Raw genomic sequence first — 72,089 nt, 5'->3', positions numbered from 1 at the left:
AGGGGCTGGGGAAAATGAGATGTTGGTCAAGGTGTACAATGTTTGGTTATGCAAGATGAGCAAGTTCTAAAGATCTCATGTAAAATAATGTATACATATTTTACTATAGTTAACCATGTTGTATTGTGTACTTGGAATTTGTTAAGAAGGCAAATCTTCAGTGTTCTTACCATAGGGAAAAAAGTAACTATCTGAGGTGATGGATACGTTAATTACCTTGATTGTTCTCAATCTTTCATAATGTATATGTATAAAAACATCAAGTTGCATATCTTAAGTATATACAATTTTAAAAAATTTTTTATTGTTTATTTATTTTTGACAGAGAGAGAGACAGACAGAGTGTGAGCAGGGGAGGGGCAGAGAGAGACACACACAGAAACTGAAGCAGGCTCTAGACTCTGAGCTGTCAGCACAGAGCCTGATGCAGGGCTCGAACCCACAAACCCTGAGATCATGACCCGAGCTGAAGTTGGTCGCTTAACTGACTGAGCCACCCAGCATCCCAAATATATACAATTTTTAATCATCACCTATACCTCAGTACAACTGGGGAAAAAACAAACAAACCAAAGAGCAGAAACCATGAGGACACCCCCGAATCCCGCCATGAGCTGGAGCCTCCAGGATACCTCTTGAACCAAACGTGACATGTGACTATCTGACACTAGGACTGGGTGAGAGGTCAAGGTGAATCCATTTGTTGAATATCAATAAAGCTTTATTCGTAAAGCTTTATTCCTTCTTTTTTTAAAAATAAATAAAAAATCAAAATTCTCATGTTTTCCGCAGACACTTCAATGGATCATACTGTGTGCAAAGTTTTAGAGACGCTTCAATAAAGACTGGCTAGGAGGGGCCCAACAAAGATACACAGGAGGCCCCTGCAGCTTGGACCGGAGCGATGGTGGGGTGACAATAATGATGAGGGAGGGAAGCAGATGGATTCAGGATAGTCAGAAATGCATCATGGACTGTGCACTGCACTGGACACAGGGGTGGAGAAGAAGAAGGACACAAGACCACTCCTGGGTTTCTGCTTGTGCAGGGCTGTGCCTTATACAAAGGACATGTATTTATTCAAATTTTGAATAAAATTAGCACACTGACATAAAACTGAAACCTATGTGTGCTATTTAAGTGGATCGTTCATACTACCAGTGCTTATGGTGATCTGTTCCCTGCTTTGGTCTCCTAATAGCTCCACTGAGAGAAATTGTACCAGGTTTTCATTTAGCTAGTTTCACTGGGGGGAAACTTCCAGTTTTGAACCCTGAGCCCAGGCTATGCACAGACAGACTGGGGCAGAGGCCTAGGAGACAGGATATCTTGTAGTATCCAAGCTGCACATTCAACCCTCTGCACTGTAGCCCACATCCCAGGGGCTTTGTCTCGGGTGAGTGGTCAGTCCTTCCCCTCCCACCACCAAAAACCAGCTTCCCAGATGGAAAGTCCTCAATGTGGAGCCTATCTATCACATATCGGGAGGGTGGGGAGAGAGGAGTGAGATGAGCCCTGGATATGGACCAAGCAGATGACCACTCCTGTTGTTTGACTGTAGGGGCTCCAGGAAGACCAAGCCCCAGGGTCCAAATCCTTTTTCCCATCCACTGGGCACTGTCATCTGAGATTCTCCCCCTTGGAAATGAGTTACTTTGCATTAAATCGCCTTCCAGGCATTCTGAGAGGAGTAAAACATCACTGTCACCTTCATGCGAGTGGGTTTTTCTGAGTGACAGGAAATGCCCAGGGCTTCGCAAGAAATATACAATGTTTGTCTGGCAAAGCATGAAAACTGACATGCAGGAAAGGCCCAGATACAAACATCATTGATGTGCCCTTGCAGCACCCCCAAGCTGTAAGGATCAGGCAGATACAGATGTCCCTTCCTTCCCATAAGACCATTCTCTAGGGAAATTGTGCTGTTCTAAATTACAGAAGGATACTAATAATCTCCTTAGGAATTTTTTTTAATCTTGAATTTACTGATTAATAAATCTCATGTTATGTGTGCCAGGCACTTGGGAAAGTACTTTTCAGGCAAAGTCTCATTTATTCCTTACCACAACTCCATGAGGTAGGCAACTATGACTGCCTGTATTTTACAAATGAGCAAAGAAGAGAGGTTAAATACTTGTGTTAGATCGCAAAGCATGAACGATGGAGCCAAGCTTGTATTCGAGACAGCAGGATGTTGTCGATTAGAGAAAACTGCGCCAAAAATCAAGAGATTTGAGTCTGAAGTCCAGCTTCACCGGTCCATAACTATGTGAGCTTGTGTGACCTCAGAGCCTCAGGTTCCTCCTCTGTAAAATAAAGAACCAGATAGTCTCCTCCCAGCTCTGATGCCCTATGAATCTGCTGGGACATAACCTTCCATCCACCAGTCTTCCCATCCAACTAGACACTTTCCCTGAAATGCAGTTTAATCAGCCACTCTGTGCTCTAGACAACATTTTCAGAGGGCAACCATGTGCTACAATGGTTTTCTTTGATTCTTAAATTAATTTGAAAAAAGCTCAGGCTAACAAGACCAATGCCCGAGCATTCAGAGGGTTGAACGGAAGGAAAAATATCAACCTGCTGAGTGGACAGGGCATCGCACGCTGCAGTGTAATGGCTCTGTGCTGCTGTAACCAAGGCCTGGGCAGGCTTAGTGCCTCGGCTGTTCAATCAGCTGAGACCTAGTCATGTTTCTCAATTCTCAGACTTACTCTGCCTTTGGCAGGATTGTTTTCCACACAGAGACATGACAGGTGGCCCAGGGTCCCTCCTTAGCACCCACAACAGCCTTAATGAGCAGTCCTTGCTGCAGACAACTTTTCAGAAGAGGAAGTGCCTTCCTTTATAACTGGGAGGAATCTTCATCTGGGGCTGCGTCTTCTCGGTTCACCTCATGTGTACCTAATCACCAGAGGCCAGTGTCGTTAATGAGCTCTGCCTGGCTCCGGCCATGGGGTCATAAATCTTGGCTTTGCCACTTTAGAATACGACCTTAGCCAAGTTACCTAACACCTCCAAGCCTCAGCCTCCTCACCTGAAAAATGGAGATGATCATACTTTACAGGATCATTGAAAGTTTAAATAAGAGTTTCTTGGGGCGCCTGGGTGGCGCAGTCGGTTAAGCGTCCGACATCAGCCAGGTCACGATCTCGCGGTCCGTGAGTTCGAGCCCCGCGTCGGGCTCTGGGCTGATGGCTCGGAGCCTGGAGCCTGTTTCCGATTCTGTGTCTCCCTCTCTCTCTGCCCCTCCCCCGTTCATGCTCTGTCTCTCTCTGTCCCAAAAATAAATAAAAAACGTTGAAAAAAAAATAAATAAAAAATAAAAAGAGTTTCTTTATATGGGAACACGTGTGGGACAGGGTTCACATACATTCAGTACTCAACAAGCATAAATTAAAAACTTTTTTCATCTGAATAATAAGTTGTAAGTCAAAGCCCGGAAGGGCAAAAGTTAAAAATGTTTATGTCAAACAGAGGAAATCTTCAGCCCTCAAAAGTAATTGGAAATTTATTTTGCAAGTCTTTATTGAGTGCCTACTGTGTACCAGCCACTATTCTAGGCACTAAGGATACAGACATGAAGAAGACACACAAGAACTTGCTTCAATGGAACTTATTTAGTATAAGGTATTTGAGATTTTCAAAAGTTTAAATCCATCTGGGGACAACAGTGTCATATGAAGCTATTAGGCCATTAAGGAGAACCCAGTCTCTGGCCTCCAAGCTTGGGCTCAGCAGAGGGCAGCCACATGTTCTTGCAACACTTTCCTTGGTGGCCCTATCACAGAGTACATTCTTGGCCTCGAAGGACTATGGCTCTGACCCAGTGTGACATTGCTCATGTCCTCAGGTATCCTTTCTGGCCTAAGTGAACAGGCAGTATAGTGTACCACAGCCTCTCTCTCCCCAGGGATGTTCCTTAGGGTGTGACTAGCTCAGGAAACACTGAACTGAGCCAATTCCAATAGGTTTCTTTGCTGCAGGCCTTTTCAGAGCCTTAATGAAGCTAAGGTACTTGTGAACGTGAGTGGGTGACAGTGTCCAGCCTTTGACCAAAGTGCTGCTTTAAGCATGTAACATGTATTTATTCCAGAATATATGGTAAGTCTGGCCTTCCCCAGCATGCATTTGGGACATGTTGGTTGCTTAGAAGGAAGTCTGGAGCCTCAAGTTCTGATCCCAGTATATCAGTGACTTGTTCCATGACCTCAAAAATGTCAAGTTACCTCCCTAGGTCTTAGTTTCCTCAATTAGAAAATGTGTTTGTGCTGTCAAAGGGGGGCAGTGGGCAGGAGAGTGATGAAGACAAAGGAGGAGGCTGGACCACATCAACTCAAAGGTCTGTTTCAGGAGGACCAGTCTATCACCTGCAAGGTCCCCAAGTTCCCAGGTGTACAAGCAGGCTCATGGATCTGTGTGCTGGCCCTCAACACTCAAGACCCCTGGGTTTGACTGAGATGCATTCTCTATCCTGAGCATCACCCCCACTCCTCCCCTTCAATCCTATTAGTTTGAAAAAGGATCACTCAATAGCCTGTGTTAGTAGCAAGGTGGAGCCTTAATGATGCTCCAGGACAAGCCAGAGTCAGCCCAGTCCTATCTGAACCATTCTAGAAGACTGAGTGAAAATGATACAAATAGTATTAGCTAATATCTTAACATGATTGACCATGTACAAATATGTCATTCTTTCTCTCTCTCTCTCTCCTCCCTTCTCTCTCTCGATTACATATATATCATCCATCAAGAACCAGAGAGGACAGTCTGGAGAAAATATAAGAAAATATTAGCAGTGGTTTTCTTTAGGTCATGGACAATGGATGGTTACTATTTTGTTATTTAAACTTTTCTATATTTTCCAAATGTCCATCAATAAACATGTATTGATTTTATGACAACAACAAAACTAACTCCTCCCCCCCTTTTTAAAGAGTCATCTGGTGCAGGTCTGGGTGTGAAAGAAACCATCCAGTGGATTTTGTCAGACTGCCCCAGCAAGAGTCCTCTGCGTTCCTGTCTCCCATTACCTTGGCTTGTGTCCCTGATTCCTAATCTTCAACACTAACACCCAAGCACAGTTTTTTATAGCTCCCCAACTCAGTTGCTGGAGTTTCCATGTGACCTTCTGCTGTTGGCTTGTGTAAGCCCCAAGGCCTCAGAGTGGCCACAATGTAGGTTGTCCACTGCACAATTCCAGGGGTTACAGTTAACATCGATGACAATGTGAATGGCACCTCCTGAGTTGTGCAGTGCACAGTCCACACAACCATACAAGGCGACCCTACCTGGTTTCCTGAACCATTATCATGATCCTCTAAACATTTTGCTAAGTGCTACTCAGAAAACAAAAGTAGCTGGGCTTGGAAGGCAGTACACCTAATGTATCACAGCATGGGCTCCAAAATCAGACTGCCTGCGTTGAATGACCTCAGACAAATTATTTCACTTCTCTGTTAACACAACTTCAGTTTCTTTACATGTAAAGTGAGATAACACTAGTACCCTCCCCTAGGGTTGTTCTGAGGATTAAATGCAGTTAAAATATAAAGCACTTAATCAATTTTCTGTCTCATGGTAAGTGCTCAATAAATGTTAACTGGTATAACTGTAATCTCCTCTGAAGTCATACACAGAGACCTAGAGACAAGGTCTTCAATGCAAATTAAATCTTGCATTCTTAGGATGTTGGGGGGAGGGAGTCAGCCAGGGTAGGAGTGAGTTTCCTAGGGCCAGAACTGGGTCATAGATGCTCACCAAAACAGACTGGGGTTCGGAGAGCCAGAGGGTCAAGCTGAATCAGAATTGGTTAGGGTTGCTGCTGAAGAACAGACATCTACAGCAAAGGCAGGAGACAGGATGGATTTGGGGGCTGCAAAGCCAAGATGGCAGCACCTGATGGAAAGGGCCCTGGGGGGCACTGGGGAAAGAGTCAGCGATCAGGGAGGAGCCCCCGAATCATCACTGGAACACCCTTGGGATGCTCTCACCTTGTAGAGACTGGATCTGTTGGACTTCCTGAAAGGTCAGTGTTAATGTCCTTTTTTTCCCAAAATAATTAGGTTTGGCTCCAGCTGTGAGTTTTGAACACGCCCATAATAACAGTGACTTGAACAACATAAAAATTTATGTCTCATTCAAGTCAAAGTATAAAGGTAGACATTTCAAGGCTGCCCTGTGATTGCTGCTTCCAGCTCATACCTCCCCCCTTCTCTAGGGTATGGCCTCATCCTGGTGGCCCAGTTAGCAACCAGGTCTAAGGGAGCAGGATGGAAGAGATGAAGGAGGAAGAGAGAGGGCACTTTCTGCTGCCTGAGATTCCCAGGCACTGCCACACAGCCCCTCCCCCTGCACCCACGACTCAGTCCTAGCCACCCCGGGGTGCAAGAAGCTTAAGCAATGTCCTTTTAATTCTGGCCAGTGTGTTCATATCCTATGGCAACTGTAACAAATTACCACAAATGCAATGGTTTAAAACAACACGAATTCATTATCTTACAGTTCGAGAGGTCAGAAGTCTAAAACGGGTCTCACTGGACTAAAATCAAGGTATCGGCAGGACTGGGTTCCCTTCTGGAGACTCTAGGGGAGAATCCATGTCTAGTCTTTTCCAGCTTCAAAAGGTCACCCACATTCCTTAGGTCATGGTCCCTTCCACCTTCAAAGCCAGTGCTGGCCAGGAAAGTCTTTCTCCCAATGCCATCTCTCAGATTCTGACTTTTTTGTCACCTTCTCCCTGCCCCCAGCCCCATTTAAGGACTCCTAGGATTATATTAGTCCCACCTGCATCATCCAGAATAATCTCCTTATTTTAAGGTCATCTGACTAGAATCCTTAATCTGTAACCTGAATTCCCCCCGTTCCATGTAACATAACATATTCATAGTTTCTGGGAAGTAGGGTATAGATATCTCGGGGGGAGCATTATTCTGCTTACCACAGGTGAACAATTCTATCTCTATACAAGAAAGATGAGGCAATGATCTCAGAGAGCAGGTATCATGGACCTTCAGTTCTGCCATGCTGATGGCACAGAGGTACTCATTGTGAAGGAGCATTCTTGTCTTCCCAGGATCTCTGAGGGATTCCCCTCCCCCCTGCACAGTTCAGGTGGGGCAGCCCTATCCTCTCAAGCTTCTGATGGTGTCAGTCAGAATTCTCCCAGGTAGAGTAATTGCTTCAGGAGATGTGCATGTGAGCCAAGCCAGGTCAATCATGCCATTCCTGGCATGTGGGCTGGAATTTTGGAAATGATGTTCTCCCTTATTTCTAGGATCACCAGCTCTAGGGATAACTAAAGCTGAGAGGTGCCACTGACTACCTTTGTCACCATGGAGAAAAGCCTGCCTGAGGTTGGAGCCAGCACAGAGGTGAGCAAGGATGTGAGATGGAGAGATAGACAGAGGCACAGAGGATCTGTAGCCATGCCCATAGTCCAAGAGCTACCCCTGGGCTTTTCATGGACATGGGCCAATAAATTCCCTCTGCTTTTTTATTATCTGTTAAATAATTTCAAGTTTCTTTCACTTGCAGCCAAGTGCCTTGACTAATAAATTCAGGAGACACCTATCAGGTCAAGTCACAGCTTCCCAGAGCCCTGGAGTGTCTCCTGAATCCCAGCTCTCAAATGCTCTGACTCTAAGTCACTGGTTGGGACCCATGAGACCCTTCCAGATTTTATATGCCCTAGCAGGTACTCATACATGCTGGCCTCATTTGACCTAGCTCAGCCCAGAGGCATATACAATTTCCCCAAGTCACTTATTCTGCATCGGAAATGTCTGTGTAACCAGAGGCTATTTCTGGCAACCCTACTTCTTATGTATCTGTTGGAAACACTAACAAATACTCCAGGGTAACTAGAGACCTCCATGGCTCTTCTAAGGACATCCATATGGAGGGAGAGGAGGTAAGAGAGAAAGAACAGCTTTCCTTCTTTGAGTGACAGCTGCAAGAGCCTGTGGTTATTTCCTTTCTCCTGTAGTTCCATCCCTAGCACAGCTTTCCTGGCCTGAGTCCCTCTCTGCAGTCCAACTCATGGCTCTGTTTCAGGGGAAAGACATTCCCTAAAGTGTCACCTGAAGCAGGAATACTACCTTTAGGGAATCCAGCCAGTGAGAAAGAAATTTAGGAGAAATAACCATTCCCTAACCATCCCCTGCCTAGGATGACGTCAGAATCAGAGCCTTCTGACTTGTCATAAGGAGCGATGAAACTAAAGAATTTTACAAAGCACCTGGGAAGTTGGAATATAAATGTCCCATTTCAAAATCCCCCGCCGGTAGTATGCCTGGCTGGCTCATGGGAGCAGCTGTGCACATCTCTTCCCAGACCTAACATTCACCAGTTCCCTTTATGTTTTCCCAGCTGGGTGGAACCTTCTCTGCTATGCTGGAGAGCCTCTAAGACCCACCTGGATTCTGATGTCTGTAAAGAAAGCAATACCTCTTAGGTCATTCAACAAATGAGAAATCAGGGTCCATATAGTCTTGGAATTTTGACTAAAATCAACTATGAAATCATAGTAACAATTGCCATTTACAGAGTGTCTCCCACATACCATCACCTTACACTGTTTCCTACTCTAAACCTAACCGCAACATATGGAGGCCTTATCATTCCCATTTTACAAACACAGAGAGGGTAAGTTAGTTGCTGACAATAAGAATTCAAAGAATTCTTTTGATTCAAAGAATCAAAAATTCAATCCCACTGAATTAATTAATAAGTAAAAGTTACCTTGGAAGTGAACACAAAACAAAAGGCCGTCAGCATATGATGAGTGCCCATCCCTGTGCTCCATGGAACAGCACCACCTCCAGCCGTTTGTCTTCTGTATGATGTATTTTTTCTGAGAAAAGTCCTGTGGTACCACACAGTCCTGTGGTACCCCCTCTTAGAGAGGGGGAGGGTCTGGGATTAAATTCTGGCTCTGCTACCGACTAGTCGTGAAACTTTGGACAAGTCAAGCAACCAAGTAACCTTTAGTTTTCTCATATGAAAAATGGAGCTAGGAATACCCATCTCTATTTCAGATAATTATTTCAGATAATAATTTGCAAAGGACCTAACAATGAGCACACAGTAAGCGCACAATGTGTGGTATTGGTAGTAGTTAGGCACTAAAATTGATTGATCTGGGACAGAGCGATGGGCTCCATGAGTGGGAGGATGATGAGGGCAGAGAAAGCACAGAAGGAAGGCCTAGGGGAGGGTGCTCTTAGGAGACTGGATGGCCTGAGACTGAGGTGGGCAAGGAGGTTACAGAGTGGACCGTGGGCAATGGAAGGAGAACTGAGAGCCACAGAAGACAAATGCATCTATCACCAATGTGCCAAGGACTCCATGGCCTGGAACCCAAGAGCTACCTGGATCAGGACTCACTGTAAGACCTCTCTTCCAGAAGGAATGTTTGCCCAGATGCTGACCTAAGACCCTTGAGTTGAGTTTCCATGCAGAGCAGCTGGGACTCGAGCAAGGTCACTTGTTCACTTGCTTTCCCATCACCAGATAAACCACCTTTCTGCCTCCTCCCTGCTCTTTCCCCCCATCACCCTCCAGGAGGCAAAGGAGAAGATTTACCTAGAGCTGCCTCTTCTTGCAAAGCCATGGGAAGGAATCTCTCTAAAAGGCAAATGTTCCGCCTCAGAAACATGTCATAAATCCATAACCAGTTCTCCATGTTCTTTGTGTTTTTATGTGATGCATCTAATAATCATTCTACCCTTGACTTTGAACCCACATCTTCTGGGTCCAGGTTACCAAGAAGTGGCTGTTCACAGGAGATTTCAAAACTGTTTATAACTTTTGTATGGATGGCACAGTGGCTCCTTTTTTATTAATCTCCAAGAAAAATACATTCTCTGAAGCACTCAGACTAAATGTGATAGAAGATATATTTTTCTTTTTCTGAAGAAGTTGCTTCCACTTCTGGTAAGATATTATCCAACCTGAATCTCCCAGAGGCCGACTTGTCTTAATGATTTCAGAGCGATGGCCATTGTGTGGGAACCTACATCGATTTCCTTCCCTCAGAATGAATGTACTCAAGACAAGTGCCATCTGATGCCCAGCAGCCCCCTTGCAAATTCTATCCATAAATATGCACGGCCCGCAATAGCAGGAGAGGAGCCAACTCTTGATTAACCAGCCTTCAACGCACCAGAACCCCAGTTACTCAAAACTTTGTACTTGAGTTCAAAGGAAAAGACTAAGACCACAGAGGGGAGAAGGTAAGACCGGTTTAGCTTTAGAAACAAATACCTTCCAGTGGCTGTTATTATAGCTAATCCTTACTAGGAGCTCACGGGGCACCAGATGCCATGAAAAGTAGCATAAATGCACTATCTAACTTAATCATCACAACAACCCTTGAAAGAAGTACTGTTATAATCCCCATTTTACAGATCAGAAAACTGAGGCTTAGAGTCTCAGTTGCCCAGTCATGCAGAGTGCCCTTGCTCTCAAGACTCTGGCTTAAGGATCCATAAGCTTAACTCACATCATCCTGTTCCAGGAAATCAATAAAATCAGATGCAACGTCTATACCTTTGACAGAGACATCTAGAATTGAGAAGAGCTTATTCACCTCCTCTTGTTACAGTTGAGGAAATGGATGCCCAAAGAAAGGAAAGGGTCAGCCTATATGCACCTAGCTAGCAACTGAGAGAGCCAGGATTTGAAACAAGTTCACCACTCAGGACAGTACCCAGAGGTTGCATGATCAGAAAGACTGCACAGCCAAGTTCCTCAATTTCCATGTCAGCCCTTTCTACTGCTCCTGGCTCTCATTAAAATAGAACAGTGAGGGGCGCCTGAGTGGCTCAGTCGGTTAAGTGTCCGACTTCAGCGCGTCACGATCTCGGGGTCCGTGAGTTCGAGCCCTGCGTCGGGCTCTGGGCTGATGGCTCAGAGCCTGGAGCCTGCTTCCAATTCTGTGTCTCCCTCTCTCTCTGTCCCACCCCCGTTCATGCTCTGTCTCTCTCTGTCTCAAAAATAAATAAACGTTAAAAAAAAATTTTTAAATAGAACAGGGAGACCTTAGCCTTTGGATAGATCTCCACAAGAAAATTTGGAGGGGAGTAATTGGCCACTTAATTAACTTTTTAATTGACTAGTCAAGTAGCAGGACCTAACTGAAGGTTCCTTTGGGTGACAGATTCAATAAACCAACATAATAACTAGCATTCATTTAGCACACACAATGTGCCAAGTCATATCCTGAGCAACTTACACATTTGAACTTAGTTCGTCCTCACACAACTGGATGACACAGGAATGATAAGATTATTCCCATTGCACAGGTGATAAGATTGAGGCACAGATAGATTAAGCATTTGTTCTGAGTCTGCTAAATTTACCTAGTATTTGTATAACACTGCTTCCATATATATTTTCTTCTTTGTTGCTATAACAAGCTTGTGATTCACAAACGAGTATTTTATTATTTTTACACCTCAATTTTGGAGATGGAGAACCAAAGCTTTGCCTGGGCCCCGTCACTTTTGAGCTATGTAAGCTTGAGCATGTGCTTTACCTCTCCAGGCCCCAGTTTCTGTAAAATAGTCAAGGAGGAACTAGATTCTAAGATTCCCCAAGCTGGAATACCCAAGATAATAAAGAGAGACAGCCTTGTTTTCTGGAATGTCCTTCCCCTGTGTTCTGACAAACCTGAGGTCTCTTGGCTTAAACACAGGGAGGCTGGCATCTCCTCAGGGGTTGTGAATAATTAGGTGGCTTAATTATCCATGCACTCAGGGGCAAAGGAGAGTGGGTGCATTTTTACACAGATCTAATCAAAGACTGCTTGATTCAGAATGAGGGCTCTCAGAATGGGCAACAAATGTTTCCGTGGGCACCAGATGGATGGTCTGGGGCTGGCTTCCCTTGAAGTATTGTTGAGGAAATGGCACTGAAAAGTCCTGGGGATATTAACCAAAGAAAAAGCCATGTATTTCTCAATATAGTCCCCTTTGGTGCAGAGGGTGGCAGATAGGTACAGCCATCAGACTACTCCTCTCAAGGTCTAAGGCAACTGGGAAACTCCCCAATTATATGGGCATGGCCAGATCAGAGGCTGAGGTCCTCATGTTCTTCTAGGTATTTGGGGGTTTTCTTTCTTTCTTTCTTTCTTTCTTTCTTTCTTTCTTTCTTTCTTTCTTTCTTTCTTTCTTTCTTTTCCAGGCACTCAATTCTGTTTACATTTAAAAGGGCACTGTGCTCTGGCAGGATTTGCTTTTAAAATAAAACGTGGGGGAAAAGATAAGAAACTAATAGGCCTCCCTCAGTACATGACGACTTGTCATAGTTTTGACACCTGACATGTGGAGAGTGGGGAGTAGATGAAAAATAACACAGTAAGGCTTTCACTGACTCAAAAGGTTCAGTGAACTGAGAGTCTTGTCAGAAGCTATCAAACAACTATAATGTATTCAGTTTGGAGAGACTTGGCTTTCTACCTATTACCAGAATAAAGTTACTTTTTGCTACCCAATGCTAAATCTTCCTGTTCTAAAGAGTTCCCTACTAAGAGTAAGGGAGACCCCACCTCCACTATAAGAGCCTAAAAGACCATATATTTATTTTCCCAGCTTCCCTTGCAGCTAAACCACATTCAATCAGACAGACTTTCAATCAGATGCTGGTAATGCAAAGAAGTAGGGCCGATGGAAAAGGCCTTCTGGGGAGACCAGCAGCAATGTCTGCTATCCAGAGACAGTGATGCTAGCAGTGCTGTGCTGGCAATGTCCTCTGTTCAGGGGGAAGGTGGGGATGTCAGCCATGTCCTCACTAGGCTGCTTCTCAGGCACCATTTGGGCCTTGGTCCCTGCCGCCATCTTGCCTCCCTTGTTCCGGCTCATTTTTTTAAGCCTGGGTCTTCCTGGTGATTCTGTGAGCTCCCCAATAGGCTTCGAGTAAGTTCTTTTTCTTCTTAAATCAGCCAGAATTGGCTTCTGTTGTTTATAATTACGAGTTGTGATGGATACACTAGTCGTATGCCTTGGACAAGTTAATCTCTCTGACTAAGCTTCCCTGTCTATAAAATGGAGAGCATACTCCTATGTCTTCCATTTATTCACTCAGCAAATATATAATCATCTAACGATACTAGCTGTTAAGCATTGTGTAAGCTTTCCTGCACTCATAGATTCATAGTCTAATGGGAAAGGGAGACATTAACAAAGTATCATGGAAATAATTTATTACACTTACGTAAGATGCTATGAAAACTTCATAGCAGCATAATTCATAATAGCTCCAAACAAGCCAAACGTATACCAACTGGTGACTGCAGAAACAAAATGTGGTATGTGCACACAATGGAATATTACTCGGCTATAAAGAGAAATGAAGTACAGATACATGCTACAGTATGGATGGACCTTGAAAACATCATAGGAAATGAAAGAAGGCAGGCACGGGGCGCCTGGGTGGTGCAGTCGGTTAAGCGTCCGACTTCAGCCAGGTCACGATCTCGCGGTCCGTGAGTTCGAGCCCCGCGTCGGGCTCTGGGCTGATGGCTCAGAGCCTGGAGCCTGCTTCCGATTCTGTGTCTCCCTCTCTCTCTGCGCCTCCCCCGTTCATGCTCTGTCTCTCTCTGTCCCGAAAATAAATAAACGTTGAAAAAAAAAAATTAAAAAAAAAGAAAGAAGGCAGGCACAAAAGACCACATACTGTATGATTCTATGTGGATGAAATGTCCAGAAGAGGCAAATCTACAGAGACAGAAAGTAGATGAGTGGTGTTCAGGGGCTAAGAGGAGGGGGTATTTGGGAGTGACTGCCAATGATGACGGAGTTTCCTTCTGGGGTGATGGAGATGTTCTGGAATCAGAGAGCAGTGACGGCTGCACTAACCTGTGACCACACTAAGAACCACTGAACTGTACGCTTGGAAAGGGCCCATTTGTGGATATATGTGGAGTATGTCTCTAAAGAGGGCTCTCATTCTTATTCCACTCCTCACCACTGTTCCCTTTGTGCCCTATCTTCTTTCTCCCTTAATGCTGATCTTTTTCCCAATGCTGCTGAGAAAGAGAGCGTCTGGTATCCCTAGATGCACACACTTCTGCTTTAGCAGATGCATCACTGGACCCTCCCTCTCTCCAGAGCTCTCTCAATCAATTCCAGAGAAGACCTGACTGGCTCCACTTAGGTCACATGCCCACTGGACTAATAGCTGTGAGGGACAAGGGGTGAGGGCTAGGGACTACAACTGGCCCAGCTTGGTTACTTGGTAACCCCTGTAGGGAGGTAAATGGGCACAGAGATTAACAGCCCCACTGGAACCACGTAGAAAGGGGGGAGTTTTCCTCCAAAGGAAGGGAGGAGGAGTTACTAAAAGGGAGGAGGGTGAGATGGTGAGCTTGACAACCAATATCTATCCTGTTTCACCATGATCACTATGGAAACCAAGCTGTTCTATACGCATGCCAGTAAAATCTCCCTAAGAGCATTTAATAAAAGACCTAGAGAATAAGTGGAAATTAGCAAAACAAAAGCCAGTACCTGAAAAAGAATGCTAAAGATGGAGGGAATACATATGTTAACGTATGTTAAGATGTATCATCAACTCTAAACCAATAAGTAATGAAGTAATTACTCTAGGACCCAGGAATCCTGCCCCCCCCCCCCCCCCGCATAGGTCTCTGTGTGTCCTGAAGAGCTGTGGCTTAGAACGCACTCAGGTTGCCTGCCGAAGCCCCACCCTGAGACCCATCACTGTGGATGAGCCACATACCTGATCCATGAAGATTCTCCGGCTGTTTCCTATCACAAGCAAAATAAATACCATTTCATGCCTAGTGTTCCAGCCCTCTTCCCACATAAAAGTTGCAAGGAGATATTTTAATAGTCCTCACTTTCATCTAGGTAAAACTGTGCCAAGGGATGATAACATCAGCTCAAGCACATTGCTTGCATCTTGGAACACTCTGCACAGCGGGTTTGTTTTGTTGTGTTTTGATGTTAAGAGGTGGGGGAGGTAGGGTTGCAAGACTGGGCTGACACACATGCATAAACTTTATGGGGCTAGAAGAAAACATAAAAGTCATCCAGCCACTCATCTGAAAGATGGGGAAACCAAGGAGTACTGGAAGACTTTAGTGACTTGGTCAAAACCACACAGTTGCCCCTGGTCCCCTAAGCTGCCCATTTCTGGCTCAGTCAGGACCCACTTGGCTGCAAAAGACAGAAGGCAATGAAAGTTCACAGGCAGGGCTGGGACTTGGGGCTCAGGTGACATGATCAGGACATACTCCCATTCCGTCCCTGAGGTAGAGACTGTCCCAGTCTGCCCAGGACTGAGGGGGTTCCTAGGATGTGCGACTTTAAGTTTTAAAATCAGGACAGTCTGGGATCAGTTGATCACTCTAGTCTGTATCTTAGCCAGGCCACCCTCTGTGTTAACTCCATTCTCTCCAGCTTCTCTCACGTCCCTCCTTCTCCGCAACTCAGGCAGAAAAGAGACTTTTCAATACCACCAGCACAAGTCCTGCAGTTCACTCTATTTGGGTCACATGCCCTGAACACCTCACTGTATGCAAGAGATGATTGTGTTCAGCCCCTCCTGGACCTTCTAGAGAAATAGCTACAGAAGTCCACACACTGTTCATCATCTCACGGCTGTAATTTGATGCCCATGTGTGATGCCTGGAACCATATAACAAGTTATATTTATATAAGATGATTGAGAGATATATAACTGTATAACAAGATGGTGCTGGTGACCCATAAGAAATTGTTCACAGAACCTACATGTCAGATCTCCATGACATTTCTTGACAAAGGCACTCTTTGCAATCATATAAAATGACACTGCGGGAGTTTCAGATAAGACCTCGCCCTGGACAGGCAGAATCCCATCACCTCAAACCCAAATGTATCTCCTAAGAGGAAACGGGGTGCCTACAGACACAGTTCTCCCAGCACATCCTCCAGCCTGAAACCTCCTGGTTCCCTTTGCTGAGCATGAACCTTCTGGGCTCATCACAGAAAATTGTGACATTTTTAACATTCAGGGTCAGTTTCGCCGACTGCTTCACTTGGGCCACATGGCCACCCTGTCACCTGCACGTGCACATGGGTTAAGAATCAAGGAAGGGTGCCGTTACCAAAAGAAGGGAGACAAAGGATGTCAGAAACAACAGAAATCCATCCCACCTTTCTGTGCTGTTTACTCCTGCTGACAGTCATCCTCCAGGTAATTGTGAAGGTGGGCCATGTAAATGTGAGAGAGCTACTGCTTTAACATGGTGAGTAGAAGTCATGAAGTCAGAAAAAGCAGGGAGTTAAACCTCCTCTTACCAGTTGTGCTGGCTATCTCCCAACCGCCTTTCCAGACTCAACATTCTGCCCTTCTCTGCCTTCGCTGTGCCCCAGCAGGCTGCATCAGTGGGCATTTTTGCTCTCCAGCTTCCAGTTGGGTTTCTCAATGGCAGGGACAGGTAGGAGACTGAAGGAAAGGAAGAGAGTGCAGTCAGGGTATTTATTGCTCTTGGTACCTTTCTCCCAAGTCACTGGGACTTGGCTATATCCTTTACCAAAGGCCACAGCTCCTATCTGGTGGCCCTCTGCTACAACCATGGCTCCTTTCTCCAGGTTCCCATAACTGCTCCCTCCATTTGCCCCAGGGGCCTTGCAGTAGGAATATTCCTCTCCACTGCCATCCCCACAGTGTCCCACCATCCCTCGTTGGTTTTCCTTACCTGCTGATGCCATTGTAAGCTGTCCCTTTACTAGACTGTCCTCCCTTACCCCATCCGAGTGTGTCATCTGTTCCCTGCAGAGATATCTGAGTGATAACCCAGCTATGGGACCTCAGGCAAATAACTCAGCTTCCAGGAAATTTAGTTCTCACAACTGAGAATGAAGATAACTATACTTGCCTCTCATGGTCATCATGGGATAACATATGGAGCCTAACACCTTGCCTGATACACGGCAGGCACTCAGTCTAAAGACAACTATCTCCTTCACTAGTCTGTGAACTCCCAGGCCAGGGAAGTAATTTTACTCATCTTTGAGTCAACAGCAGCCAGTATGTGCTCAATAAATGTTATTTTATGGATTGTCAATCTATTGTTTGGCCCTTGTTCCTTCCCTTTGGTTCTGGAAGCTAGATAAGAAAAATATGGTAGCACTTGGCATTAAACTTCAACCAAACCCAGAAGCTTATAGTGCTGTTCTTTATGTTGTATCTTGTATTTTTTTATAGGTCACAAAAAGAAACTGATTTTATCATACATCATCTACGTGCTTTCTTTAGAAGAGTCCTGCTAAGGAGGAGTGCCATTTAAACATGTGATCCCAGGGGCGCCTGAGTGGCTCAGTGGGTTGAACGTCAGACTTCAGCTCAGGTCATGATCTCACGGTTTGTGAGTTCAAGGCCCACATGAGGCTAGCTGCTGTCAGTGCAGAGACCACTTTGGATCCTCTGTCCCCCTTTCTCTGCCTCTCCCCTCCTTGCACTCTCTCCAAACTAAATAAACATTTTAAAGAATAAATAAAAAACAAACATGTGATCCTGAATTCCTGGTTAGCTCAGCCAGTTGAGTGTCTGACTCTTGATTTCAGCTCAGGTCATGATCCCAGGGTCATGGGATCGAGCCCCACATCAGGCTCCACACTTAGTGGATTCCCTCTCTCTCCCTCTGCCCCTCTCCCCCCACTCCCTAACGTCAAAAAAATCAATCAATCAATCAATAAACAAAGAAACATGTGATCTTGCACCAATATTTGGACACTCAACTCTGTAACAGCACTCTGGACCCACTGGTCTCCCCAGGTTTAGGGGCTCCTAATGCTGCTTCAGCCTTTAAAACCTTTAAAACTCTTATGGTTTGGCTTCCTCCCTCTCTAACTTTTTTTTTCCTTCCCCTCCCCCATGGTCTTCTGTTAAGTTTCTCGGGACCCACACAATAGTGAAAACATAAGAGACTCTTAAAAACTGAGAACAATCTGAGGGTTGATGGGGGGTGGGAAGGAGGGGAGGGTTGGTGATGGGTACTGATGAGGGCACCTGCTGGGATGAGCACTGGGTGTTGTATGGAAACAAATGTGACAATAAATTTCATATTAAAAAAATAAATAAAATAAATAAAAATAAAAAATAAAAAATAAAAATAAATAAAACCTTTAAAACTGTTGAAAGCACAAGAACATGGAGAGCTCCACCCACCAGGACAGGCACGCTGGCTCAAACATGTCTCCAGTGCTATAGGATCAAACACCATGGAAGATGCTCACCTCACCTCCCAAAGGCTCTCTGCCCTCCATATGGCAGAGGAGGGTCTTCAAATTCAGGCTCTAACTTGCCTTCCAGATTCATTTCCTGTCTCCTTTCATGCAACCTCTGCTCCAGCAACACTGAGTCAGCACCGTTTCCCAAACACCCTGGGCTCTCTTATTCCCACATGGCTTTGCCCTCTGCCTGAATGTCTTCCTCCTTGTCCTTTCTCCAGTGAAGTGAGGCTTGTCCTTCAGCTGTACCTCTCCTGTGGAACCTTCCATGACCTCCCCATAACAGAATAAGTGCCTATCTCCCCTATGCACCAGATATACTACACGTTACATTTTAGTGCAATGAGTCTGTCTCCCCAGTAGATGCTCATAATCTCTAGCATTCATTAAGCATCTATTATGTGCCTGTGGCTCCATGAACATCTCATTTAATTCTCACACCAGCTCTTCATTAGGTCCTAAACTGTAAATGCCATGATTACAGAGACTACCTGAGTATGTGTTTTGGGTGCTGGTTTTGGGGAATGGTTTTGTTTGTTTGTTGGGTTTTTTCTTTTTTTTTTTTTTAGTTTATTTATTTATTTTTGGAGAGAGAGCAAGAGCAAAGGAAGTACAAAGGGGGGGGGAGAGAGAGAGAATCCCAAGTAGGCTCCACACTCTCAGCACAGAGCCTAACACAGGGCTCAAACCCATGAACTGTAAGATCATGACCTGAGCCGAAATCAAGAGTCAGATGCTTAACCGACTGAGCCACACAGGCACCCCTGTTGGTTTTTTTTCCCCTTTTTTGCTTTGTTTTTGTCCTTATTTTTCTTTTGCTTTGTGTATTTGGACAGTTTATTTTATGCATTTTTCCTTTCAGTCTTATACTTCTGATACATAGCACTGTCACATTTCAAGTGTTCAACAAATACTTACTGAATGAATGAAAGTTGGCTTTTTTTAAATTTTTTTAACTTATGGAGGCACTCAAAAGCAGAGACTGGAATGAGTTTACCCATGGCTCTCTCACTGTGCTCAGCCTGTGTCTGGTGGGCGAGGGCCACACCCCATTCATCTTTATTTTACCAATGGCAAGACTTTATGTGGCATCCAGTAAGTACAAAATAAAAGCTTAGAGAAGGAATAAATGAATGTTTGGGGAATGCATATCCCAAAGGATTATAACCTGATGACAGGCAACTGAAAAAAAGGTAGAGTCACAGCTAAATTCTACCACATGTCTGTAGAAATCAACTTTCTCATTTAAAGTATAAAAATGATGTTACTTGCCATAAGTAATGCTAGGAGGAAAGTCTATTTGCCCAACTTTCTAAGGTAAATGAAACTTTTAAAATAGCCCTGCTCTTATTTTGCATTACTTCTGGCATGCCTTCTTCCTGGAAGTCTCCATGTAAATCAAACATTTGTAGATCGAATTGATTTAAATATTGTAGGAACCCTTGATTTTTCAAGAAACACTACTGCATAGCCTTTGGGAAAATCAAGACTGCTCCAGTAAAATGATAATTTTATGCTTCAATAAAATGAAGTCATCTCCCAATTTGTATCACACAGGGGCCCAGCAGGTTATAAAACTCTGTTCAAATGGTTTAACTTAAGAGGTTTTAATAAAGGGATCTGTTACAGAGGTGTGGATAGAGTTAAGGGAGCCCTCAAGAGGTGAGGGCAGCAGGAAGCTGTTACTACCTCTGGGTCTTAGGGGCAAGAGGAAGAATGTGATTTTGCAGAGCCCAATGAGAGTTGAAATCAGGGCAGAGCAGCTGCCTGGCAGGAACTAAAATTGTGGAAGGGCTAAGCATATGATGCTAAAGCAAAAAGGGAGAGAGGAAGAAATCAATCTCTCTCTCTCTCTCTCTCTCTCTCTCTCTCTCTCTCTCTCATCCTTTGCCAGTAACTTTCATTGACCAAACCCAACCAGAAACCAGAGCACGAGGAAGCCCAGGTGAGATGGTCTGGATGGACTGGAGGGAAGAGAAGGGGAGGGATGCCGGGGAAAACCTGAATGGTTCCCCCCTTTTGCGTTTACTCAGCATCCATCTTGTACCTCATCCAGATGAAGAAACTCATCCCCAACATCCCAGAGGACCAAAGTCCCATAAGCTGCTGTCATGGTAAGGAGAGATCAATACAGTCACACTTTCACTTGGAACCTATATTGTAACATGCCCTTCACATGAGGCAGAAAGTCAAGCCCATAAAGAAGACCATAATCAATTAGAGAAGACATGCCTACCAACAACAATCCCAACGTCATCTTCTGGTCATGGGACAAAAATCAGCAATCCCTCCACCACCACTATTCTACGTTCTCCCTCAGCACTTCAGCTAGTTGAAGTTTGTTAGCCGATAGGATGAGCCAACTCTTCATTTCCTGAGGATCAGAGCCCTCAGTGGCCCTGTACTGACCATATTATCACGGTTTTTCATTAACCATTATTATTGTGGTGCTAAGAAGTGACCTGGTGAGCCTTCTGGGCTCTGGATATGGTCTCTCTTGCCTTCACTGGGTAGCAATAACCTATTTCCATTAATAATTAGGATCAGTCACTCCAATCAGTACAGTTACCTCCTGCCTACTTGTTGATTCAGTGGCAGGAGGAGCTTCAAAGGGCTAAGGACAGTTTTAGCTTCAACTTCAATGGAACCGTGTCTGTGCTTTCTGGTGGAAGCCAGAACATCTAAACCCATCAACCCAAGATTTCAGGGATGGGAAGCCAAAGCTCTCTAGGTGGCTTGTTAGGTATAATAGCCTAAAAATGAGATGGGGGCTACGTTCTCCTCCCCACTTCTGGACATGGTGGAAACACTGTATTTACTGCATTCTGTAAGACAGGAGCCCCAAGCTTTTAGAACATTATTCCCCAGCAGTCTTTAGAAGGTCATTCTACAGTTCTGTGAAGCTTCTGAGTGATGGGTCACATAGTCAAATCAGCTGACTTTGCCAGCAAGCACCCAGTGCTATACTTCTTTTATCATAAAATGAGTCCCTTGGTTATTGACAGGTAGAATACCAATCCAATCGCGGTCTTTCCAGACTACACACTGGCCGCTATGACACAAACCGTTAGCCATGTCTGTGGTCCTGAGTCTCACACGCATGAAAGAAGAATTTTCTTCCCAAGGTCTAGAAGTGTGCTTTCTCTGCCCTCATGCTCCCTATTGCCCTCACATAACCTTCAGGAGGCAGAATTGTTTCATACAAAGAGCACAAGCTTTGGAGTTAAAAGTCCTGGATTGAAATCCCTGCTCTGCCATGCATAAGCTGTGTGAGTCTAACTATGAGTCTGACTATTTATTCTTTGTGAATAAATAGGGATATGAAACCTTACACTGTTTGCGGGGGGGGGGAGGGGTTAAATAAACCAATGTAGATAAAAGTCAGACAACAACAGGTATTCAATAAATATCACTTCCTTCCTCCTGCCTTCAAGCTAAATTCCACATCTGAAGCATCAATTTAGGAAATGGTTTGTAACAAAAAGTGTACCTTAGGGAAATTTATAAGATATTCTCTGGGTTCAGCCATGCTGCCCTGATGAGGTTCATGCCATGGATTTATAAGAAAAATCTACAGCTCTGAGCTTTGGAATTCCTCTTGTTTCACTTTCACACATGGGCAGTTCAGCAGTCTTCCCGGGCTCCATATTTCTAAACCCGCCAGCTTTGTGCAAGCCAAAATCCCCTGTCTGGGCTTGAGTCCAGTTTTCTCAGTGGATGATTTCTTTAGGTAAGTCCTAATACTTACAAATCATCCTCTCTGGTCTAATTCAACTGTTGGCCCAAGTGCACACATAAGCACATGAGATCACAGGTGCTTGGAGGGGTGATGGGCAGAGGAGACAGTGTGTTCGTATGTGACCCAGGCCCCAAATGCCTCCTACATGGAGCTTCCATACTGTCGCAGTCACTGTTTGCAAGGAACAGAAATCGACCCCAACTCTTCTAAGCACAAAGATTTTACTGGAAGACTATCGGTTCATAAAGGCTGAAGAAACAGGCATGGAAAACTGAGGCAAGAACTGAGAGGGCCCCCAGAGGACCAGATAGCAAGGATCATAGCAAAGCTGCTACAGCAGGGGCCAGCCAGGGTCAGCATCCCTCCAATGAGGAAATGCCAACCTCCTTCCAGCACTTCTCCAGGAGAGTGTATGTGATTGGTGCAGCCCAAGTCACATCCTGCCCCTGACTGAACCACAGCAGGGAGAGAAGTCCCTCTGGATCCCGGATTTAGAAGTCGGCACAACCTCCCACCATACTTGAGGCATCCCCTGTCCCCCACATCAGGGCACTCACAGGTGGTACAAATTGGATGGTAAAAATATTTACATAAGACAAATTTTCAGCACCCACCCATTCACTTGTTGGTTTTAGGCAATTTCATTCTTATTTGTAGTGAGAATGGCACTATATATTCATAACATTTTTAAAGACAGGTGAAAAAGGAACATTTCATTTCATGGGACAGGACTGTGTACTATCACCACTGGTAGAAAAAACAATCTTATTCAAGATGGATCAGATAATGGAGGACAAAAAAGAAGATCCCTTTTGAATGTTGTTCCAAATGGAGCTCCTTCCTCTTCCCTGGGCAGGCCTTGGCAATTAGAAATAAGTCCCTTCCACAACACAGGCAATGTCCCCAGGGAAGAGGAAATGCAGAGTTTGTCCTGTTCATGGCCCTAAAATGAGTGAAAGTGAGGACTCACTCAGAACAGTGAGACAGTCCTCAGACCCTCACCCAACCGTTGGTGTATTCTTTCACCTAATGTAGAATCTGTCTTGATATTGAAGTTGTGAGTTCAAACCCCATGTTGAGCATAATAGAGCTTACTTAAAAAGAAGGAAGGGGGGTTCCTGGGTGGCTCAGTCAGTTGAGCATCTGACTTCAACTCAGGTCATGATCTCACAGTTCATGGGTTCAAGGTCGCATCAGGCTCTGTGCTGACAGCTAGAAGCCTGGAGCCTGCTTCAGATTCTGTGTCTCCCTCTCTCTGCCCTCCCCCGCTTGCATTCCATCTCTCTCAAAGAAAAAAGAAAAAAAATTTTAAAAATTTAAAAAGAAGGAAAGAAGGGAGGGAGAAAGAAAGAGAGAGAGAAAGAAAGAAGGAAGGAAGGAAGGAAGGAAGGAAGGAAGGAAGGAAGGAAGGAAGGAAGGAAGAAGAATCTGGAAAGCCTTCCTTCTTCCTTGGTGCTGTCCTTTCTTCATCCCTGATCAATCACCAAGTCCTGGGTGTTTGCCTCCTACAGGAGTCTCAAGTTCATCTCCTCCTCACCGCCCCAGGTACTACCCTCCTGGCTCTGATGCTCATCAGCTGCTGCCTGCAAACAGTGACATCCTCCTGACTCCTGTCCGTTCTGTGTGCTTCTTCCGTCCTTCCCTCTGCCCTCCCCCACCAAGAGATATCTATTACAGCACAGCCTACCTGCGTCATTCCCTGTTTACAGCTCTCTGAGGCTCCTACTGCTTCAGATAAAGCCCAAGCTTTCTACCAGACCTCACAGCACCCTCTGCAATCTGCCTCCACCCCCTCCATCCCAGCCTTTCTCACTATCTGCTCACACTCTGTCCTTCGAGGCACCCCAGGCTCTTCCGCCCCTTTTGTCACTGTTCCTGCCGTCTCCTCTACCTGGATGCTTTATCTCCATTCGCTTCATCAGTTCCTACTCATCCTTTAAGATCCAACTCCTGGCAGCCTTGCCTGACCAGGCCAGGTTCAGTCACATGATGTACCCTTGTGGGTGTCCCAACAAACCCTGTGCAAATCCCAATCACTATACATGGCACACAGTTTTAGGAATACATATTTGTATATGTCTCTCTCCCTACGGCCTATACACCCCCTGAGAGTAAATGCTCATTTTTGTGTTCCTAAAGTTGCTTCAGAAGAGGACCAGAACATAGCAGAGGCATGATATACCCCTGTTGAGACAGTGAATGAATGATATTCGACAACAGATTTTACAGCCTGTAAAATGATCAAAATCAGAACTGAAGATAACCACTCCTTTTGCTTAGTTGACAGAGGAGAGAAAAATCTAATTTATGCCCCATCTCTTCAACAGATACACAATTTGAAGACATTTAGCAAAAGCTTTTATGCAATACCATTTTTAGCAAAGCAGATGTTTAAAAGACTAAATTATTTCTTAAATTACTATCAACAGTAAACCCTGGTTGAAAATATTATGTCCCTTAAGGGACTGGATTTCTCAGGCTGTAGTCAGAATGGGAAAGAAGATGAACATTCTGTACTTATTTTTAAATTACATTCTTCTTCCTGAAATGAATGTACTGCTGTTTAAAAAAAAAAATCAAAGGCTCATTTTATTTTTATTTTTATTGAATCATCTGAGACAAACAGTAAAATGGTTTTCAGTTCATGGACCACAATTTCTAGGTGACGACTTAGAAATTCAGTCCCACCTACACTGAGACCTCCTTGGCACTTTGATCTTTGATATGCACCAGGCATCAGGCATACAATAGTGAGCAGAACACTTCTAGAGACTTTTGCTTTCTTTTTTTTTTTAAGTTTTTTTTATTGTTTACTCCTTTTTTGACAGAGAGAGAGAGAGAAAGAGAGAGAGAGAGAGAGCATGAGCAGGGGAGGGGCAGAGAGAGAAGGAGACAGAATCGGAAGCAGGCTCCAGGCTCTGAGCTGCCCGCACAGAGTCTGACGCGGGGCTCAAACTCACAAACTGTGAGATCATGACCTGAGCCAAAGTCGGATGCTCAACTGACTGAGCCACCCAGGGCCCCCTAGACTTTTCCTTTCTAATGGAGGTGACAGGCAGCCACCCAACAAGAAAGACAGGAGAGAGTTGTATTTTTCTATTTCCCAAAGAAAATCTGTAATCATGTTAATGATCACCCTTCAATCAAGGATGCCATAGAATCATACAACCATCTTTATAACGTGTGTACATAAATGTGAAAACTGAACACCAAACAGGTTAAGTGACTTCTCCAGGATTTGACAAGTCAGTAGTTAACTCACATGAGGAAACACACTGCATGACTCACCAACCATTCTAATCCCCAGGGCTGACCAGTCAAAACCTGCAGTGATTACCACAATCTGTCAAAAGGTAACAAGCAGTAAATCCACATTCAATCTGGTGGCCAGGTAAATGCTGATTTTTCAATTCTGTCGTTTCTCTAGGATCCTGGTTGACTTTGAAGAGTAGCATCTCTGGGGGATCAAATTGTTTTTCTTGTACCTTCTGGAACAAACTCACTGATGAGAAGCCCTAATAAGATCTGATCACTGGATCAAATCACAGAGGATTTGAATTTTACTTCAAAGTGTACATTTCTCAGGGACATTGATCAGCAAGATTAATGGAACATTCAAACACTGTGGGTTTGGTCTCATGGTGCCCAAAGAAGAGAGCTTCTCTTCTTTGAGACTTAGCTTTTTCGAGGGTAAAAGGAGGGAATTGGATTAGGTAAACTCTCTAAAAGTTTGTTCTGATTTTTAAGCAGACCTTTGAGTAAATGTTTAACATATCTAAGCCTTAGTCTCTTCATCTATTAAATGGGGATAAAAATACTTACCTTGCAAAATTATATGAACATTAGTGATAATAACAAGTAACCATGAGATACAATGTCTAGATGAATTTCAGTCCAAGCTATTTTTGTATATGAGAAATCTCAGAACTAAAATTTGTTACTCAACTATTCAAGATACCATCTGAAAGGTTATAGATAGGATGATTTTCACCAATTTCAGGCACTAATAGTGTATTTAAAACTTGACATCCGTAACAAATTTAAGATCCTCATTTTAAAATGTGTTTTTAGGGGCACCTGGGTGGCTCAGTCAGTTAAGCATCTGACTCTTCATTTCGGCTCAGGCCAAGATCTCTCAGTTCACAGGTTCAAGCCCTGTGTGGGGCTCTGTGCTGACAGTGCAGAACCTACCTGGGATTCTGTCTCCCTCTCTCTATCTCTCTGACCCTCCCCCACTCATTCTCTGTCTCTCTCTCTCTCTCTCTTTCTTTCTCAAAAGTGAATAAACATTTGGGGCACCTGGGTGGCTCAGTTGGTTGAGAGTCCGGCTTCGGCTCAGGTCATGATCTCACAGTCTGTGAGTTCGAGCCCCGCATCGGAGTCTGTGCTGACAGCTCAGAGCCTGGAGTCTGCTTCGGATTCTGTGTCTCCCTCTCTCTCTGCCCCTCCCCTGCTCGTGCTCTGTCTCTCTCAGTCTCAAAAATAAACAAGAACATTAAAAATATAAATAAACATTTAAAAATAATAATGATAAATAAAAATAAAATGTGTTTTTATAAAAAGACACTAGAAGTCTGGACTATTCGTAAGTGTGGTTTCATTCATTTCTCTATATTGTACAAAAGTTAGCAGCCTTGCCTCCAAATCCTATTTACTACTTATTAAAAGGAAAAAAAAAAGAATTTTCATTAAAATTGAACAACTGGGCTATGAAAGAAGGAGGATTATAGCAAAATGCCCTTGACCCTCTCTCAAAAACAGAACCAGGCCCACATTTGAGGAATGCCAAATGATTCTCATTAAAGTAATGAGAATATTTTCAGTGACATGTGTCTGACCGACTTTAATTTAGTTGGCAGGACTCATGGCATCCAGAGACCCAAAAATACCACACAGCCAGCAGTTCCTGCTCAAACACACCTAACAGACGTATTTCACACTGTTTCAAGGATGCCCCACCCTAGACAGACAGGGTGTAGGGTCATATGCAGATTGTTGTGGCATTAAACACACGGTCCTGCGACAGCACTGACAGGTTGAATTTAATATCCTGAGTTCCTCTAGCTCCCCCTTTACAAAATGCACTCTAACTTGGACAGAGCGAGCCAACAGATTTGGTTGATCCCAGCCCCCGCCCCACCCAACAAGCTATTTTTAAATTACAACTACTGCTGATAAGTATTAAAAAAACAAAAAAAAACAAAAAACAAAAAACACAACCTTTCAGAAAGAGAAACTATGAAAAAACAAAACAGCATTGCATTTTAGTGAGAAGTAGTCAGTCCCTCAGCCAAAACCATAAACAAATGTCATTTGGGGCTGGAAACAACAGAGCACTTCGTATTTATCAATCCTTTCCACAAACAATTTCTATAAACAGCCTTATGAGGCAGTGGGCAGGCTAAAATTATGCTGGGTTTGCCTTTGGAAATGTAGTCTTCTGAGCAGAATAAGACCCATTTCCATAGTTTAAGTGCAAGAAATTGCAGCTAGTAATAGGCAAGCTATCATTTCATTGTACAACTTGCTCCAGTATAGACGGTTTTTCCCACATCTGGAAATTAGCTGGATGAGCTATGCTCCATGCCCTCGAAAGTTAAAATTCGGTGGGTAGACATGGACTTAAGCAAATAAAAGCTGGAGGTGCAAATTTTGCATAAAGATAATAATACTCTTTACCATTGGTGCACATTATTGTATGCACACTAACTCAATAAATCCTCACTACACCCTTTGAGGTGGGTACTATCATGATTCCCATTTTGCAAATGAGGAAACTGAGAGGATAAGTAACTTGTCCAAGGCCACACAGCTATTTAAGTGGGGAACTGTGATTCGAACCCAGTCTGGCTCTTCGGGGTTGGAGACAGACCCGGGGACGAGCTTGGGTTTCACCCTACTGGCTAGCTGATCTTCAAGACAGGCTACCTAACTTTTCAGAGCCTCGGCTTCCTCATCTGTAAAACAGGGAACGATCACACCCATTTCACAGGCTTTTGTGAGGAGTATTAAACCGGATCACGTTTGCAAAGTGCTTGACACAGTGTCTTCAGCATGGCTAGCCTCTGCCGTGGGGGAGCAAGTGTTTAAACACTTAAAATGTTTTTTTCTAAGATGTCACCTTTTGACCTCCTTCCCTATTTGCCTCACCAGCTGGTAAGGTCCGACTCGTGGAGGACTCAGCTATGCGGGCTAGGATTCGGGGCTGCCCACCCTCCCTCCTCTCTACCCTGCTGTGTCCTTCAGAGGAATTAGGGGTCAACAGGAGAAGACAGGGGAATAATAGCATCGTGAGTAGTTCAACACTTATTGAGTCATTTACTGATTGCGAGAGTCACATACTAAACACCATGACAAGCACTGTGGTGACTAAAACACGAAGACACGGCCCTACCAACAAGGAGTTCACAGCCCCATAGAGGAGAAGCACACATTTTTTTAAAAAAATCAACTACCCAGGGGTGCCTGGGTGGCTCAGTTGGTTAAGCATTCGACTTCCACTCAGGTCATGATCTCACGGTTTGTGAGTTCGAGCCCCGTGTCAGGCTCACTGCTGTCAGTGCAGATCCTGCTTCAGATCCTCTGTTCCCTTCTCTCTCTGCCTCTCCCCTACTCTCACACGCCCTCTCTCTCTCAAAAATAAATATTTTTTTTAAAAAATCAAATACCCAGCATGTCACATGGGCAATCTGTGGTAGGAAGCTGGTCAGGAGAGGCAGTGGCCCAGTGTCCATGCAAACGTACTCGCATTGTGTGCCCTGCTCAAACCAGGCCATGCGGGTCCTCCCCGGCCTGTGCCTTGTGAAATTCTCGGAGCATCTGTCTGCCTCTGCATCTTCAGTCGGAAGCTAAGACACCTTAGCTGATACCTTGTCTTTGTGGTTCTCAAATGCTCAGTCGCGATATGGCCTCCAATCGCAAGACTTTGCAAAGTCCAGCCAGTATCTGATATGAAGCTAACTGTTCTAAAGATAGTCTAGCACTTTCTTTATCCTGAGGGGCTCAGCATTGAAAGGCTTCCTAGCAGAAACCATATGTTTGAAGAAGTGTCGAGTTAGATGTTTAATGGTGTGGGAAATCTAAAGCAGTCACTGACACTTCAGAAGAAGGCTGGGTTAGATAGGATAACCACAACTTTTTGTTCTTTTCTTTTCTTTATTTTTTCTTTCTTTTTTTTTTTAGAAGGAAGATAGAGCTGAAGTACAACAAACAAACACTGAGGCTTTCTGAGATTAATTCTTAGCAAAAAAAAAAGTGATTTCCTACATATACTTGAATTTTAGAAGTGAAAAAAACTTTGACAAACTTTCAGCCACTCAATCCTTTGTCGCTACTGGCTGTGTAACAAAGACCACAATAATGTCAGTGGCATTCAAGAATAAACGTTTATTTCTTGCTGATGTATCTGTAGGGCAACAGAGGTGTCCGCTCCCTGTGTGCCATCCTGGGACCAAGGCTCTAGCCGTGGCCACCCTGGGTATACCCTTGCCACGGAAACACAAGAACACACAATCAACCAGACAAGCACGCACCCCATGTCTCCTCATGTCATATCCGCCGGCATCTCACCGACCAAAGCAAGTCACCTAGCCAAGCCCAACATCAAGAATCAGAGAAGTACACATCACTAAGAGGCCATGGGCCCCGTGGATGTGTAACGTCACCAAAGAGGATGGAAGAACTAGTACGAATAATCCCACTTACAATGATTTCAATCCAGAGAGGGAGGCATTAGAGGCTCTATTTTTTTCTTGATTGTTCAAAAAACTGAGCCTCCAGAATTTAAGTCATTCATCCACATCAGACAGCAGTGTGTTGCCCTAGCAGAATTAGAATTCAAATCTTCTGCCTTCTTCGGTTTCTATAGTGATGTAGCTTAGGGACATGTAACTAGCAGGCATCTTTAATAATCACATCCCTCAATTACACTCCCTTGCAGATATCAGTTCTGTCCAGCAAAGGCCAGACTCAACATTGTCTCATCTGTTAGCATGATCACTGTGTTTATCATTTGTTTAGGATCTTCTGCGCTGTTTTTACAAGCTATTTTTACTATTACCACACTAATAAATTATTTATGGTGGGAAACCTGAATCAGAAAACTCTGGCTACTTGAAAACAGACTTTATTAAAAACATCTCCTTCCCCCTCCACCATGCACCCCTCCCAAGGCTCACACGATCACTTTGCCTACTTTAAGCCTTAAAGATTGCACAGTCTGTGGAACAGAAAACACTTGTAGATGGCTGCAGAGGAAGGAATATTGAGGGGTCAAGTTTGAAACTAATTCTTGAGTGTGGAATTTTTACTTGCTACAACTGCTATGTGCCTTCTCATTGCCAAACAGATCAGACTGTGAAGCATCATAACTAGAAGTCACGAAGGGTTTCCTGAGCTACCCCGAGCCAGCAGCCTCCCACATCCGATCGCCTATTCCTACAACAAATAGTTATTGAAAGTCTACTCTTGGCCTGGCAAGGTGCTGGGATATCCCTCCAACAAGACCTAGGAGCTCTCAAGGAGTTTATGTTCGGCAGAGAGGGATGGAGAGGAATGGATTATTACAAACAAACTAAAACTAAAACTGAACAGGGTGATTTCAGATGGCACTAAGGCTTGTGAAGAAGTTAGCCTTGGCATCCTGGGTAAGTCACCGGCTTAACTTTCCTCTGGGGCCCTTAGTGCCCTCATCTGGAAAACCCGTGTCGCTCCCACACTGGCTGCTTGCCCGAGGTTATGAAGACCGGGTTAACAAGCTAGTCCCTGAGGGTCTCGGCACCTGCACTGGGGCACCGCCAGCTCACCGCACTTCCTTTAACCCCCATCGGTCGGGTGGATGGGCTTCTGCGTCCCTCGCCCTCAACGCACACCAAAACTAAAACATAACTCCTGGCCTAGTATTTCCCGCAGAGAAATTAACAGCCCTGAGGATGTTGAACAGCGGGAAGGAGAGGCGGGCACAGCCCCGGAGCTGGAGCGAGGATCGGACACCTTTAACGTGCGGCCTGGTGCCCCAGAGGTCGGCGCTGCTCGCTTAGCGTGCTGAGAGAGAGAGTAGGGTGGGGGACTGTCCCTGCTCTCCGCTCCCACCCCGCAGGCACCAGAAGCGCCCGGCCTCCCTGTCCTTGTCCTCTCTTTGGCACCCTCGGAGACAGGCCTGGCAGAGGACACGTTGACGGCGGCTCGGGGGCAGGGTGGGGTGGGGGCTGCCCCTCCTCCCCACCGCCGCCCCGCAGGGGTTGCCCTCTTCCGTCCAAGAGCCGGGGCTGGGGCTGCGAGAGAGGCTCGGAGGCTGTGGTCTCCTCCCCCGCTCTGCTCCTGGCCGCGCTGTGCTCCCCCAGTTCCGGAAGAGCTGCTCTGATCGCGGGGCGCAGTGACAGCTCGGGGATGGGAGGGGAGCTCTCCCTCCTCCCCACCCCCGCCCAGCAGTGACCCAGACGCCGCTCGGGCCTCCTTTCTGCGCCGCGCCAGCCCGGGAGCCGCGGGAGGACGGGGCGCGGCTTCCCGAGCGCCGGGCCCCGCTCTCCCGGCGGCGGCGGCGGCAGCTGCGCCCTGGGGGGCGGGGAGCGGGCGCCGGGGGGCCAGGGGCGGAGGGGCGGCGGGAGCCCCGGCCTGGCAGCGCGGCTTCAAGTTTCCACCGGCGCGCGGTTGTGCAACAGCCTCGGGAGCGGGAGCCGCGGGCGCCTCGGAAAACAAGCCGAGCCCATAAACAAAGCCACGTGGGCTCCGGCGGGGGGGCCGGGCTAAGAGCAGGCGGCTCTTCCGGCAACAAAGGGCCGGGGCCGGCGGCCCGCGATAAATACTGCGGCCGGGACGGCGGCGCGGCACACTGGCCAGCCCCGCGCGCCCTGCGGCCCTCCCCGGCGCCGCGCCCTCTCCGAGCCCAGGCGCTCGGCTCCGCGGCCCCCGAACCCCGCAGCCCTCCACGCCGCCTCCCTGCAGCCGCCCCCGCGTCGGCCCCAGCACCCCTGAGCGTCCGCCCAGGGCAGCGCGTCCCCGAGGCCGCCCGGCCGGTCCTGTCCGTCAGTCCGCCGAGTCCGACCGTCGCGTCGCCCCCGGAGCCATGCCATTCCTCGGGCAGGACTGGCGGTCCCCCGGGCAGAGCTGGGTGAAGACGGCCGATGGCTGGAAGCGCTTCCTGGATGAGAAGAGCGGCAGCTTCGTGAGCGACCTCAGCAGGTGAGTGGATCCGCCACCAACGTGCAGCCCCGCGAAACAGACCTGGTCTGGTTTCGGGGGCGCAGGGGCGGGAGAGTGGGGGGCACGCAGGGCTGGAACAGGGTGAGGAGGAAGCCCCTGGACGAGGGCGGGGGGGGGGGCGGCGGAGTGCAGGGGAGGAGAGAGAAGTTGACGGGGTTTCTGCAGAGGTCGCTAGAGCACGGGATTCGGGGAATTTGGTTTTTCTTATTATTCAGGGTCTGCGTCTCCAAGTGGGCACAACTCTTTACAGAGCCCCGGGTCCCTCTGGGAATCTGACGACAGACGCAGACCTTGTCCGCAAATGTTCAAACTCAAGCATACAACTTCAGGGGACCCCCGCCTTAAGGACACTGGAGTCGCGCCGTCCGCCTGGGCGGGGGCGCGGGCGAGCGGGCTTCGCACCTTTCAACCGCTGGGGGTGGCGGGGCTCGGAGCACCCTAGCGCCGTGGGCACAAGTCGGGTGACGCGATCGGACATGGGTGCAGCACCTCCAGGCTCTTCCCACGCACGGGCGACCGCAGAGTGGGCAGGGAGGATGAGTAACCAGGAAGGGGCGGCCAGATGGTCCCCGGGGCACCGGCGCTTGCGGGGCGGACTGGCGGAACCAGGGTGAAGACTCGCGACTGCGAAGCTGCGGAGGAGGGAAGGGAGGCGGGAAGGCCACCCACAAGCCTTCTGCTTTTGAAAGGACGAAGCGCTTGCACCTGTTTCTTCAGTGGCCCTTTCGGTCAGTTTTCTGAGCGAAATAATGTCAAGTGATGCCCGTCAATTGCAGAAAGTACCCCACCCCCCATCCCCGAGCCCCGTCAGTCTGGTTGAAAACCCGAGGTCCGCTCCGTTTGGTTCTAACACAGAAGCGCTGTCTAGTAAGTGAAGTGGTCTGGAATCTGTCAGTCCCGGATCGCAACAGATGACTTCCAGATCGCTGACATTTGGAACAGGTGGGAAGGGCAATGAAAGCGGGTCCAGAGGCGATCAGTGCAGCCCAGTCACCCTTGGATGCCTGTTCGTGCAGCCTTTGGTTGAAACCACTGGCACCAGAACCCTTAAATTGATTCCAGTGATGAGTTCTGTAACCGGACCAGGTTCCCACTTACTGAGATTTACCTGTGGTTTTTTTGGCTGAGCCCCCTGGCACTCAATTTTAAGAAAACTGTCAAGAAAGTGTGGTTATTTTGACAGCTTGACCTCCAGAGCGCGCCCCCCCCCCATCTGATTGTTATTTGTAAAACCTCAAACTCCTTTAGTCTTCCAATGGAAAAAGAAAAAAAAGCATTTAATCCTGGGGGTCTGTCAGGAGAGACAAAAGCATATATAACCCTTATGTTAAAGATATTCTGAGGCAAACTGTAGAGTTTGGAGAGCAAATAAGAAGTCTTATTGCAAATCAGATAATTTACTTAATAGAAAAATAGACCAACTGCTGTCACTAGACTCTTAACCTTTTAGGGAGACGAGTTACCAATTATGCCTAAATTATTCTCCCTTGACTAGAAGCTTGCTTCTAGTAGAATAGAAGCTTCCTTCCTGCCTCCTCATTCCTAAGGAATGATGATATTGATAGTTTGTTACTTTTATTTCTGTACAACAGTCCAGATTCTTTCTGGGGAAATACAGCAAGGATCTGCTGAACGATGTCCCAGCGGCTCACCCAAATATGATTATAGGTTGCTCGTCAGTAGGATGCAGTCGTTCAGCAGAAGAGGATTCAAGATACTGAGCCTCTGGTTCACGTAAATATTCACACTGTATCTGCTCCAAGAGATAAGCTGGTATCACTCCCCTTTAGAAGCAGGTAGTGGTGCCTCTCGCCACAGAGTGGGAGACCTTGAAGATGGTTTTAACTTACCACAAAAGTTTAACCTAGGCTGGGATCAGGTAGCTTCACACCCCTCAGACCCCTTCATGAGCCTCCTTCTTTCTTCCCGTTTCGTGCCTTCTGAGCCAGTGCTGTAGCACCGCCATAGTTACAACAAGTGGTGATCAATATAGTGGCCACCTGTGGCTCTTGGAGGAGTCAGAGTTTAGCAATCGTTTGGTAGCTCCTGGCAAAGCAGCTGGCTGTTTGTTTGCGGAGTATTTTTTTCCTCCACCAATTGTAAACAATCCCTTCCCTACTTAGCATGAGAAGTCTGCCAACTTCTTAAAAGCAGTTGGCCTTCTTGGACCTAGGTCTGGAGTCTCAAATATCCCCACTGTTTTTAGTCTTGGTCATGTTTCTCTGTGATGTAAGGTTTGGGCTGACCGCCTGCCTACACAGGTGAATGCCTCTCCTGTTAGGAGAAAACAAAAGGCCGACGGCCCTTTCCAAAGGGGGAGGGGAGGTAATAAAACAGAGGACAACAGAGGCCTGCTACACTTCTCTAATTCCACATCCAATTCTGTGAGCTGCCTGAACAAGAGTCGGGAATGAAGGGTACATTTGGTGTGTTCCGACCTGGGGAGAGTGTTTACAGTTGACCACAGCCCGTCTGGACAGCACGCGTTCTCTGGACTCTGCTGGCCATTCTGTGTTCTGGGCCCTGTCCCCTTCCAACAGCAGAACCTTACAAAGCCCATCCCAGCCATGAACAGAGATCATGGCAGGCTTTAGGATAAGTTTAAAGCAGTACCCCTCATTTAAAAGGGGTACTTGCATAAGACAGCAGAGGAATGACCAGTTTAAATGTGGGTGGGCAGATGAAAAGTTCAGGGAAAGCGCTTGGCATGAATTGGGGGTGGTCCAAGAATGCTTCAAGGAAGTGGTAGTTGAGGTACCTCCAAGCCTCACCAACAACCCTCCAGCTTCCCCCACCCCCAGAATGAGTCATCTCAGCGATCTGAGCCTCAGGCCACTCTTCTCCAAGTCTACAGGCCTGCAGCTGAAAACTCCAATGTTGCTCTGCACATAGCTGAGGCTGAACCAGGAAGCAGGAAGCTTGGTGCCCTGGACGAGTAGTGCAGAAGACAAAAATAATAGGTCAAATTTTTATGAGTGCTTACTGTGTGCAAGGCACTGTTCTACAAGCTTCATATAGTAGGCTGTTTGTTTCACCAGAACAATCTGGGTAGGGAGTCTGACGATTTGCGTCTGTATTGGAGCAAATTAGCATAGAAATCTCACCAGCTTTAATCCACCACCAAACCCTTTAGGCCCTCCATAGCTTTCTTAAATGGCCTGTGATTGCGGAACAAAATGAGAAATAGGCCTTTCCCCCCACCGGTGCCCTTATCTCCTCTGCCCAAATGGTCTTATTTTGAAATCTTTCCATCATTTCTAAAGTTGTCTTTAAATATCTAGGTACGTGTATATTGATAGTATAAGGCTGGGAGAGGTCTTTTTTCTTATTCTGTGCCTGTGCCTATAAAAATCAAGATTAGTAAAAACTAACCACCAAATGGCAACTTCAGTGGCTATTCTTGAATTTAATGAGGTAATTAGCATCCTTAAATAGTTCTACATAAAAAAAAAAAAAGTTAAATGTCATGGTTCCTAAATGGTGGTGGTTTTTCTTGTTAAAAATTTCAGTTGTAATTTTCTCTTGGCTTTGCATTTCCTTGAAATGGATGGACATAATTGAACTCTCAGAATAACCTCTAACTGAGTATGTTATTGCTTGAAAGAAAAGCTACAAGCAGACAACACAAATAAACCTCCTAGCCCTTCCTTCCAGGCCCCACCTCTGAAGTCCAAAACCTAATAATCAAGAGAAAAATGCAGGGTTTGTATTTGGTTGAAGCGTTTCTACATTCTACAGTGGAAGAACATCATCAATGATGTCAAATTCTTCTTCAACTAACTTTGGAAATGAGTCGCTCGGGCTTAAAGCAGATTATTGTCATTTCTATGAGGAAAGCAGGTGCTCAAATTCCTTTGAGTAATGTTCTCAATTAGAAGAGAGTAAGGTGAACTGTAAATATTTAAAATCTCTGGGGAATGGCCACAATCTAAGGTCTAGGCTCTGGAAACTTTCTGCCAAACCTCAAAAGTGTGACTGAGAATAAGACCGCTTCATTTTATGGTTCTCTACAGGTGGAATTTAAGCTCTAGGTTTTCGTTCATGGTGTAGGAGTGTGTTTTCTTTAAAAATAAGCCTTCATGTGGTGTTTTTACATGAAAAACGTTCTTAACTTTGCTTTCTAAAGGCTGTTCTCAGCTTTGGTACACCATGGACCAGTCAAGTAACCTTCCATGTTTTCCCCTTCTCAACTTTGATTGAAATTCTTAAGTTGGCTTTAAGGACTCAGAGTCCAGCGCTCCCTTATTCTCTCTTTTCTTGCTGACCTTGGAGCAGATCACTGACCAGTCGGTGGTTTTGTACACTACTGTCATGCAAGTAGACAAACACACACTCATGCGTGACACAGAGCCTGGCCCCAAACATTCACCCTTGGCTCGTTTAAGAAACTGTCTCTAAGAGAAGACATTTCTGCAGTAATCTCTATGAAACCTAAAAATATCCAGTTTCCCCAAATGAAAAGAAGGCTAGAGATGTTAGAAATCTCAATAAGTGGTATTAAACATGGCCTTACAAGGGCAGATTAACAAATGATAGATTATCCATCAAGCTTATTCCTCTGGGTCCAGAAACACTGAGCACGTTGTTGGTGATATCATGTGTAAGCATTTATGTAGCAAGATACTTATTGTACTTATCGAAGTGCTACTTGAGACGATTGTAGCAACAGGATACTGGAAATTGTTTCAAACCCTCTTTTCTCTTGTACCATTTACATAATGTCTGTGGAATAGAGAAGTGCAGGTGTGCCTCATTTTATCCAACAGATGTATGTCCAAAGAAGATGTAAAGCAAACCACATTTTAAATTCAGCAAAGGAACTCAGAAAATTAAAGAGCTCTGATATATCGGTGATACAAGAAAAAGCACCTGATTTATGTTTTACTAGTGGGAATTCTAAATCCTGCCTTGTACATACATCCCCATGGGGCTTGGGGGATCTACTCACTGTACTTCAATATTTCTCCAGCATCCTTTCAATGAAAACTCTTCAGAGATTTACTGTGAACTTATGTGGTATCACAGAATAGAACTCAGCTCCCCAAAATAACAGCTCAGCCTACTGGCAGAAATATGCACCTGACCCAAGTTGAATCTGTGTGTCCTTCAGGGACCTGTGTATTGGGCAGTTCTGTTTTTTCAGCCCTTATAAATTTATGAATTGTGAAATCAGCTGGTTTCATTTAGGACCCAAGGTCTTCACCTCACAGCATGATGCTGAGTGTTAGTCACGGAATTCCATGAAATCTAAACAATTAGCACTGTATGCTCAACGTCTCCTAGAAATGGAGTGTGTAAGTCAGATTTTTGTTAATGTGATCATGTTTCAAAGGCATGATGGAAGCATGCTAGTTAAAAGAAGCTTGGGTACACTTTAAATGGGTGGATTGTATGGTATGTGAATTATATCTCCATAAAGACGTTTTTTGTTTTTTTTTTTTTTTTCTTAGAAAGCAGCTTAGGGTGGATACTTTTGCAAAATGAAGGCATTGTGTACCACAGTGATAGCAGTAATCATCCCTCTCCCTCCCCCCTGAAGTCGTCATTTTTGCTTAAAGTAATATTGTAGTGCCCGGCATTGCCTTTAGTTAAAGGGTAAAGGGCTGTGTGTCAAACACAATGGCAGGCACTGTTGGGAATTCAAAAGCAGTAGAAGCCCCCATCCCTGCCTTCCACAGAGATGTGACAATATTTCATCCCCAAAGAGGGAGGTCTGTGCCTGAACAGACTTCTTTTGAGGGGGTTATTGTTTTGTTTGAGAAGATGTATGTTTGTGTTTTATAACCCGGTAAGTTATTTATAGAAACAGCTCTTATTAAAGTATAGCTGCTACAGCTCATCCCCTCTCCTGTTATTCCTAGTTATTGCAACAAGGAAGTATACGATAAGGAGAATCTTTTCAACAGCCTGAACTATGATGTTGCAGCCAAGAAGAGAAAGAAGGACATGCTGAATAGCAAAACCAAAACCCAGTGTAAGCCATTTGTTTTGAACCTAAAAGAAAGCTGTTTGAAGATCGCTAGGATTGGTTCTTTGTGGGGGGAGGGGAGAAAATCAGACCTCGAGTGTTAGACATCTGCTTTAATGTTTACTGTGTCATTGACAGAGGTCATTGGGAACTTTGCACTCAGAAACCCGGACGTGCATTTTACAAGCAAGATCAATGTGTTCTTTATAGTCTTGTTTATAAGTCAGTTGCTACTCACAGTGGGGTTTTCTCCCCCCTCTTGTCACTAATGTTTGACGTAGTTAATTTAGTTATTATACAGTGATATGGTCAGCTGAATCAGTTCCAGCATGTGCTTTTATTTGGCACTGTGTTGGGAGGCTTTGAAAATAGATTTGTTTCTCCCTCTTTCCTTGTCTAAATACTACTACATTTCTAGATGCTGGGTGTAAGAGTATAAAGTTCTAGAAATAAGCCAGAATCACAGATCTTTCGTTTAATCCACCCATACTACATGATCTCTTCATGTTATCTGCTTTATTTCTACTTTTTATGGCCTTGTATAAGTTGTAGGTTTGACCTTTAAAACAAACTTGTACTTAGGTATTTGATTTTTTTCAGTTTGGAGCTTTGGTATACTAAATCTGATGATCAAAGATTTGGAGAGCTTCAGACCCAGTAAGCATAACTCCGATATGTATACACTGCAGAAATTAGGCATTTGCATTTCTTAGATTGTCAGTAGAGTCTCTGTCTTTTTTTGTTAAAACTTTTTTAACACTTTGGAGTATATGAAAAAGAAACAAGTTTAAAATTGGGGGCATGTTGCAAATTTTAAAGCTGTGAGGTTTTTTGTTTTTGATTTTTTTTTTTTTTTGCCTCTGTAGATTTCCACCAAGAAAAATGGATTTATGTTCACAAAGGAAGTACTAAAGAGGTGAGCATCCATCTGTTCCTTAAAGCGTATGCTTAGCTTTATGCCTCTCCCAACAGGAAAGGGAGGGAAAGTGGGCAAGAATATGACTTCAAATCATGGCTGGGTGTGGGGGGTAGTGGCTAGCAGCTCACCACCTACCCAACCATCAGAGAGAGTGAGAAGCCAAAGTCACTAGGTGGACTCCCCAGTCATTCAGTGAGATCACGTATGTAAAAGTGCTTTATAAAGATTAGTATACCCATCTCAAATGTGTTGTTATAAAGCCTTGGCCTTGCCCCGAGAACAGTGCCTCTTTCTTGTTCTGAGATCTCTTCAGACTCCAACTTTGTTAAGTTTTAGCCCTGGAGGGGCTAATCACTAAACACAGCAGAAGTTTTCATGTCTGCTCAGTATGAGACACTGAGCTAGACCTAGAAGGGGACAAGGCACTGTAACAACTACATTTGCGTGGCACTTTATAAAACCCTTTTATGTACATCTTCTCCCTGCACAGGCATCTGCTCAGATATCTAGGTTATCAGGCAGTGTGGTAGAACGATGGAATTTCTACCACTGTCAGGGACCTTGGTGAATACATAAGTCCCTCTGCGGTTTGGGGCCCCACGGAGGTCAAGGGCACACCCGCCATTATCCAGATACTCAGAGCAGAGCTGAGACTGTGAGTCAGGGCTCTCTGCTCCCAGTGCTTGTGCGTTCATAGGTAAAAAATCAAAAGTTCTTTTTGCCTCCTCATGAAGCCTTAATAAAAAAAAAAAAAAAAAAATGTTTCTGGTGATCCCAATGAGAAGAGCAGTAAAGATGCGAGGCAAGGTAGCAGGCAGGGTTGACACAAGGAAGTCTAATTCTCCTCCCAGGAGATGCTACAGTGACCAGCTATCTTCATCTCCCATCCTATGTCCAACTCCTGACCTTTCCCAGATAAGCAACTACTTAGGATTTTCCCATTCAAGTCATGAAGAGGGGTGTTTAACATGTGAGTCACAGACTAAAGCAGCTGCTAGCTGCACTGTCTGTCTTTGTAGCTCGCAGGGGGCTCCCAGAAAGAGCTTATCATGGCCCAGGAAAACAGCATATGGCCACAGGTTACCTAAGACAGGCATCCAGCTTGCCAGTAGAGTCCAGGTGGACCGTTCTGGAGAATGACCTCTGTGCCCCCCGTTTTCACATTCAGCGCCATGGATATTGCACTCTGGGGGAAGCTTTCAACAGGCTGGACTTCTCAACTGCCATTCTGGACTCCAGAAGATTTAACTACGTCGTACGGGTAAGTCTCTATAGGTTCCCAGGGTCTCCGTTGAATTATCTTTTTCAGGTTCTCTTGAGATAGCTCCCCCCCCCCCCCCGCAAAGAATAACTCTGTAGGACACTGGGAATTTTGAGGAAAGCAGAAAACAGACTTCTCAACTCCCTTCTGTCCAGATGTACTTCGAGTCCTTACGTGGATCCCGTGAGGATGTCCCTGAGATTGGCCGTGACAGACAGGAAGGGCCATAGTCCTCATGAGAGCCACTTCCCGCCCCCCACCATAAATGGGAACACACTGCAGGCAGCAAGGGCTCTGGCAGCCACATTAGCAAGAGAGAATTCAGTAGTAAGAAAGCCAAAAAACACCATGGCTTATTTTAAAACCTTCTGTACCTCTGATTGTTCTCACTGTCCTCCTCCTTGTCCTGTTTTAGCAGACTCTAGGTGACCCCACGGCATTCTTGGTTTAGGCTACAACACCAGACAAGTTCAAAGCCCCTCAGTGCATCTTTCCCCTGACTCCCTCCCACCCCACGTTCAGTCTCTTGTTCACCTAAAGCGTGAAACTAACTACCTGTTCAGGTCCATTGCTTTCCATTTGAAACCCCATGTCGGGGAAAAAAAAATTTTAAGGAGCTTTGGCAAGATATTAATGATGAAGGTAGTAAAGCAAATAAGTCTAAACATGCCCTCCAAATCAGTGATTCTTTTTAATTGGTTTATTGTTGTTGTTTCCCCCCCACCCTTAGCTCTGTTGTGCATTTCTGTCAGTGGTTCAACCTGAGAGGTAGCAGCTGTTTGGGTTTTAGTCTCAGAAGTAGGAGGGACTAGGGGCTCCTGGGTGGTTCAGTCAGTTAAGCGGCTGACTTCAGCTCAGGTCATGATCTTACATTCACGGGTTCAGGCCCTGCATCAGGCTCCGTGCAGACAGCTCAGAGCCTGGAGCCTGCTTCAGATTCTGTGTCTCCCCCTCTCTCTGCCCCTCCCCTGCTTGCACTCTGTCTCTCTTTGTCTCTCAAAAACCAAAATAAAACATTAAAAACAAATTTTTAAAAAACGTAGGAGGGGGGCACCTGGGTGGCTCAGTCGGTTAAGCGGCCAACTTCGGCTCAGGTCATGATCTCGCGGTCCGTGAGTTCGAGCCCTGCGTCAGGCTCTGGGCTGATGGCTCAGAGCCTGGAGCCTGTTTCAGATTCTGTGTCTCCCTCTCTCTGACCCTCCCCCGTTCATGCTCTGTCTCAAAAATAAATAAACATTAAAAAAAAAAAATTAAAAAAAAAAAAAAAACGTAGGAGGGAATTTACCCCTTGTGGGTGTTGGGTGGCTGGGTTTTTATCTTCTTTTTCCTGGGTTGTTGTGCTTCTCAGTGCCCCGTCACTGAGTCACATGATTGCCACGGCTCAGCCAGAGCAATGACATTCAAGGCCCCTTGAGGCCTGGATCATTCACCTGTCATCAGGGCAGATGCTGGCCTGGCTGTCCCAGCTGACCTGATAAAAACCCAAGCCTCCTTGTAGGTTAGAAGCTCTGAGCTGAGCCTGTGACCACATGAGTAAATCTGTCAGCTTTCAGCTGAGCCCTTATTCCAATCCAAAAGGGATGAAAATAAGAGACCTTCTTGATGAAATGTTCACGTCATTCAGTGTGACTCTGCCATTTCAGGGAGGTCACTGTGGCCTGCAACCCAGCCCAGGCTGGTTGGAGACAGGCCCAGCAAGAGCTGGAAACTCTGTTGCTAAGAATATGAATACTTTCCATCTTCTAGGTGTCAGAGGAGGACACCCAGTTCTGATGTCTTAATTACAAACTGATCAGCAAAACAGTCAGTTTGTAGATGGGTCTTCCTACTTGTTTTCCCTTTCACAAGAAATACAGCAAAGGAACAAGGTCGTTATAGCAAAACTCTATCTTCGTGCAGTTATGTGCCTTCACCTTTATTCGTCCATTAACCCTATGAAGTGTGGGTACTTTTATTATCTGTTTCAATAAACGGAAATACAGCAAAGTAAAATGGCTTGTCCAAGGTCACAAAGCTACATAAGCGACAAAATCGGGATCTGAAACCTGGTCAGTCTTAGAGTCCACACTCTTCACTGCTACAGTAAGTTCTCTGCAAGCAGAGGACTGAAGGTACAATGGTCTGAGGTCAGGCCCTAGCCCCGCAACTTTCATACTATTACAGCCTAAGGCTCAGCCGCCCCTTCCGTAAGAAAGATTTAGAACAACCTCAACTTCACAGGGTAGCTGTGAACTCAGTAATGTTATACATGAAGATACCCTGCAAATCGGAATCAATTATTCAGAGTCAGCTACTAGTATTTATTATTGCCTACTCACCTAAATTATCATTGATTCTCCCTAATATGCCTTTTCAATTCAGTTGATAAATGTTTTTCTACTTCCAAAAAAAAAGATTAATGGGAAATCTGCCACTTGATTAAGACTCAGCATAGAGGACTTGTATCTGATAGTATCTAATTATAAAATGTGAGCCCTTTCCCTCAAATAATCTTGAAGTTAGAGAAACTGCTGAATGCTCTCAGAGCTGTCAGGTTCAGCAATAGTGGAAAAGTGTTTCTATTTTGGAAAGAACAATCTTTTTTTTTTTTTTCCCTTTCACTGTTAAGAGTCCTCTATAATTTGAGAAATAATGTTATTTTTATAAAGAGCTTAAAACATTTTAATGATAGGCACTGCGCTTTGAGGGTTTTCTTCTAAGGAAGTCAATGCACATCTCATATATTCTTACCCTTAAGCCAACTTTGCAAAGTAGCTTGCCAATATGTCCTCCCCATCTTACCACTTGGACATAATGGTCTAATATAGTACCATAGTGATTCCTTAGTTCCAGTGAACAACTGAACCAACTTTGAAGGCCTTTAAAAAATGTTTTTTAATCTCTTTAAAGCCAAGTACATTAAAAAAAAATTTTATGTTTATTTTTGAGAGAGAGAGACAAAGTGCAAGTGCGGAGGGGCAGAGAGAGAGAGGGAGACACAGAATCTGAAGCAGGCTCCAGGGTCTGCTCTGAGACATCAGCACAGAGCCCAATGTAGGGCTCGAATTCACGAACCACAAGATCATGACTTGGGCTAAAGTTGGGCACTTAACCGACTGAGCCACCCAGGCACCCCTAAAGCCAAGTACATTTTTTACAAAATGTGTTCATGCTGGCTTCCCTCTTCAGAAACAGACAACGCAGAGGGAATAAAAGAGGTGGCCAACACCGCTATCTCAAAATTTTCTAATTTTTATCTGTAAGTACAAAAGTTCTGTGGAATTCATGGAGTCAAAAGTTTTTAATATAAGCTGGGAAGGAAAGGTTTTCATATAGTATCTGTACCTTATTTTAATAGGCTTCAGATTATACTCGCTGCCTTCATCCCCTTCTCTACACACACACACCCAATGGCTTAAATACAATTTTAACTGTGGTTTTTAAGGATGATCTAAAACCTTTAGAGGCAACAACTTACCCATTTATGAAAGGTCATTTTAAAAATTGGTTTACACCATGCCTGAAGACCAACACATTTTGGAAACTCCCTTGGGAAGTCGGTGAGCATTCCAGGGGCTGGGCTGGTGGTAGGGCTGGAATTTGGTCCCCATGAGGAGGTGAGTGCTGACTAACTCAGCTAGGGCAAAGAAAGGCCAATGGAGAAAGTGGGTCTCCAGTAAGCTGGGAGAGGGTTTTGGAGACCACACATCAACTCACAGCTGTCTGAACTAAGCCTGCTGTGGCCCACTGGTTCTCATTTGAACTGGCTGCACATTAGAATCACCTGCAAAGCTGGTTTCTCTACAGAAGGCCACCTCTCGGGCATATGATTTAATTAACTGAAGGTGGTGTCCATGCATTGCTACTTAAATCTGCCCTTTGGTGACCCCTGTGTTTTTAAGTTTGGGAACCAGCTCAAAAAACTATTGGAAGCCCAAATGCTGGATTTTGCACATTGCGTTTTTAAACAAGACACAGTAAGGCACACATGCAGGAAAGGGTTTTCATGCTTTAATGCCAGGATGCCCTTTGACCGGGTCTTCCAGCTCTCTTTGTGGGATGTAGATGCCACCTCTAGACCAGAAAGGTTCTGGAGAACCTTGAGGACCACCTCCTGACTGGAGAGAACTGGCCCATCTGTGCTAGCAGATCAGAAAGGACAAGCAAAAGCTTGCAACCCCACTCTCTATCCCTCTGCAGCCCAAAAGAAAATCACAACCTAAACCAATGCACGTTATTTTTTTCTGCGTTACCACCCTAAGTCCATTTGAATGTTTCCAGCAAGTTACTGCATTCCTACAACCCCTAAAAGTCTTTTCCAAAAACATGTTTTAGTTTAAGTTGACTGGCGGCTTGGCAAACAAAAGACTGAAATATGGCACTATGACTCAAATTCAAACCCAATGCCTTCAATTAAGGGCATGCTGTTGGTGGGTCGTGATGTGCAGGAGAAGCCTGGCTCCTTTGCTAGGTTCCTCTGCCACAGTGACGTTGGATTAATTTAGCACTGCACATACTTGGCGCCTTCCTCTGATGGAGGGTGGCCCCTGCCACCTGGGTCTTAAAACCCGTGGTATCTTTTTCTGTTGGGAGAGAGAGGCTGGGTTGGAGGGAGGAAGGCCTGCCACCCCAATGGACACAGAGTCAAAAGAACAGAGCCGTGAGCCTATTTGAAAATGACTCACAGAAATGGTTGGAATTGTGAGAATCTACTGTGGGGCATTAACATTTGAGGGCACAGGGTGGGTCCTTCAGTGAGTGCTGATTAGGCTGCCAGGGATCTTACAGGAGAAAGTCTGTGCCGCTTAGAATTCCTGGTTTTCAGTCCTAACAAGCATTGAGGCAAGCAGATACTGTAATGTCTGAGTACCCGCAGAAGAGGGAACACTCACAAACAGAAGTAGGGGAGCACACACAGAGGTGGGGACCTACCTGAAGAAATAGGGGTGCCTACATAACCCACAGAAGTAATGGGATACATTCAAAAGTAGAAAGGTACCCATCGAAGGGGGGGGCACCTGAAAAAAATGAGGAATGGCCAAGAGACCAAAACAGTGGTGTTTTTGACCATGGACTCCTAAACAAATAACATAAGCACGTACTTTCAATGTACGTATATTCATAAATTCATCTGTGAATCACATCCCTATAAAAGGTGCTAATAATGGTATCTGTCCCATCATGTTGCTCAGGGAATTAAAACTAAATTTAAGTGCTTTCCAACAGGACCTGGTATGTGGTAAGCATTCGATGGGAATCAGTTGTTGCCATTAATATCCTCATCTTTAGGGTCCTAATTACAGGCATTAGAAAACACACAAATAGACTATAGAAATAGACAATAGAGATTAAAGATGAAATAAAATGGAGAGATTGATGTTTTATACTTTTTCTGCCAGATTTCCTTTCCTATCCCACTTTGAAGGCCTCAAGATCAAATTTGTTTTGAGAACTCCGAATCTAAGCGTATCCCACCATGGGCCAGAAATATACAAAAATATACAAAAATTCTGTCTAGTTTCTACATTATCAGGTGCTTATTATGCAGAGGGATATGCTAAAATGGACAGGTGAGCTGAGTTTTAAATGCCAGTTCAGCAGACTTTTCTCCCATGCAAGGAGGTAAGCTCCTGAGAGCATTGGACACTGTACTCCCAAGTGCTCTGGTTGAGGGTAAGGTTTGTTTTCAGGAACTGTGAGCTAGGATCCGAAGGCCCCTCCAGTCCACAGACAGAGGAGCTCCAAAGGCAAGGAGATGACAGCATCCCCCTGCTAGGTCCCCATAGATCAAAGACTGCTTCCGGTGAATGCTTTCAAATTCCTAAATAGGTATTTCTGAATGAAATCCATAACATTTACCTAGTGTTGCCATAACCACTCGAGAATCAACGAAGACCTGGTCCCTGCTTATCAGGATCTTCTGGGCTACTTGGGGGACAAGGTGCAACTACTGAAGTGGCAGACGGGGTTTTGGTCTTGTCTAGGAGACTGGAGGAGGGGCGGGCACCAGAGAACCTATTGGAAGAGGTAGAATCTCTGAAGAAGGACTGAAGAACCAGTCCTTCCAGGAGCTGGCTAGGTGCTGAGGCAGGAAGAAGGCTTTGCAGGGACAAATGCTGTGAGCAGAAACTGGGAGATGGGAAAGAATGGGAGGGGAGTGCTGGTCAACCAGAGGCCCAGGCAATGTGACATCCAGCCTCATGAAATCAGAGGGTAGAGGTTAGGAGTGCTAGGGTAGATGAGAAGCCCAATCTAAAAGCAGGATGATTGAAGCAAACAGAGCTGCTCAAATTGATGCAAACAGGGAGCGGGGCACCATTACAAGTTCAAAAATATCTGGGATGGATAGAAGACAGGCAAGTTTCTCTCAGATGAGAATACAATTAATTTGTGTAAACTTGGCCCTCCTTCTTAGGATTTTAACACTCCGTTAGAGAGAGATGTTTCACTTGCAAATAATATTTACCCAATCTTGACACGCCTGAAGATTATTAATGTAGCTGCAATGTTCTCTCTTCCAACCTGTCAGTGTTCAAGCTCAAAGTCAGGACAAAACTTTCCAGGTTTTTAATCTGTGTTATCCACTGAATAAATAAGGGTCTTGAAAGTACATGGCACTCGGTACAAGCAGAGGCACTGCCTGATGTAACCAAAGGTTTCTTGCAAAGACATAATGTTCCTATAGGTACCCAGCTTGGGTATTGAACACGTGAGAAATGGCAGGGGCTTCTTGAAGCTTCTTTCCTGCCTTTGATAACCCTGAGGCATGTTTTCAATCGCACCTATAATTCAAACTTCAGAGCCCATAGTCACAGGAGATAGAAGAATTTAGAGATCAGTTACGTTCTTAACAATATCCTATGCAAGACAGAGTATGCTCCAGCAGCAGCCTTATTGTTAACCCCTGTGTGGTTTGGTCTGAAACAAACACACGGGGAAGCTACTGCTTTCTGTTGATGCTTCCGAAGCCCAATTTATTTACCGTTCCTCTAGATGTCAGCTGCTTGCCTTCCTGGAAAGGGTGATCTGTTTGCACTATAAGTAATTTACTCCTGAAGCATTCGTCTGGGACCAGACCCCATATGAGTTCCAGCCTAACAGTCGAGATGATCTAGCACTGACCGTGATTGTGTCATTTGACCATCATGAGCCTCCTGATCTAAAGAGGAGGAATTTGGGCATACTCTTTCCCAGGTCCCTTGCAGCTACAATGCTCATTGATTCTAAAAGACAAATGTGTTAGAAAATAAATATTGGTTGACTGCCTACAACGTGCCAGGCTGGGGGTAGAGCGATTGGTAAACAAAACAACCCCTGCAGTCTTGAGGTTCATATCCCAATTAGACAGTCAACAAATAAGGAAACAAGATCATTTCAGAGATGTGTAAATGGAACAATGAAACCACAGTAAGATAAAAATGGCGACTGGGAGGTTTCCATAGAGGATGGTCACAGAAGGCCTCCCTGAGCAGGTGATATTTGAATGAGACCTGAGGGGTGGGTCAGAGCCAGCATGTGAAGCCGTGACAAAGGCAAAGGCTGGGAGGTGAGACTGAGCTGAGCCTGTTCAGGAAACCAAAGACGGCCCTTGTGGCTAGAACAGAATGAAGCTGGAGGAGGGGCACAGGCCACATCAGGGAGGACCTTGCCAGTCACGGAAAGGAGGTTAGATCCTCTTCTAAGGGAAGCTGTTTGAGGGTTTCAAGCAGAGAAGTGACATAAGCTGATTTTTTTAAGTTGAATGCTATGACGAACCGAAGGTGAGAGAAGATAAGAAACCTGTCCTTTCTTCGGTTAAGTGAGATAGGAGGGGAATATCTCTTCTGCCCAGTCATGTTGCACACGCCACTTCAAACTGCGGTTGTAACCGCTCCAAGATTTGCTATACGATATTGCTTGCAACTAGATTTTTCCCCTACTTGACGTCTCCAAAATGAGCACGAGCCAAAGTTGAAGGGCAGGATGTGGTTTCGGCATGCGGTGACCACCATCCCTTCCTCTGGTAGCCCAGACCCATTCCTATCACTGCACAACCAGTCACTGCAAGTCACTCCGGATACCCAGACTGCCCACGCGGCAATGATACCATGGAGTTCAGGAGGGACCTGAGAGCTGTCTTGCTCCTCCTTTTCCTCCTCCTCCTTACCCTCCTGCCTCTCCTTAAACACAGCACAGATTACTGGCACCTGGGCTAAAATTTGCCCGGCCGAAAAGAAAGAGCCATTTCCAAACAGAACATTTTCCTTTGCTCTCTTGTGGCTGGAGGCAAAGAATCCAGCCAGCTAAGTCATCTTGGTAAAGAAATTGCTAGATGTAGTCCTGCTCCCCTCGGCACACAGCTCTCTTAACACAGAAGTAAAATTAATCAATTTAAGTCCTCTTTACCACTAGCTCCACACCATACTACCTACTGGTTTGGGGCCTGCAGTGTTATGCTGTTGTGGAAAGTAGACCTAAGTAGTTTACCCAAAGCAATGGCCCCATCCCAGTCATGTCATTAACACTTTCTGCGGATTATTTCTCCCTTAGTAGTAAAAGCTGATTACCTGTCACAGTGTAATATTGATATGGCATTTCCAGACCCTGTCTCCCAGAATATAGCAATACGTGATATTGCTACTAGTTTTAAAGTTTGGCCGTAGATGCAAATTTGATCGACCCTGAAAAGCTGAAGTCCTTAACATGTTTTCTGTTAAGACACATCTGGTTAGAGTCCACCACTTAACTACTGCTGGTGTGACTTTAGGTATTTGACTTAACTTCTCTGAGCCAGTGTCCTCTTTTTCAAAGGGAGAGGCTAACTCCTCAGGTTACCGTTGAGGACTAAGCGAGATCATACATGTGAGGTGCTTAGTGCAGTCACTGATGCGTAGTAAACCCCCATTTATCGTTAGCAAAATAAGACCTCACGGTAGATGCAACTATGTAAGTCGTAAAACGTATCAACGTTAACATTCATCAACAGATAGGGAGCTATTAAAATGTATCACAAACATAATAAAAATGACAGAAAGTGATATTAAAATTTGAAACCATTTAAGCATTTGGTTGACAATACATAAAATTGAAATACAAGGATTCTAAAGATCTTTAAACCATCTGTACTTTACTAATTCACTATGCCCACCCTGGCATTAATTTTACCTAGTGATATTCTCTGCATTATGATAAAAACTAATAACAATTTGAGTATATTCTTTGTATCAGACACTATTCTGAATGCTTTATGAACACAATCTTCATTGCAACTCCGAAGTTGGTACTATTATTATGCATGGTTTACAGATGGGGAAACTGAGGCACGAAGTAAAGTTGGTAAACTATGGCCCAAGGACCAAATTCGGTCCCCCACCTGTTTTGGTAAATAAAGTTTTATTGGAACACAGCCACATCTATTCATTTACATGTTGCCTAAGGCTGCTTTTGCACTATAACTGCTAAACAGAGTAGTTGTGACAAAGAGCCTATAGCCCACAAAGCCCAAAATATTTACTCTCTGGCCCCTTACAGAAAGTTTGCTAAACCCTGATATCAGCTGTAAACTTCACTAAAAGATTGGGGTCTGGAATAGGAAGAAATAATATTTTATAATAGTAATAATGCCTTGAATTTGGTATTTAGAATGGGTTTTTACACATTTATCTCTTCAACTCTTATAACAACCCTGTAAAGTAGGTAGTCTTTTCATTGCCATTTTAGAAATGAAGAAAATGGGGCTCTGAGAGGTTAAATGACCTATGCCACAGGCTAGACAGTAAACTCCATGCGTCTAGCTATCATGTGACCCTGCTGTCATATCCACGTCACCTGCCACAATGCTAGGACAGAGTGGGCACTCAGAAAATACTTGCTAACAAAAGACAGTTGTAGAGGTCACCCAGCTAGAGAAGCTGGGTGTGTTCCTATTGCAGGGTTTTTTCTCCTGACCCCACAACTGCCTGGCAGTGAAAAGAGGGACTTTTTCTTGAGATCAGGTTAAACATAGCATAGCTGACATGTCATCCTGATGTCGATGGAGAAATTTTCACTGCCGTATTACTCTTCTTCCTTAGTCAAACATCATCTCAATCCGACCAAAGGGCTTTTTGTTTTCCCTCAGATGCATAGTCATAGCCTTGCGAGTTGCCTTCTCCATGTGATTGGTGTGTTTTTAGACAAGATTAAAACTGACACCCTCAAGAGATGGTAGTCACGTGGAATCTGGGTTTTGGATGGATTTCAGGCAGAGCTCCGCCCGCCCTCCCCCATTCCACCACACGATGAGTCACAGTGCACAGCCAACTGCCGTTCCGAGAGCCACTCAAGGCTTTTGTTTTCTTTCATCTTGCTTTATGCTGGTCATGTGAGGCACAGTGTATTAATAGACCATCGGGCTGGCCTTCTCAATCTGGTTGTTGTTGGTCAGGGAGATAAATGCAAGGTCTGGCCGGTCCCTTGGTGCCATTTGTCACTCCTCTCTTGACTATCACGTGCTGGTTGGTGACAGAGCTGAACCAGACAAGCAGAGGTCATCGGGTGTGGTCACCGCCCATGGATGTGGCCTCTACGGATGTACTGACTTCTCGCCTCTCTCAGTGGGCACTGGATCAGCTCCTACTTCCATCTTTGGATCAGCAGCACTAATCTTAACAAACCAGCCTCCGCCTTGCCTCACCTCCTTCTCCCTGCATGTGTGAGAGATACAGAAGCCGGGCAGGAAAATGTTTTGGGGTGTTTTTTTTGTTTTGCTTTGTTTTACTTAAAAGTAAAATTATGTTCAGGAAATTAAAAGTCTGTATGTGGTTTGACAGGCTCCAAAAGGGCTCCGGGAGGACAGAAGTTTTAAACAAATGCCTTGGAAGCAGAGGTTCTTTCAATTGCCTAGGGCTTTGATCCAGAAGTTTCGGTTCTCCTCTGCAGCCTACTTCTTAGAATGTCACTTTGCTAGTTCCCTCAGCCTTGATTCCAATGCTTCCAACAGTGTCACACTCGATGTTTATTGACCCAAAGTGAAGTTGGGCTGGGGCCTAGCCAGGAGATGAAACGCTCTTGAAAAGTTTCCTAGGAGCAGAAATTCAAGCTTTAATGTCAAAGAGGGGTCTTGGTTCTAAGTCTAAGGTGAGTGCGTTGGGGGCCTGCTGGGCTCTGGGGAGATTATTTTCATTTTACATCAACTTCTTTTGTTCGATAACTCCGTGAAAGCATCAAGCGTGTTGAGGTCTCTGCTGAGTCCTCTCCTTGCTCTCAGTAAATTGATAGTCTCTTGAGCCTCATTTTGTTCATCTGTTAAGTTGGCTGAACTACATGATCTCTAAGATTCCCTTCCAGTCTTAAGTTTCGCTTTTTAACAATAGAATTTTTAATAGATTTTTTAAAAATATTGCCACATCTGTAAAGAATTTTGCTACCAAAGAAAGACCAGACTAGGGACGCACCAACTTAAATTATTACCTTCATTTCTTTGTGTTTGGCAATAATGGGGGTCGTGGGATTGGGACACAGTCTTTCAATAAACACCAACCTCTATTTTCCACCTAATTTGTGCCAGGCACTGTGCTTTATGGGCATTCCCTCATTCAAAGCTCTCAACAATCTTGATGACTCTGAGTATTATTAGTACAGATGATGAAACCAGGGCACCAAGAAATTTAGTAACTTGCCCATAGCCACAGGGCTAATAGGTGGTCAAATCAAAAATTGAACCCAAGGTTAGGAGCTATAAGGATCCTAGCCTCTAAGCAGAAATATGTAGATATACGATACAACCCTGAATTCCTCTCTTTTCCTGTGATTGGCCTCTTTCCACAGGAATTTAAGTGCAATGGAAGATTCTAATTAACAGACATTTTTACTGAATGCTGCAGGAGCAGGAGACTTCTGGATAAGAATTTCCCCTTCCTTGGAAAGTGTGCATCTTACTGACCATGAGGTTTAATGTGCCTTGAGAGTAGTTGGTGCCGGTGGGGAAGAAGTTCAAGTAGGGGTAGAAAAATTCTTGCTGGGAGTGATTGTGTACAACTACAACATTTGCAGGTCATTGGAAGTTTTGTTCCCTTTAGAGTTCCTCAGCTTCACTTGCTGAAGTAGGACAGGCAGAATGAATTCACCCTGGCTGAAGCAAGACTCTTTATATTGAAAAGAAAACAAAAGCAATTAAATATTCAGCCTGATTCCTGGGTTTTGAATTACCCCCCATTTGTCTTTCACTTTGAGCATCTGCTTTTTATTGCACTGTGGGCCTGCCTGCCATCTATCTCTCCCTGTCGATCTGTCTCTACGTGTCATGTGACCCGAAAGCAAAGATTAGAGGAGAAAAATGTCTCTGTGTTCTAAGCCTGGCAACTTCTATTTTTATCCACAGCTGTTGGAACTGATAGCAAAGTCACAGCTCACATCCTTGAGTGGCATCGCCCAAAAGAACTTCATGAACATTTTGGAAAAAGTGGTACTGAAAGGTGAGCGTGCTCTCTCTCTCTCTCTCTCACCCTCACCCTCACCCATTTTTATAGAGATGGGGATGGGCAGATGGGTTTTCTGATAGAGTGGACCTGTCATTAGATTTAAGGAAGAGTGAGTGGATGGAAGTGAATGACTCCAGATGTACTTCTGCCAAATTCCAGTTCAGAAAGGAGGGTCACTTGTGAAAAGGGGAGACACCATCACCCTCCCATCTTTTTATTAGGAGTATCCATTTGCCCTGCTATAAGCCTCTCAAACTTCTCAATGTGGGCACACATCCCAACCTTGGCTAACCAAGCTCTCTGGATTCTAAATTCCTAGAAAATTGAGCTATATACGAAGCAGAATAGACTCATAGACTATTTGATCTAAAAGAAACTTTAGATCTTTGGCTCATCTGAGTCGTTGTACACAGAGGGAAACTGAGGCCCATAAGAAAGAGTAATTTATCCATAATCACACAAAGACTCAGCCAGACAGGATCGGAACTCACATTCCTGACGAGTGACCACTTGCTGGGCAGGATGTCACTGCTGGGCAAAAGAAACTGCCTTCAAATCAGGTGAGCCATTGGTGCTGGCAAAACTGTGAAGGGAGAAAGAGTCTTTGTCGAAAACTAGGGAGAAGAGAACAAAGAGGGACCTAGATAATGGAAACTCTACCCAGTAACCTCAAGTGTAGAAGCTTGGCCAAGTGTAGAATAAATAACAGTGAGAAGGAAAACCACATCCCCGGAGGCAGTACCCACGTAACATGAGCAGAATCGAGAAGAAAGGCCCACTTATAAAATATACAGTGTTTCCAGTATCACGACTGTTAATACTTTTTTCTACCCCCCCCCCCCCGCCCCCACTCCAGTCCTCGAAGACCAGCAAAACATCAGGCTAATAAGGGAACTACTCCAGACCCTCTACACGTCCTTATGTACACTGGTCCAGAGAGTCGGCAAGTCTGTGCTGGTCGGGAACATCAACATGTGGGTGTACCGGATGGAGACCATTCTCCACTGGCAGCAGCAGCTGAACAATATCCAAATCACCAGGGTAAGCAGCAGCGCCCCGGCTTCCTTCTGGCAGTAAAGACGTTAGTCGGGTCCTCCACGGCGAGGCAGGACTTTAAATCCACGGTGGTGTTGGAAGAGTCTCAACTATTCTGATCTGATGCTTTCTACTTGGGTGCTGGGAGCGGGCTAGAACTTCCCAGGAGAGGGAAGCAGAAGAACTTGGCAAAACAGGATCAAAGTGTGGGAACTGAAACATGGTAGGAAAACTGGAGACTTCGATCTGGGGTGGGGGGCGGGAGGAATCTCTCCTCTTTGCCCATTTCCTCCTAAAGAACCTGTCCCTTATAGCTCTAGGAATGCTGCCTTGGATATGATAGAGCTACAATGGCAGTGGCTTGGAAAACTGGTGCCAACTTTTGAAAATTCTAGTTCCAATGAATAATTATGACAAGGAAGCCTTTGGTTAAAGACTGTGAACATACATGTAGGAAAGAGAAGAGTAATTCTCACTCAAAGCAAAAAAAAAAAAAAAAAAAGCCCTATATTACAACGAAACTACTATAAGTAGTGTCTTTTGACTTTTACAACATAATTTGGCCCCCAGCTCTTGTCTTCTTAATAGTGAGCAGCAGGACTAAGGCACACAAAAATGTGAGAAAGACACTGCTGTAATCTCTAAGGCTCGCTAATGGACAGGCATACTTAGACCGCTCACATAGCGCTCGACTCCCATATCTAATCACCCACCGCACTGTTCTAAGTGGTTCCGGGACCCAAGCTGATAAAGTTTGGGTCCGCCCCATCTCTCGAGGCAGTAGCATGAAAAAACCTGTTTGACCTCTTTTAAATAATTACTTTACTAACAAAGTTTTCAGAATGTAGCATCCTTGACTTTGCTGTTAACACCCTCTCTAAGACTTAGTTTCTCAAACCCTGAAACAAGGGGAATAATTAGAAGCCTCAGAATTATGTGACTTCCTTAGTCACGTAGGCTACAACTCCCACACTTACACACACACACACACACACACACACACACACACACACACACACAGCAGAGCTCAAGCCCAGATAATCTTTCAAAAGTTATCTCAATTATTTGACTATTTTAAGAGAGTACATTCTGAACCTTTACCTAGTTTATTCCAATAATTTACCCCAATCCCTTCTCTCAGGTATGGGCATAGTTTGACAATGTGAACTTGTGACCCAGATTCCCAGCTTATCTCTTCCAGAAAATTCACTTACACCTTCTACCTGATTTCTGGTATTCTGTGTAGCCTAGAGTTAATACTTTTTTTTTTTTTTTTTTGGTCTAAGCCCAGGAGAGAATTACCCAGCCAGTGATCTAAATGAGCAAGTCCCATTTGTCTCAAGGGCATCTTCTCCCAGGGGAATTTGGGACACTGTTTAGATGATCACACTTGCCTAGAGCTTGCCTCTGTTCCCTCTGTCCACACCACAGGAGCCCCAGGGGCTTACTTACCTAGAACCACCCCCTTAATTGACCCATGGACACCGGAAGATAGCCATTGTAGTTACTCTAACCCTTCATGGAGTGAGAGGGGAGTGGGGACCAGAGAAGCCCAGTGACTTAGGCCAAAACCGGGACTCTATTCCTCACACGGCAAAGCTTTCTTAACGTCAGAGATTTCCAAACTTCTTTTCAATCCAGCTTTCTTCCAACTATTTATTCCATGATCCAGCTTTTCGCAACCTTTTAAATCCAGCGCAATCCTGTGCAGGACAGATCAGACACGGAAGTTCATCTCACTCGCCCCTCTGCTCCTGGCACTACAGCCGGGCCAAGCTATTCCCTGCCCCTTCCAAGCTTGGTCCCGCCTCCCCAGACCATCCGATCCACGGAAACCACTCTCCCCTCACCTTCTTCAGAGTGGTTATTGCTATGTGAAATTATCTCCTGCCTGGTTCCACCTCCCTGCCTCCATCCACTGGCTTCTGAGCACCACAGGGAAAGACCCCACCATCTTGCTCCCTCTCTGTTCCCTCTTCCTTGCTCAGAGCAGAAGGCAGTTAGTAAATCTGAGATGAATGGATAAACCATTGAAGAGAAGTCCCCCACCACCTGCCTGAAATAACTCGTGCAGTGTTTGGGGGAATATAGATGGAAAATACTGCCCTGGGTTAGGGATGATGATAAATATTTACCAATTGCAGAATTTGGGGTGAGTTAGTCAGCATCTCTAGGCCCCGTTTGGAAAATAAAGGCAGTAATACTGATCTCCTACCCTAGTGTAGGATTTAATAACCTATAGAAAGTACTTGGAACAGTGCCTGACATGTAGTAAGTCTTTAAATGTGTCAGCTCTTATTATTACTAACGGCTCACTCTGTGGCCGGCTTTCTTCCAAGTCTTTCATATTGTATTAATTAATAATTGTAAGTAGGGGTCTTTACGATAGCTCATTTTCACTGGGCACTGGGCTAAGTACTTCTGTGCATTATCTCTTCCACCCTGCCCGGCAACACTATAAGATATGCTTTTCCTCATTTTATAAGTGAGAAAAATTAGACTGCGTGGTTAAGAATAGCTGGCTGGTGCCTTGATACAGATCAGATGTAGCAGTATGGGGACTGAACCTCAGGCCTGGCTACAGAGACCGCGCCTCTACCCATACTCTCTGCTCCCCTCTGCCCTCCTTCCCAGCCCTCCTTGCTCTGAGCCAGTGATTTTGAGAGCAGTGATGGGAACCCATGGAGCCCTAAAGAGCTTGTCACACAAATGCCCAACTCTCTGGAGGAAAGAAATAGAGAAGGGACTTCGTTACTTCAGTGTGAACTGTATTTTAAAGCCAACTTTTTAACAGTTTGGACCAAAGAGAAGTATGTTATCACACAAAAATGTTAAGGTGACATTCACACTAATTGCTTTCTATTTGCCAAAGTCCTAGCACTATCTTCCCGGCATATAATCTCATTTCCCTTCAAAATTTCATCTCTAATTACATGGAGCCAATGTTGTTTGGCAAAAATAATTAATAGGATAAAGGATGAAGGGGAAAAAAAAGAGAACTGGTTTGGAGGGGAGAAAAATCAAATAGAGCCACAGAGTGCTGTGGGCAAGGCAGGGTTTGGGAGCATGTAGAGGATATAGAGAATCCATAAAAGGATTTTTTTTTCCCAATGTTTGTTTATTTTTCAGAGAGAGAGAGAGAGAGAGAGGGTGTGCATGAGCAAGCATGGGTGGGGGAGGGGCAGAGAGAGAGGGAGACAGAATCTGAAGCAGGCTCCAGGCTCTGAGCTGTCAGCACAGAACCCTATGTGGGGCTCAAACCCACCAACCGCGAGATCATGACCTGAGCCGAAGTCAAATGCTTAACTGACTGAACCACTCAGGCACCCCTAAAAGGATTTTAGCCAAATGCTTGACTGGAAGAGCAAGAGTGACTTATTTTTCTTATATATTTACATTCAAAAAGAAGAAGGCGTATAAGCAGTTAACCATTTATCAGGAGTAAGGGCTCAGCATGGGGTCTGGGCAAATATTTTGGAAAAGTTCAGGTTTGAAAATTTGAGAGTGAACTCTGCCAAGTGGACTTTAATAGGAGTTCATGTAATAATTGGCCTGGGAGTTTTAACCAAAAAAGTAGATGCTTTGAAGTGCTGGAAACAAAAAGAAAATTTCATGGCAGTTTTATTAGCTCACAGGATCACCAGCAGATGATAAACGACAAATAGGTCTAGAGCCTTCAGCAGCCTGGCAAAGTCCTGAATTTTGCAAACAATGGAAAGTTCAGCCCAGCAGCCTGAACAATTTAAATTGTCAAGTCATAGACATTTCTGATGAGTTAAGAGGCTGAAGCCGATCCACATCCGAGATTGTCGGAGCTAGAAGGGATCTTCAGAGTCTTCTAAGCTCATTCATGTTGGACATGGGGAAACTGAGACCCAGAGTTCCCAAGGACACCTGGGATCCACATCTGCTTGTCCATTCGGTGTATCTCCCATGTCACCTGCCATTCTTCTCCACAGTCCAACTTCCCAAGGCCCCCTGCCACTTCCCACCTTCCCTCTACACACCTCTCCTGCTTGGCAAGGGACACAGGTGGGAGTCAAGAAGACTGCATACCCCCTGGAATCCTGGGCGGCTGGGGGGCTTTGATGTCCCTCGAACAGAGTAGTTCCCTAAAAATTTGAGGAGGGGACTCAATACCCTTTGACAAGATAGTTTTCCCTGAGCTAAGGAAGGGCTTCTTCATCCTCTATTTTTTTCCCTTGAACGCCCCCCCCCCCACCGCCAGATGTGACAGAGCACTGAGCTAAAAATGTCCATAGTCCAAAATCAAGAGCACACCCAGGTCTAGCGTGAGAAGGACAAAGAACCACAATTTTGGATGATTTGTGCTGACTTTATATCCAAATGGCAGCATCCAGATGCTGTTCAAGACATATCAGCAAGGGGCGCCTGGGTGGCGCAGTCGGTTGAGCGTCTGACTTCAGCCAGGTCACGATCTCACACTCCGTGAGTTCGAGCCCCGCGTCAGGCTCTGGGCTGATGGCTCGGAGCCTGGAGCCTGTTTCCGATTCTGTGTCTCCCTCTCTCTCTGCCCCTCCCCAATTCATGCTCTGTCTCTCTCTGTCCCAAAAATAAATAAAAACGTTGAAAAAAAAAATTTAAAAAAAAAAGACATATCAGCAAATACTACTGAGGACCTCCTCCATACAGACTGTTGCCAGAGCACTCTGTGCTTACTTCCCGGTCAGCACTTAACATACTGCTCTATAATTATTTGCTTATGTTTCTGAGTATCTTGCCAGCCTAAGGAACCCATTCCAACTCCAGTACCAGGCCACAGCAGGCTCTCAAAAGAGGTGGTTTGTGCTGGGCTAGGCTGCAAGGGATATGAAATGAGACCCCGCCCCCCCCCCTTCAAGGTTCAAAGTGTAGATGGGATAACATAAGCCCATCAAAATTTAAACAATAAATGTAAAATTAAACAGTAAATACAAAATTAAAGTTCAGGCTTATAGTAGAGGTTTCTGATTAATAGCCTGTGTATTATTATCCACAAAGAGTTTTTTAAATGTCCCATGGAGCCCTAGGTTTGAAGAGAGATGCTCTAATGGATGGAATGGATGGTGTCACTTAGGTCAGAAGGTTCTGGACGAGTTAGTCCCAAAGCGCACATGCATGTGCACATACACCCAGGCACAGGGTCTTTTTGTTGCTGTTTTTTTTTTTACCTCCTTAATTATTAAGGTTTTGTTCATCCCTCAGGTACTTATTGGGTGCCACTCTATGCTAGACACAAAGGAGACAGCAATGACAAAAGACAAAAAGTCCAGCCCCCGTGGAGCTTACCTTCAGCAGGAACGTTCCATTAAGCTTTCTTTGGGAAAATGCCTTACATAACAAAAAGGCACTGGTTCCAAAAGTACCCGAGAGAGATCATGGGAGTTCCAGGAAGATGCAGTGAAAGAGGGCTGGGGTAGTCACAAACGCAGAAAAGGCCTTTCAGAGGAAACAAGTAGATGCTGGATCTGAGGGAAAGTAATTGGGATGGGCAGAGAGGCCTGGGGAGAGCAGGGGCCCACGGGCAGCATGTTTGGGCACAGGTGAGAAAGCCCGCTTAGAGATGGGTTGTCAGGAGGGGCAGTGACAGAGCCAACTCAGGCGGCAGGGGCGGGTGGCGCCCTGTCCCAGGCACCCCGCCCTTTAAGAAGGTAGCGAATCTCATCGCAGAGTGAATTGAGTGGAGCACCAGAATCGAACATATGCTGTGCTGTTCAGAGGATCGTTAAAAGTATAAAGCTTTGTCAATCTCAGGAAAATCCCTCTGGCACCATTCAGCTTGAGCTGTTCAGGGCTGTTCCTGTGGGTCTCGGCCACGGGTCCTGCATTTAGGGCATTTCTGCATTTAAAGCGGGGAGAATTGCTGCTTCTAATCTCTGATCAAAAAACCAACTTGAGGGTAGAGGACGAGGGGACAGCTGCATCCCTGGAGGGTGTCACCTGGTGATCCGCTGCCCTCCCGCCCTGCAACCCACAACTTAACATCATCCTTCTCCCCACAGCCTGCCTTCAAGGGCCTCACCTTCACCGACCTGCCTTTATGCTTACAACTGAACATCATGCAGAGGCTGAGTGACGGGCGGGACCTGGTCAGCCTGGGCCAGGTGGCTCCTGACCTGCACGTGCTCAGTGAGGACCGTCTGCTGTGGAAAAAGCTCTGCCAATACCACTTCTCTGAGCGGCAGGTCAGGGGGCCCAGCGGGCAGTCCTTCCTTCTCTCCCTTCTCTGTCCCCCACCCTCAGACGTCCTTGGCATTCTTCTCACACTTTAGGCATGGGTGCCCACCCTCCAGGGCTTCCTGGCCAACTGGAAAGCAACAGTACAGGGAGTTTCTAAATAACATATGTGAGGGTTTCCCTTAAGGTGATTTTGATGAGAAAAAAAAAAAACTTACATTTTTTTTTTAATGTTTATTTTTGAGATGGAGACAACATGCGAGCAGAGGAGGGGCAGAGAGAGAGAGAGAGAGACAGAATCTGAAGCAGGCTCTAGGCTCTGAGCTGTCAGCACAGAGCCCAATGCAGGGCTCGAACCCATGAACTGCGAGATCATGACCTGAACCGAAGTCGGATGCTGAACCGACTGAGCCACTCAGGCTCCCCCACCAGCTTACATTTTTAACCTATATGCACACTTTGCAATTTGCTTTAAAAAGTTCATAAAGGGGGCGCCTGGGTGGCTCAGTCAGTTAAGCATCTGACTCTTGATTTGGGCTCATGTCCTGATGTCACAGTTCGTGGGATAGAGCCCGGCTTCAGGCTCTGCACTGCTTAGGATTCTCTCTCTCCCTCTCTCTCTCTGCCCCTCCCCTGCATTCATTCTCTCTCTCTCTCTCTCTCTCTCTCTCAAAAGAAACATTTTTTAAAAGTTCCTAAAGTGGCATCAATCCTCCTTTTCTATAACAAGGTAACTTACAAAAGTCACTTATTTTCATGATATGTTACAGCTGATGTACTTTTACAGATATTATTTCATTTTATTCTAATGACCCAGGGTGGAGTAGGTATCATTATGCTCACTTTAAACAGATGAGGGGGCTCAGACCACAGGTGGCTAAGTGACTGTCCAAACTAGGGGAATGGCTCTCGAGGTGAAGAAACCGGCCTTGAATCTGAATTTGAACTGGGGCCTTCTGACACCCAAGGAGTCCTGTTTCCCCAACTCGTGCTGCCTCAGATTTTTTTTCCCCCAACTTCTTTATATAGACATATGAGTTCAACAAGTTCTGTTCATGAAGCCACTAATATTTAGATCTAGATTAGAGGCACTATGCCAAGGAGTCACCGCATTTCCCAGGAAATAATCACTCAAGTCTACAGCTAAGAAAAGATTGAAGGTGTTTATGGAGATTACCTAAACTTTAAAGGACCATCCAAATATAATTTAGTAGAGGTCACTAGTAAGATGTCACCATCCACCTGTTTCTTTTAAAGACTGGTAAAAGCTACCGTTTAACTGGGTAGAGCTTAGAAGTTCCCTCTTTATATCTTGGCTATTTTTTCCCTGGAAATTGCAGGACACAGATGAAAAAGGGGGAAGGAGGGTGGGAACAGAACTTTTCAGAACCAGAAAACCACAAGCCATGTTCTTGATGAACTCTTCTGCAACTATCTGCATTTGTTTGCAATTTAGATCCGCAAGCGATTAATTTTGTCAGACAAAGGACAGCTGGATTGGAAGAAGATGTATTTTAAACTTGTGCGATGTTACCCACGGAAAGAGCAGTATGGAGACACCCTTCAGCTTTGCAGACACTGTCACATTCTCTCCTGGAAGGTATGTGTCTCCAGTGGCTGCCACAGACCCCTAGCCCAGCCCCTAGGAGCCAGCAGCACTGCCAAAGCCTTTCCTACTCCTTTCCTGCTCTTCCCCTCTGCAGCCCCCAGCTGAAGGTGTAGGGAAACTGAGTCAGTGCCTGGGGAAAAAAACTTTCAAAGACATTCATTTCCTCCACCCCCTTACATATATATTTTTTTATATTTATGTATGTATATTTTATGTGTGTATATATATATTTTTTATGCATCCCACCCACCTGCAAATTCTCCCATCTCTTTGGGCATAGGCGTACACACACACACACAGCTCTCTAGTTTTGCATAACTCACGGCATTCTTGACAGAGGAATGTTGCTGTGAGGTTGGGAAATGACTCACGGTGCTAACAAGCCAGCAGGATGCTTCTGAGAACCTAAACCTACCCATGATGTTCCTTTCCAGGGCACTGACCACCCGTGCACAGCCAATAACCCAGAGAGCTGCTCCGTTTCCCTTTCACCCCAGGACTTTATCAACTTGTTCAAGTTCTGAATCCCAGCACATGACGACACTTCAGACGGGTTCCCCGGCTGAATGGATTCTTGGGAATACAGAGTTTGGACACTTCATTTGTAAATAGTGTACATTTGAAATGCTGGCTCAAAACTTCTGAGATAAGTCACTGAGAGGATGTTGGAAGGGGAGAGATGCAGTTGCTGGCTGGGAATTTAAGACTATGGACTTCTCATTAGAATTGGTATGGAAAATCAGAAATACTGTAAATAAATTTTTTCCCTAACTATTTGCCGGCAAGACTATAAGGGCAGGAATTCAGTTTCATCGGTGAAAATGGAATTTCCTTGACGTTCACTGAAACGCCTTTGTAGTTCCCTAGGGATGTGGAAGAAAAGGGCAGAACTCGAATACAAGATAGAACACTCTCTGTTTACAATGTGAAAATTTGCTTAAAGAAAGGAAGAGAAGAAGAAAACTTCATTATATATGAGAAGTCCCCGCGCTTTGGTTTCGATTTTGGGGGGTTTGTTTTAAAAAGGCAAAGGAAGCACCACCCATCTTAACCCGTGTGGGCACAAGGCCTTATCTTGCAAATATATCACACAATAGTCTACCTCGGAAAGTATGCAATGCCCTCTCTGACAAAGCGCATTGTCCAGTAGGCAGTGTCTGTTTTTCTTGGTTTTTCATCACCTGAAAGTGGTTTAAATAGGAAAGGGATACTGGAGGCAATCCTCATCATGCTTGAGACTTCCTTTTTAGGCGAATAAGCACTTCTTCAGAGTTGCCTCTTTTCTAGAACAGCCCCACAGCGCGTATGCCTCTTTCCCTTTTGTGCTGTAGCTCATTCAGGGCAACATAAGGCCAATTAAAAACAGTCCTAGAGGAAGTCCTACCGCAGAAAAGATAGAATTAGTCACCCAATAGCTGTGAAGACTTTCTATTCCTGTTTAACTTCTTGGTTTGTCTGGGCTTCCTGGAATATCTTCACGGATAAGCATATCTGTGGACTGGTCGGAGCCGGAGTGCTGATAAAAGCTTGTAAAACAGGTTTTACATATCAGTTAAACGTGTTTCCAGCTGCTGTTCCTCATGACAGGGGATGAGTTGAGGGGCTTTGTTTTCTTTTTGCCCAACATCAAAATTCAGTCAACCTAAGCTAGCACTTCTTGCAAGGATGACAAGAGAAAGCCTGGAGTTCCAATCACAGGGAACAGAAGTACTGTGAGTTCATCCTACACTTGCTACATACCCCTGGGGATCTTGCGAGGCAAATATCAGCAGGTAGCTGTGTAGAGGAAAGGGAATCTCAGGACTTAATGAGTTCATTGTCAAATATTCCTGGGATGGGGTAGGGGATGTTTGGTCTTTTTTACTTTTTATAGAACTTTGCTTTTCTACAACAATGTACATATCTTGGCAGTTGTATTTGCTTCATGCTTTTTTTTTTTTTTTCTCTCACGCAAATAAAGTTGCCACTCTGCATGGCCTTGGCACATAGGTGAAGCAGAGATAGGAAACTTGCTCACATTCACATTGAAGAACAGGGTATCCTTAGGGGTTGAACCTTGGAGTGACCAGATGAGGGGAGAGATGGTTAAGCACGTACAGAAACGAGGCAAGGGACCGGCCGGTGATGCGAAGTCCCTTCATGCCCATCCGTCAGTGCACAGTCCACGACTCAGCATCCCAAAGAGAAGTCAACCATTAGTCCCCTCACTTTGCAATGCCTGTGTCTACACCCCAGGGTGTCTCCACATTTCTTTTCCTCATCACCCCTGACAGAAGAAAAAATTAAATTGAATTTAAATTCTCCCCACTGTGACAAATATTAAAGAATAAGATTTTGTTGGGTAAGGTTGAGCTTTAGGAACCCCTGTATTACCTGATGGGATTTTTGCTTCCCCTTCCCCCCTGAGTCAGAGTCACATTGAGGATGCAGGGCCTAAGTGGGGAATAAAAAGCTGGCACTTCTATAATTCAGAGACGTGCCCTCAAATGTCTCAGCTTCCTTAAAGATGTGGGGCAGAGCTGGGTTAATTGTTGCTCTAGATGCTGGAACCTTTAGCTCTGACATTTTTAGGTTTAGGCATCCATGGCCTTCCACATCTGCCCATCAACTCATGACCTCTGCCCCTTCGTGCTGATCAGGGAGGTGGAAACTCCTGGGTACCCTCAGGTTTACAGTCCCGGAAATGTTGCCTGCTTTCGACTGTCAGCACAAAACTGCCAAACCAGTCTCATCTGGACTTTGTGCAATGCCCACGATTGCACATCATCTGCCAGGCAGCAAGGCACATCTGTGCAGGATGACTCCTACCGCCAAGCAGTGGGGTTATGGTTTTCTGAGATGTTTACCTTGATGGTGCCTCTGGGCTCTCCCCATCTCTGTTGGCATTTTTGGAGGTGGTGTGAAACAGAGTCAAGGAAAAATTTTAAGGAAGAAAAGAGAAGAAACCAACGCTCTTGGTTCTCTTTCATTGGGAGAGGAGAATAAGAAAGGAAATGGCAGGTGGAGAGGGACAGGGGAAGGAATAGAAATGGCCTATCTTTGATGCTGTGGTTTGTATGAAGGCATTGGAGAAGAACATAGTGGGTTCAGGGCATCTGTGTTGGCACCACATGGCAGCTGTTAAGCATGGTCAGAGCCTCCCATGTAAATAAAGTCAGTGAAAAAGAAAATACTTGTTCCCTGGGTACCAATCATCTAGAGAATTTCTATTGGCAAACCCTCTCGGGACAACCTAACCTCAAAACAAAACAAAACAAAACAAAACAAAACAAAACAAAACAAAACACACAAAGAATCCCTGTCTTCCAAACTACTGGTCTAAAAGCCAGAGGGACAGGACGATGGAAATTGCTGGAAGAAATAGAAAGCTCTCCTCTCTTTGCTGTACCTACCTACTACCCCCGACCCCAACCCTGTGATGTAGAATTTGAAATTGATGTCGACTATGAAGTAATGTGGGCTTCCAGAGAAAGAAGGAGTGTGTCCAGGGCAGTGTGAGGAAGTCCACAGGGATGTTCTGTATGATGAGCTGGTCCAACATAAAGGTGTATGAGCAGTGAGCCTAGAGTCTCTTAAGAGTAAGGCACAACGTTTGGGGAAAGAATATGTGAGTGCTCACTTCATAGCAAGATCCGGAAGAAGGTCCAATGACATCTTAAGCCAGGTTGCATTATTAATGCTATTACTCTGAGGAGACAGATCAGTGGTGTGGGAGGGTAAGTGGCATAAAATACAAAGTGAAAAACATCCCCAGGGCATCGGGTATGAGATGACATTTGTTCAGTAATGATCAATTTTATATTGAAGTGGCTGGGAGGAGATACTTGAGATGCGCTGGGTTGACATTGCAGAACACTCAGCAACAGTGGGCCTTCCTTGGGGACATGACTTGGTAAGTTGTGTACTGTGTTACCACCATGATTCTCCGTGGATTCAAAAACTTTGCTCATAAGGAGCCTACGATTAACAGAGGCTCTGCTTTTCTGTTGTTTTCTATGTGGGAGAAGGGAGGGGGCTTAGAGTATCATTTGTCTAAGCAAGTGGAGTGATTCACAAGGTCAATCATTTCAAGACATGTTCAACAATGTATCATTTGTAGCACTCAATACAATGTTTATCATAAAATATGCACCTGAGTTTATATTTTTCTGCCAGGCTATAGGGCAATAATGTTTTGCTATGCACTCTATTTTGTGTGAATTTTTTTAAACTGTAATTTTATGTGTGAATTTTTTTTAACTAAACTATATCAAACATATTCTATGTGGACATCTGGGTTGTTTTTTTTTTTGTTTTTTGTTTTTATCTGTTTCCAACTATCTGAGTCTGTGAACCATCCTTCTGACTGGATGCTGGCCTAAAATCCTATTAGTGTTTAAACAGACCTCAGAAACACCCTGAACCTCTAGACAAACGCAAAGCCGTGGCTCTTTGATATATCTTGGGCTCTTGATGTCTTCAGTAAACAAGATCGTAACTCCTTTAAACTCCACGTTTTCTTTAGAGGTTTTCTTTTCTTTTTTTTTTTTATTTATTTTTTTATTTTTAAGAAGAGTAAACCCTCTGTGGTTTTCCAAAGGAAGGAAACTCCTATCCCAGACTTTAATGCTAGAAGGGAAATGAAAGATGGTGGAGTCTGGCATTCCTTCTGCCTTTCAGCATGAGGTAGTGGGTGCACAATATTCAGGGGACAAGTCTGAGCCCATCTGGTACTCAGTGGTAGACCTGAGTATAAACCTGGGACTTTCTGAGGTCTTTACTTTGTGCCCCCTACCCAGCATCTTTTGCTATGTCTGGAGACACGTGATACCTGACCTGAATCTTCTCAACACCTTCGCCGTGGAAGGCAAGCATGAGAGTCCGGTGTTAGGCATGTGGCCATTATCTTTTCCAAATATTTTAAGCCCCTGGTTCTCTATGGAGAAATTCACATTTCTCCCTGGAGCCACTTAACATTTTTACAAACCTCTGACTCTATTGTGAGGACAGCACTCTAGTGAGTACAACCTGCTCGCCATAAAGTAAGCAGCATGTTTTGACAAATTTACTTTTCCCTGGGTACTTGCATTTTAATTCCAAAAGTGGCCCTTAAGACAGAAAATGGCTGAGCGGCCAGCTTGCTTTCTAGAAACTGAGGTTCTGAAACCAAGCTTGGGAACCAAGCAGATATTTCCTCTCTTAGACTAAGAGGTACATTTAATCCATACCCCCATCTCCCCATCTTCCGGCACCTGGCATGAGATCCAGTGAGTGCAGACCCTCCCACTCTCTGCTAAACCTCATCTTCACTAAGCAAAGAGGGATTATTCCAAGAGGCAGCAAAGAGCGAGGGACCACAGATACTTCTGACTTTGTCTGCTGGACATTTTTCCAAGTGTCTCTGAACTCAGCAAACAAAGCCTCCTGAGAAATCTCTCAAAACTCAGGTCCTGCTCCATTTGTCCAAAAATGGATAGCTGCTCCAAATCTCTGAACTTCTTAAAACTCCATCTGCTACAACATTACTTCTGGAGTCTGAACATGACTTTTTCTGTCTTTGAGTATAGCAATGTTTGTTTAATTAACGATGTACAAGTCTGTTAAACAGAAGGCTCCAAGTACTAGTCTATGCTTGCGAACTCTTGGCACTATCTTTATTCTACCAAGTGCCAATAACCCTGGCTAAAGGGGGTGTATATTCAAGTCCACGTCCTAAGTCGAGAAGCTTTACTCCTTTCAATAAAAAAATGCTATAAGGGGTTGAACATTGTAACTAAAAGTATGAGGTTAGACTAATTACATATAAAAAATGTTTATTTAATATTGTGTGAGCTAAGCCCTCCTGTATAAATTATTTGCACACTTTCCTTGCATGATGAATTGATTTTTTTATAGTTGTTTGTACCAGACGGTGGCATATTTTTGTAAAGATTTTTTTGACACTGAATTGCAATAAATGTTTTTCCAACAACACGCTGGTGCATTTTGGTGCGTGCCAATTCAAGTTGGCTTTCTGAGCACATGGACTACATTTATCTTTTGCCTCGTAAGGCTTATATGCCTTGTCCCAGAAACTTGTTACTGTTGTTGTAAAATTTCTAGGGATATGTAGAAAAATGACCTCGCTGCTGAGTACCAGCCTCAGTCAATAAGACAGAACTGTGCTTAAATGGGATATCTCCACTTACTTGTGTATAATAGAATGATTGGGGACTGGTGAGATGTGAAATCAGTATCAGTTTTTTCATCAACATTTATTGAACAGCTACAATACGCTGGACCCTGTGCGAGGCACTGGGAATAGCATGGTGAACAAGACAGATACAGTCCCTGCCTTCATGGAATTTAGATTCTAGCAGGAAAAACAAAGACAGACACACACAAAGCAAGTGGGAAAATATTTAATTCATAAGAAGTGCTATAAAGAGAATAAACAAGGGGCTGAGATGCAGAATGTCAAGGGGACCTGCTTTGGACCAGCTGTGCCGGGGCAGGAGGAGGGGGGTCTCTCCAACAAGAGATACTGAAGCTGAGGCCCAGAATGTGAGAAAGAGCCTCCTCCAGAAGAGTGAGGTCATGAGCACTTCAGAAAGAGGGAATGGCTTGTGCAGGGTTCAGATCATGGTCCTGCCACTTACCTGCAGTGTGACCTTGGCCCCCTTGACTCCTCTAGGTCCCAATGTCCTAGACTCCAAAATGGTGAAAATAAATCTATGACTGGGGTTGGGAGGGTTATGTGAACTACCACAAGTAAAATGTGTGGAGCCACACATACATTCAATAAATGCTCATTAAATGTTAACAGTTAACAGTCCCTGAGCGACAAGGGTCTGAGAATTAGGTTGGGAATTGCTCTGCATCTCTCTCCAGTTAGGTGTGATATGCTCGGGTGACCGACATAGTGACTGACTTAACAACACATTTACTCTGGAACACACACTGATCCTGCCTGCCACTAACTCTCCATCGGAAAATGACGTAAAAGGCGCATGAGAGTAATCAGAGATTTTTTTCTAATGTTTATTTGTTTTTGAGAGAGAGCGAGTAGGGGAGGGGCAGAGACACAGGGAGACAGAGGATCCAAAGTGGGCTCCATGCTGACAGCAGAGAGCCGGATGTGGGGCTCAAACTCATGAACCAACTGGGAGATCGTGACCTGAGCCCAAGTCGGAGGCTCAACAGACTGAGCCACCCAGGCGCGCCCCAAGAGATTTTTTTTTTCCTAATTTCCACCAGGATCACAAAAGCTCACCATTCGCAAAATATCCCATGCACTCTTTGCTCAGACTACTCCATCCACCTAGAATACTCTTCCCCTGCCTCTGACAGATAAGCATCTATTACCCCTTAGGGCCACCTCCTCCCTAAAGCCTCCCCAACTGAGTAAATCTCACCTCCCATAACCCTTCCCTGCATCTAGACTTTGCTACACTGTAGTCTAACGTGGGGGCTATATCATAGTCCCCAGCACAGTGCAGGGGCTGAATGAATTAACACACACATACACTCACAAAATGCTTTTGGAAATCTCACTGACCACATACTTACCCTCCACTCGAATAAGAATCAGTGTGAGTTGATGGACATAGAACTATTTACAGCTTCTCAGTTACAAATAATGGTAGTTGAAAAAATAACAAATGTTGAGACCTAGTTTTCATGAAGGTTTTTTTTTTTAAGTTCAACTAAATCTTTACAAGTCTAGTAAATTTTCATACAAAAGAAGAGGGGCTTTTATTACTGTTTGATAAACTCAAGTTGAATAGACCAAAGTCCTTTTACAAAACAAGTCCCAGGGTGCCTGGGTGGCTCAGTTGGCTGAGTGGCTGACTTCAGCTCAGGTCATGATTTCGCGGTCCGTGAGTTCGAGCCCCGCATCGGGCCCTGTGCTGAGCGCTCAGAGCCTGGAGCCTGCTTCCGATTCTGTGTCTCCCTCCCTCTCTGCCCCTCCCCAACTCATGCTCTGTCTCTCTCTGTCTCTCAAAAAATAAACATTAAAAAATAAATTAAAAAAAAACAAGTTCCTTTCATACACTTAATGAAAATTCCTTTAAACATGTTAAAGCTACAATTATAAATCTAGCACATGTGATGTGCGTGTATATATATATATATATATATATATATATATATACATCCCATTTTTGCTCAGGTAGGCATCAGCCCTAATAAGTAAAACACTCCCAAGTAAATTAATAAGTTATTACATTTAATAAATTAAGCATAAATATATCTCAAAAACCCTAGCATTGTTAAAACTAGTGAAATCATTATACCTTTCCATTTAAAATCATATCTTATACTAATTACTTATTTTAAATGGAAATCACAGGACTACTAAGGTAGGCAGAATAATGGATCCCCAAAGATGTCCACATCCTAATCCCCAGAACCTGTGACTATGTTACATGGCAAGGGAGAATTTGCAGGTGTAATTAAGGTAAGTGCTTGGAGATGGAGATTCTCCAGGACTACCTGGGTGGGCCCAGTCACAAGGGTCCTTAAAAGTGGAAAAAAAGAGAAGAGCACTAGAGGACAGAGTGATGTGATGTACAAAGGGCCCTCCCACCATTGCTGGCTTTGAAGATGGAGAATGGGGGCCATGAGCCAAGGAATGAGAGCACTGTATATCATCAAGGAAAGGCAAGGAAATTATTCTCCCCCAGAGCTTGCAGAAAGGAACACAGCCCTACCAACACCTTGAACCTAGCCCAGTGAGATCTGTGTCACACTTCTAAAATTCTGATGGATCTGCATTGTTTAAACCACTCAGTTTGTGGTGATTTGTGACAGCACTAAGAGGAACTAACATAGTTAATCTGACAGATTTGCCAGCACGTCCAGCAGCCCGCCCTACAAAGCTATCAGTTACAGGGCGGCTCAGTCGGTTAAGCGTCCAACTTCGGCTCAGGTCATGATTTCATGGTTTGTGGGTTTGAGCCACCCCCACCCCCGCCCGCCCCGGTCGGGCTTTGCATTGACAGCGTGGACCTTGCTTCTGATTCTCTGTCTCCCTCTCTCTGCCCATCCTCTGTGCTCTCTCTCTCTCAAAAATAAACATTAAAAAAATTTTTTTAACTCTATAAAATAAAAAAAGCTATCAGTTCTGACCCTTCTGTGGCATGTCCCCCACCCCAAGCTGAGTGAAGGTCTTTCTGCAAACGAAAGGCACAGCTGTCTTTATAGCCTAATTCAGCAGCAAGAGTTATGTTGACTGCCCAGGTATATGACCTTCAGAGCCAAACAGGAGAGTTCTGCCTGTCAGTGTAGTAGGCATAAAGTTGTCTCCTGCCCTTCTCACACAGGCTTAATTGAGGTTAACACCAATCACATTCCTGCCCAAGAAACAACACAGACGATCAGCCTTTCAAAGTCTCTCCAATAAGCAACGTTTATGAAGCAGCAGTGTCCCGGCACTAGAGCAGTCATTCAGAAGTATGAGCCCCACCCTTGCCTTCAAGAACTTTTACAGATCTGGTCGGGGGCCTAGGTGGGGCAAGAGAATGTACATCGACTACAACGCAAGATCCAAAGTTGCAGGTGCCCCGAGTGAGGTACAAAGCACCAGAGGAATTCAGAGGGGAGGAAGGGAGTTCATGCTTCTGAAAAGGAACAATGTGGGAGAAGACAAAAGCCCAGAACATACTCCTCCTGAATCTGGAAGCCAGGGGCTGTGGCTTGAAAGCCAGAGACCAAGACTTGCCACCCCAGTCCGTTTGGTGGTGCCAATCGGTTTTTTGAAGAAAACACTGAAGGGGGGGCAGATTTCCCTTTTGAGGGGAACTGAAGAAGCTCTTGGTGTTCCCCGGGGTCCCAGCGCCTGAGCCTTGTTGTTCTCAGAAATTAACAAAAGCGCAGTGAACTCCAGGTTGCTTCAAAGAACTCAGTGATGATCAATGCTGAGTCCACTTGACTAACCCATGGCACTCACTTGTTAGGTCAAACACCAATGTAGACGTTGCTGTGAAGGGAGTTTCTAGGTACGATTAACATTTCAATCAGCAGACCTTGAATAAAACAGATTAACCTCCTTGATGTAGGTGGGCCTTAGCCAGTTGAAGGTCGGAAGAGAAAAAGGCTCATGTCCCCCATCCCCGAAAGAAGGAATTCTCTCTCCAGACTGCCTTCAGGCACAAGACTGCAACGTAGGCTCTTCTCTTCTCTGAAAGTCTGTCGGCTTTCCTCACCAATTACAACCTTGTCCGCTCCACAATTGTGTGAGCCAATTCCTTTAAGTAAAGATAGCTAGCTAGCTAGCTAGCTAGCTAAATGATAGATAGATAGATAGATAGATAGATAGATAGATAGATAGATAGAAGATAGATTTTAAAGAATAAAATATATAGAATAAAAGAATAAAATATATGTATATCTACATAGAGCTAGAGAGAGAGAGACAGAGAGAGACAGAGATGCATCCTATTGGTTCTGTTTCTCTGGAGAGCCCTGACTAATACAAGCTCCTAGAAAGAGAACAAGGGTGAGGACAGTCTACAGGAAGGCTTCAGAGGGCAGGAGGGAAAGGGAGAAAAACCAGAGATTGG

At 45.0% G+C, this 72,089-nt stretch overlaps 1 protein-coding gene across 1 annotated transcript; it reads left to right on the top strand.

The window, feature by feature from the left end:
* Nucleotides 1-31,759: 31,759 nt before the first annotated feature.
* On the top strand, nucleotides 31,760-67,533 carry FBXO32 (F-box protein 32). Its single transcript, XM_047074153.1, has 9 exons — nucleotides 31,760-32,157; nucleotides 38,040-38,152; nucleotides 39,013-39,062; nucleotides 40,234-40,326; nucleotides 52,646-52,739; nucleotides 53,602-53,786; nucleotides 59,783-59,965; nucleotides 61,414-61,557; nucleotides 62,001-67,533. Exons 1-9 carry the CDS (start codon nucleotides 32,042-32,044, stop codon nucleotides 62,088-62,090), a joined length of 1,068 nt encoding a protein of 355 aa, XP_046930109.1. The 5' UTR covers nucleotides 31,760-32,041; the 3' UTR covers nucleotides 62,091-67,533.
* The last annotated feature ends 4,556 nt before the right edge of the window (nucleotides 67,534-72,089 follow it).

Source organism: Lynx rufus, unplaced genomic scaffold, assembly GCF_022079265.1.
Source record: "Lynx rufus isolate CCGP_SWC_20201006 ecotype Redwood Valley unplaced genomic scaffold, mLynRuf1.p SCAF_12, whole genome shotgun sequence".
Classification (NCBI taxonomy): domain Eukaryota; kingdom Metazoa; phylum Chordata; class Mammalia; order Carnivora; family Felidae; genus Lynx; species Lynx rufus.
This window is presented reverse-complemented; position numbering and strand designations above follow the sequence as displayed.

Bases quoted from the DNA above. Each gene is read 5' to 3' on its own strand.
- FBXO32 (XM_047074153.1), top strand. From the start codon at position 32,042: ATGCCATTCCTCGGGCAGGACTGGCGGTCCCCCGGGCAGAGCTGGGTG. The intron at 39,063-40,233 runs GTGAGCATCCAT...TTTCACATTCAG, and splicing joins ACAAAGGAAGTACTAAAGAG to CGCCATGGATATTGCACTCT. The intron at 53,787-59,782 runs GTAAGCAGCAGC...TTCTCCCCACAG, and splicing joins ACAATATCCAAATCACCAGG to CCTGCCTTCAAGGGCCTCAC.